This window comes from Vigna umbellata, chromosome 11 (genome assembly GCF_029865625.1).
Source record: "Vigna umbellata cultivar VRB3 chromosome 11, Vumbellata_1.0, whole genome shotgun sequence".
NCBI lineage: Eukaryota > Viridiplantae > Streptophyta > Magnoliopsida > Fabales > Fabaceae > Vigna > Vigna umbellata.
This window is the reverse complement of record NC_142175.1, coordinates 24,778,838-24,837,791: the sequence shown is the minus strand read 5'-3', so window position 1 is coordinate 24,837,791 and position 58,954 is coordinate 24,778,838. Positions and strand designations below refer to the sequence as shown.

Here is a 58,954-nt window from a genome sequence, read left to right as displayed (position 1 = left end):
TTTGCTCTCCTTCCAGTAATAATTGCACTTCCAATAATACAAGAAGTGGGTGACTGCCCTGTCCCCACCACTTAAAATATGCGGTCCTTACATGTGGTAGGGTGGAACCTAATGGCAATGGCTTTGCAAAGCAGTAGAGGCCACCACGAGTGCATAACCCGCCATAGCTCGGTAATCATTCTAGTCCGGACGAGTCGGTCTATAAAGCAACGGGTCGGGGTATAAAGTAACAAGTCTTGTGATGTCAGTTTACCATGATTTGATGACTTTTGCACGTCGTGTGAGATTGTATAACATGCTTTTTATATCTAGCTCACCCTTGCTTGTTTGTATTGCTTGTGTATGTTTCTTTGGTGATGATCATCCACTTGGATGGAGCAGATGGCGAAGAGGATACTTTGGGAGCAGCTCTTGATGGAGATGGCAGTGTTGCAGCTTAGATTTGCTAGTTTTATTCCATGATTTCATGTTATTTGGAAGAACTTTTAAGTATTTAAAGTTTTAAATTTTCCGTATTTTCTAGGGAGAAATTCTAATACTCTAGTTGTCAATTTCGCACTATTCTAAGGATGACTGTAATCCTTAAATACTCTTGACTGTTTTCCTATATTATGCATGATGACGTCTTTATTATATATGCATGACGTATATAATTGGGATGCCACACATCTTACAAAAACAATAATGCACCAAATAAAAATAATAGTTGGATTTTCATTTCATTGGGCACTTACTCAGCATGATGCGATGTGTCTTAATATATTTCTTTTCTTTTTATCCTTATTATATGTTTTATGTTTATGTAAAATCTAAATCCTTTGTTCTGTCAAATAAAAGTAGTTGTGTCAAAACTATTTTTAAGAAAACTTATCAAAACAATTGGTTTGCTAACATACATAAGCTCTCTTTTTTCAGTTAGTTGATATATTTTAGCAGAGTGTACTGAATTTTAGTAGACAATATATTATGGTATCTAAGTTTCAAGGTCAATGATATTTGAATAATTTTCATCAATTATTTTGTTATTAAAGTGGAAAACAGATTAACGAAAAACAAATAGCGGTGTCACGAGTTGTGTGTGGATGTGAGAAATGACGGAGATGAGAAATAAACAAATTGGATTAGTGAGAAATGTGAGTGTTTCTAATTTTTTCGATTGGAACTACTAGAAATGATGGAGAAAATGTTAGAGTGAGAGAGGTGAAAGAGAAAGGGTTGAGAGAAATGAAGATTGAGAAGAATAAGAGATAAAATAAAGGTGAATAAAGGTTTGGAAGTTTCTTGTCTTTTTAGTTTTAAAAATGAAAATTATTCAAATACCCTTAACCTTAAAACTTAAAATCCATAATATATGAGGTTATTTTTGTCTACTAAAATTCCGTACACTCTGCTAAAATGTATCAACTGAAAAAAAAAACTACAACGTTTTATATATATATATATATATATATATATATATATATATATATATATATATATATATATATATATATATATATATATATATATATATATATATATATATATATTTGTTATGACCCGACTATAACAAAAAAAATTATTATTAAAATAAAATTCATTTTTTAACCGCCCTAGATACATCCTCGTTCAATTTACTCTTAATTTATTCGATGTTTGGAATTTGAAAATAAATTCTATAAGTTGTTGGGTTATGCTTTAAATCATTTGGACGGATGTATTTCGTTTTCTTAAATATATTTATTTAATAAGTACAATAGTAATATTTTATCACATAATATACAATGTTAAATATTTTTTTAAGTTAAATTTTATATTTCTTTTATTTTTATAATTTAAAAATAAATAATGTTAATATCTTTTATGTTAAAATTGGAAATGACTTGGTGTTAATCTATATATTTAGAGTTTTTATTATTTTTATTTTATTTAGACAAAAGACTCAACAAAATTTCTAATGTTTCGGTATACATTTTCCTGTGTGTCTCTGTTGCTCCTGGATGTCTGGGATGCTTTCATTTCTTCAACTGTTGTCCTTCGTATTCACCAAAGGAGGGGGAGGTACCTGCAAAGATACTCCGACGCTCAAGTCAGATATGAGTTATGGAGCTGAAGCTCTGAAGAGAATAATTGGATATTGCTCTGAAATATTATTCAGGATCTCTAGAGCATAAAGAGAACGTACCTGGACTTTTGTCCTGTCACTGTATTTATAAGCAAAATAAAAATAACCACCTTACCTAAAAATGTGGTGAGTGGCTTTGATAAATATCTGTCTAAAATATCTAAGATATTTATGTTATTACATAAATATCCTTACTACATAACATGCCCCCCAAGTCCGAGTTAACCGTTCCGTTTTATGAACGTGGTAACTATAGGACTTATGAGTTTGAGGGAGGCTGTCTTCGCTGTAACTAGAGAGCGTGTGCAAGTGAGGAATTTGATGGACCAAAAGGAGGCGAAGATGAACGGCAAAAAGCTGGGGCAAGTGAGGCCGAACGTGAGGATACGTATGACCGAGCGATAGAGGTCGAGTGGTATGCGAGGCCGATCATGAGGACTGTTTGAATGTTCGACACATAGGTCGAGCGGTCGAGTGGCATGCGAGACTGAGTGCTTGAAAGCAAAGGGAAGTCGAACGGCCGACTGTCTTGAACGCTCGTACACATGGGTTGTCGAGCGCTTAAAACCAAAAGGTTGAATAAATTTGGGGCCGAACGGCCAATTTCTTGAGCGCTCGTAAACATGGATTGCCGAGCGGTTGAGCGCGAGGATGGTTTGTGAGCGCTCGTAAACATGGATTTCCGAGCGCTCGTTGATGTAGATTGACTAGAGGCTCTTGAGCGCTCGTTGTAATGGATGGACGAGCGGCTCTTTGACATGGATGGACGACCGGCTGTTGAGTGCTCGTTGTAATGGATTGACGAGCGCTCGTTTGGATGCTCGTTGACATTTGATTGTCGAGCGTTGAGGCCGAACGACGGACTGAGTGGACGCTCGTTGACAATTGAATGTCGAGCTTTGAGACCAAATGACGAACGCTTTCGATGTTGAACGACAGAATCTTTGAAAAGTTGATGTTCTTGGGTGAACATAAGCTAGGCTATGGGGATGGTCCCCTAGGTTTGATGGTCTGGGTGTTCTAGGGCGAACATATACCAGCGGGAGTGTGTCCCTTTGTTCGATGCTCCTGGGTGTTCTAGGGTGAACATCTACCAGCGGGAGTGTGTCCCTTTGTTTGATGCTCCTGGGTGTTCTAGGGCGAACATCTACCAGTGGGAGTGTATCCCGAATGTACTGGGTGTTCTTGGGCGAACAGTTACCCATGAGAGTGTATCTCGAATGTACTGGGTGTTCTTGGGCGAACAGTGACCCATGGGAGTGTATCCCGAATGTACTGGGTGTTCTTGGGCGAACAGTGACCCATGGGAGTGTATCCCGTAGAACGCTCGGTTTTTGGTTGACCGTCTACTGTGACCTGCATGAGAAATATAATATATAAAATACAGATAAGTCCGTTCGGTTGCGATTGAAACCTGGCAGTCGAACGTTAGTTAGGCCGAATGTTGGACGCTTGAGGCCGAGCGTCAAATAGATTGGATGGCTGAGCGACAGTGAGTCCGAATGAGAGTATGGCCGAATGCTGGAGCGCTCGTGTTGAAGTATGGTTGAGCGATAAAGACCGAACGTCCATGAAAAGCGAAATGCCGAACGCCTAGAACAAGAGTATGGCCGAATGGTCGAGCGATTGAGGCTGAAGGGTTGAGACCTAGCTGCCGAACGCTTTAGGCCGAACGTCTATAAAAAGCGAAATGCCGAACGCCTAGAACAAGAGTATGGCCGAATGGTCGAGCGATTGAGGCTGAAGGGTTGAGACCTAGCTGCCGAACGCTTTAGGCCGAACGTCTATAAAAAAGCGAAATGCCGAACGCCTAGAACAAGAGTATGGCCGAATGGTCGAGCGATTGAGGCTGAAGGGTTGAGACCTAGCTGCCGAACGCTTTAGGCCGAACGTCTATAAAAAAGGCCGAACGATCAAGGAAAAGCTGTCGTTTGATGTCACGGGTGGCCGAACGAAATATGCCGAATCGCCGAACGTACATTAGGCTGTGGCCGAAAGCAGGAACGCTTGAGGTCGAAAATTGCCGAACGGCAATCAGACCGAATGGCCGAGCGGTTGAGGTCGAGTGGCTGATCGCATGACCGAACGGTTGATTGTTTAAACACGGGAGACACTGGTCGAACGACTACTGAAGCCAAGAAAACGAATGACATTGAGGCCGGATGGCTTATCATCTATTGGGTCGAACGGCCGTGGCGCTCGAATTCTGGAGCGCTCGCTTCGATGCATGGCCGTGCGCCAGAGACCGACTTGTCGAACGTCGATGAGACGGATGGTCGAACCACGGATGGCCGAACGTTGGAGTATTTGAGGACGACGACCTGACAATATGTGAGGCTGGATGAACGAGTGGTGGAACGCTCATGGCTACTGAATGAACGTGAGGTCTGTTCAGAAGGGTGAGCGATCGAGGATGGCCCAATGCCAAGATGGCGAATGCCAGGACCTATGGGCGGTCATTAGTAAGGACGAACGTCCTCGAACGGTAGAGGTCGAGTGACCGAACGTCAAGGGGGCCGAATTGCTGAACATTTGAACGCTCGTCCATAGGTATTGTCGAGCATTAGAGTGCGGTGGGCGAGGACGAACGGTGATTGCTCGAACGCTCGTCCACAGGCGTTGCCGAGCATTGGAAACCGAAGGTTGAGGACGAACGGTCCGAGGACGAACGGCTGATTGCTTGAACGCTCGTCTACTGGCGCTGTCGAGTGCTCCAGTCTGAAGGGGGAGGACGAACGTCCGGCTTTTTGGACGCTCGTACACACTTATTGTCGAGCGTTCGGTTCCGCAAGTCGAGGTGGAACGTCCGGCTGTTTGGACGCTCGTACACATGAGTCTTCGAGCGGTCGAGTAGCACGTAGTGACCGAATGTCGATGATGAGCGAAGAGACGAACGCTCTAGGCCGAACGTCAATGTCGTACGCGAGGCTGAGCTAGGGACGTTCCAGGACGAACGTTATTGCGTACGCGAGGTTGAGTTGTGGACGTTCCAGGACGAACATCATTGCGTACGCGAGGCTGAGTTAGGGACGATCCAGGACGAACGTCATTGGCGTACGCTAGGCGGGCTTGTGGCGCTTCAGGACGAACGGCTGATTGCTTGAACGCTCGTCCACAGGCATATGCGAGCGTTCGCATCGAAGGTCGACGACGCACGGTCTTTTGTTTGAATGCTCGTCCACGTTCAATGTCGAGCGTTCGAATCCAAAGGCGGGGACGAGCGTTAGAGAGGTCGAGTGACCGAACGCACAGAGGCCGAACAAGAGCATAGCCGAACGCTTGGAACCGAACGTTAATGATGAGCAAAGTTCCGAACGCTCTAGGCCGAACGTCAACGAGAGAGCATTGTTGGCCGAACGCTATTGAAACGAATGGCCGAATGGTTGAGGCCATGGATGGCCAAACGTTGGTGACGGACTGAACGAACGTTGATGACCGAGTGGGGAGGCCATGGATGGCCGAACGTTGGTGACGGAGTGACCGAACGTTGGGGACTGAGTGGACGAACGTCGGGGATTGTTTGAACGTTCGTCCCATTACTTGCCGAGCGGCCTAAACCAAGAGGAGTGTCGAGCAGTGTTTGAACGCTCGTTAAGAAGGATTTGACGAGCGCTCGTTGAAATGGATGGACGAGCGCTCGTTGAAATGGATGGACGAGCGCTCGTTGAAATGGATGGACGAGCGCTCGTCCACATATTGACTGTCGAGCGTTCGTCTACGAAGGCGAGGCCGATTGCTGGACGCTTGAAGCCGCACGTCCGTTATGTGAAATGGTCGATCATGTGGAGGCAGGACCGAACGGTGCGTGGATTGCGCGAGGGTTGCGGAAGACGTGGAGAATGGGTTTGACCAGAAACCCTAGTTTTGCGCACCAGCTGTTGCATATTGGCGGGAATGTGTCTGCATTTTACACGGCAGATTCCGCCTGGGCCCAACTTGGAGATTTAGGGTTTTCGGCGTTCTGCGATTTCCCAGAATGGATAAGATTGTTAAAGTTGTGGGGTTGAGTTGCATCCAATAACCCACAGGAATAGCACCACGAAGCTCCAGCACAGGAAGAGTGGCAAGTGTGAAGATGACAATCCCATCAGGCCAACCCAATTTCCTCAAAGAACTGGCAATTTTCAAGCCAAAGCCAGAGGCTTTGATGGAGTCAACAGCAGCATTTGCATCCCTTGAAACAGCAAACCAAGCCAGGGACAAAGAGGCCTAAAATATGATCCAGAAGGCGAATTTAACTGGCTTTTCCCCAGAAAGCAGCAACCTTTCGGCTTCATCAGCAGGGTCAAAGCATTTATCAGAAGAAGCTCGTATTTGGGTCAGTGGGAAAGGGGTAATTGCAATTGGAGGTCTGAAATGGGGAGAACCTTGAAGGATTGAGAATGAGAAGGTCGATTTAAGAGATTGTCTACCCTTTTGGATGAGAGGATGAAAATTGAAAGATGAAATCCCGCTGTGGGTTTTTCTGATATGGAATGTCAGTGACAAAGATGAGGCAGCCATTATTAACCCAGCAATTTGATAAGAAAAGTGTGGAACTTAGAATTGAGAAAGGTTGGTCAGTATCATCGTCGTCTTGAGGGATCAGCGTAATAGTGTTTGGGAGGTGATTTAGGAATTTAGGGTTTTTTGATTTGCGGATCGTGCAATCATGGAGGCGATGGAGGTGATCTAATGGTGCTTTCGTGACAGCAGCGGTTGGTGGCGCGGCGGAGGCTGATGGGTGGACCCGATTTGGGGGTGTGATTCGTTCTGGTAATGACAGTGGCGTCACAGCTTACGGAGGAGAATCTTGGTGGCGATGCAGCGATTTGATGGAGTAGCTCTATCCGAGGAAGTGATTCATCGAGGCCGAGTGCTCCTCTTGCGGTTTTTGTGAGATGACACTCGGCCCCACGGTGGGCGCCAAAATGTTTCGGTATACATTTTCCTGTGTGTCTCTGTTGCTCCTGGATGTCTGGGATGCTTGCATTTCTTCAACTGTTGTCCTTCGTATTCACCAAAGGAGGGGAGGTACCTGCAAAGATACTCCGACGCTCAAGTCAGATATGAGTTATGGAGCTGAAGCTCTGAAGAGAATAATTGGATATTGCTCTGAAATATTATTCAGGATCTCTAGAGCATAAAGAGAACGTACCTGGACTTTTGTCCTGTCACTGTATTTATAAGCAAAATAAAAATAACCACCTTACCTAAAAATGTGGTGAGTGGCTTTGATAAATATCTGTCTAAAATATCTAAGATATTTATGTTATTACATAAATATCCTTACTACATAACATAATAGAATAAGAGGAGTAGAATAGAAAAAAAAAAGTCTTTGATTTTAAAAAAAAAATACTCCTTATATATCTTTTAAAAAAATAACATTCTTTTTGTGTAATAAGCCAATTGGAAACCTTATTGATCCGTTGTTTACCGGGTAAACGATTAGCCTTTTGACAACGTGTTTTCACATTGACATTTTCTTACTAATCGATAGATGTTGGAAAAACTTTTTTACTCCCGACCAGATCTTCCTCTATTTATATAAAAAAAAGTAGGAGTGTTCACAATTAAACATGTTAAAAAAATATCGGATGATAAACGACTTTTATTTAGTGAATCGATGCAAAACTATACCTTGGGAATCCTATTGTCCCAAGTCACCAAGGTCGGCCACAACTTGGACGAACATGTTTGCAATCGGATAGTATAAGTCCTCAAACAAAACACGAATTTATTCGCTTGGTCCCCAACCAACATGCCAAGCATTGACCTTTCATTTATGTGCCACCACTCGTCCATCCTTTCATAGGCCAAACTTGTGGCCCAAAGGAAGGGAATGTTAATAAAGAACGTTGAACTGCAACCAAGAAGGAGGTAACAACACTCCTCGAAGACAGATTCATTAAAGAGGTTACTTACACCACATGGCTCGCTAATGAAGGTCAACGACAAATGCCGTATGTGTGTCGATTACAATGATCTCAACAAACCATCCTTAATTACACATATTCACTATCCAATATTGACGGCTTTTGCACCAAAGTAGGCAAATATGCCTCTAATATTACCAAAATGGGCAAATTCAAACCATATTACGAAAATGGGGAAGTCGTGGGGGGCCCAAACGACTTCAATTGAAGAAGTCGTGCCCCCCCTGCACGACTTCACACTGTTGATATAAACAGTGTTGAAGTCGTGCACCCCAAAAACGACTTCTGACGATGGTAATCGATTACAACGTAACGGTGATCGATTACAGAGTGTTGAAATCGTGACCACCCTACACGACGCCCGGGCGCGAGCTTCTCGCAAAAACTGGCGCCCGGCGCCCCTCTTTTAGCTGGACGAGCGTCCTCTCTTGCGTCCACAGGGCGAGCGTTCTCTTCTCTCTGGACGAGCGTCCTCTCGTGCGTCTTCGCTGGACGAGCGTCCACTTCTGCTTGCAAGACGAGCGTCCACTGCGCGTCTTTGCTGGACGAGCGTCCTCTTCTGCTCGCTTGACGAGCGTCCACTGCTCGCTCAGAGCGCAGAGTGCTTCTTGCTACACAATCAAGCTGGTAATCGATTACCGTAATCGATTACCAGTACATTTTCTGCCTGGTCACCATTTCAACACTCTGTAATCGATTACCAAATCAATGTAATCGATTACAGGACCCAGAAGTCATTTTTGGGGTGCACGACTTCAACACTGTACCTATGAACAGTGTGAAGTCGTGCAGGGGGGCACGACTTCTTCTTTTGAAGTCGTTTTGGCCCCCACGACTTCACTTTCGGTCAAATTTTGCCTATTTTGGTAATAAAGAAGGCATATTTGCCATCTTTGGTGCAAAAGCCAATATTGACCAAATGGCGTATATTCATTTTCTTTTTATTTAATTCATTTTAGTGTCTGTATTCAGTTGGATTGGTATATGAACATCTCTAACCTTAATCAAAAATAGAGACTATCTAAACCGAAGGAAAAGTTGGCTTTCTTTCTTTTAGTTCCTTTTTTACTGTATGTATTGGATTGGTTTATATGCACACCTCTAACTTCGATAAAAATGAAAAAAAAACAGACAGGGACGATAAAAATGAAAAAAATAAATAAATAAAAACAGACTTTATATCCAATCCAATGGAAAAGTTGGTTTTCTATTTTAGTTCAATTTTTTCTGTCTGAATTCATTTGGATTAGTTTGTGCACATCTCTAATTTTTATCAAAATGGAGATGTGATACTCTGTCAGCTTTCGATACTTGGCATGGCAGTGTGTTTTTCTTCTTCTGAAGTTTTCATAAGCAGCCCTCCTTCATTTTAGGGTGGAAGAGCTAATTTGAAACTTATTTGGGTATAACTTATAATATAAGCATATAGGTGTTTTGGAGAATTTATGAGATGATAGGTTCATAAGCTGTTTTTCAATTTATGACAACAAACTTCTAGAATAGCTCCTGAAAACTGATTATTCCTATTTCTTCTTCAATTGTAAGTACAACTTACACCTAAATGTTTACGTAATAAATACTTATTTATTAGGTCCTTACTTGAGTTGTTTATTGGCAAGGCAATTTTCCTAATGGTTATTGGCGCAAGTTCCAGATAGTCTCTTGTTTATGTTTATTAATTGATTAATTATTGAAAGGTACATTTATGGTTTACGTGATATTTGTTGTAGGCTCTTTTCGTATTTCTGTCTCTGCCTTTACTTTCAAAATTGAAAGGCATACCATTTGCTGAACTTCCTTCATATTTTAAAAGCGGTGCCGGTTGTTTTCTAGGTAAACCAGGTAAGATCTAATAAATTGGTAGCAATGCAATTATACATATATATCCTCACGTGGTTTTCTAGTACTTGTCTGCGTTTCTTATTACACCTTCTGTTGTTAAAACACTATCAAGATTAGTTACTATGTGTATGTATGATTATTTTCCTGGGTTTATGACCTTGAATTTTCAAAATTGCATTAATAAATAAAATAACAAGGGCAAGTTTTAATTAATGGTATGGAATTTGAAGTGGGTCTATATGTCATTGGGTTTTCTTATCTCGATGGGTAGATCTTGTGGCTATCACAAGGTTCATGTCATATTCGATACCTTACCTTTTATGTACTAGGATTATAGATGCTTTTGGTCCTTCAGGTAAAAGGCCGAATAGTATATAAGCAATGATTTAACCCCGTCTATAACTAGATTACTTGGAGTTTAGTTATTTCTAACATTTTTATATAAAACAATTAAAACTCATAATTGTAAGAAATCAATAAATTTATATATAGTTTTTGTCTTGTACCCTTTAGATGATTTTGAACCTTGGTTTAACTTTCTTTTGTGTTTAAGTTTTAATATAATGTGTATTCCTCTTCAATTTCTGGCTTAGGTTGTGATGGCGCTCCCCTACTTCCACTGCTTTACATAATTACCAATTTGGCATTCAACATATCCCTCCTTAATGCAGTAAAAACTTCTTCTGCAGTTGTATCTTCTCTTCTAGTAATGTTGTCAGGTACTCGTTATCATTGCATCTCACTCTTCTTTGTTGCATTCTAAACTATGAATCGTAAGGTCTTTTGTACCTCAGGTTTTCTTAATAGTTTTTTAGCTTACGTTTGCTTATGATTTTTGCAGTGCCCATATCTGTTTATATTCTTTCTCTACCATTACCATATCTTCCCGAGGGAACAAGCTTGAGCCCATTTTTTTTGCTTGGCTGTGGAATTCTTCTGTGTGGTCTCTTACTGTACAACACATCTCGACCTGTGAGGAACAGCTCTGAAGTGGACTGAAACCGTCCCAGTTCTGAGGATGAACTATCGGCTGGGCACCCTGCCCAAAAGAATATCAGCAGCCTCCAGGTACTACTGTTCACGGTGAAATATATTTTCTCCAACGTGCTCGAATTATACATACTCACTATCCTTGCGATTATTCTTTTGAGCCGAAAATTTGTTCGGTTTCCACTTTTGAGTGTCACTTAGTTGCTTTATGATGGCTGACTTCCTCGTTCTTCCACTGGATTATTGTAACTTAAGATTATGCATATATCTCTCATCACTTGTTCTGGTATATTTTCATGTACATTAATACATAACAGAAAATTGCATTTGACAGAAATGCAAGGTGCGAACATTTTTAAGTGATCTTTTTTAAATTCGCTTTTTAACACAATATTTAGAGTTGAGGCATGTTTATATAAATTTCAATACAAGCTCCTTCTTGGAGACTGTCACGTCCCATTAATGTATGTGCTGAGTCACCACTGTGCTGCCATAAATGCACCCACGCCCCACGTGCAGTGCCATTAAAACGCACTCACATTCCCTGACCCCTCTCTGCCATGTGTCAAATTAGAAGGTTCTGAATTTAATTTGGAAGCCAGGTGTCATTGCAGGAGGGATCGTCCGTTTGACTTGGGAAGAAAATTAAGTTTTCTGAAACACTCTTCCCTTTCCCTGCGTGCACCTTCATCTTCCTCAGAAAATCCAAACCTCCATTTTCTCCTTCTTCTCTCTAGAACCCCTCCTCTTCTCTCTTCTGTAACTCACCATTCTCTACTCCGTTCACGTTTCAGCACCGTGAGAACGACCACTGCGACGTGAGCTTCATTTTGGACCGAACCACTTCCAGTTCTGGTAAGTTTCCTTGGGCGATCGTTTCTGGATTTACTACAAACCCTGATCCAGCTGCATGCATGGGTGTAAACTCAGTTCTTTCGTTTTCTTTTTGTTAATTTTTAGTTGAAGAGTTTAAGAGGAACATTGAGAATAGAAAGCCACCTTTGGACGAGTAGAAACAACTCACTTTTAGAACGCACACTGCTAAGTCCGGGTAAGGGAAGCTTATTAGATTTAATTCATGTGATTGTGTGGTACTGCATGTGCGTTTAAGTGTTGCTTGAATGTGTGATTCATGATATTGGACTGTGCGTATATGAAAATGATTCTGAAATGATGTATGAAAATGATGTAATGTTCTAGGGTTTGATTTAATTGGAAAATGAGTTGTATGATGAGATGATGTGCGAAAATGCATGGATTTGTATAATGATTTGAGTAAATTGATGTATGAAAGCTTATACTGGAAAATTTTGTATACTGTAAGATGAGTTTGATTAATTAAGTCTATGAAAATAAACGTTCGTTATCGATACGGTCATTGACCGTTCGGTATTCATAGTGAATTCCTTGAAATAGTCGAACCCTTTCATTTGGAAAGGATTTTCCTTTGAGGACGAACGCCCTCTTATACATAATTTACGTTTGAGCGTTCGGCCAAACGTAGATCTCATGAGTGTTGTGGGAGGAATTGAGAAGCTTGAAAATCTACCATTTTACACTTAGTCAAATTGTTAAAGCATGAACTTTAAGTATTCCATATTATGAAAATTCCAAATTTCTATGATTTTGAATCAGCAAATAAGTTTAGACTCAAAAGCGTACGTCCTAAGGAGCGCTCGGTCTTATACCGAACGCTTGTCCAAATGTGTATGTAGAAAAAGGACGCTCGGTTATATACCGAACGTTCGTTCCTTCTTTAATTATCAACGAACGGTAATAGCGTTTGTCCTGAATTGAAATAGCGTTCGTCCATAAATCTAAACAGCATTCGTCCAATAGATCTAGTAACGTTCGTCCAATACCTCAGTGACGTTCGTTCAAGAATTTCATTAAACGTCTATTTTCGCCCTTGGTCATTTACTGGAGAGTTGTCTCCTGAATTAAATCTTGTCCAGTTTATTTATCCAAACAACTTGTGATTTTACCTATTCATTGGATTCGCTCAAGTGTTACTGAACTTAGATTTTTCTAAGTATTATTTGGATCTTACTAGAATTAGTTCATTTAACTGATTCAAAGGAGTCTTTCTTGATCTCACTCTTGACGTTCGTCCTCGTTATAAAGAGGATTGAACGTTCGTCTTTTTATGCAAGTGGAACAAAGAATGAAAGTGTTAATAAGAGGTTGAATTAAGATGTGTGAACACTATGAAAACTGGAATTGTGATTGTGGAATTTGAACGAGCGTTCCAGGGAGGAACGACTCTTGGTTGGAAATTGAGATTTGTAAGTATGAACGTGGTAAGCTTAGATGGTGGTTCATCCTGATATTCCGTGAGTGCTCGTTCTCAAGTAGAGAGGAGTATGTCATGTGTGGGAATGGCAGGAGGTCTAGTCCATAATTGTAACTTGGACAAAACAGACTAACCTCAGGTGGCTACTGATGAGCATTCCAGTTACCCCACCTGAGTGCACGGACGCCTTAGCTACACAGGATTCATACAGTCCGGACGGTCGGTCTAGTATCAGGATTTTTGGATGGAATTGATGTATGAATTGAATGTATATGTTGTGAATTTACTTGCTGAATTTGATAAGTATGGAATATCTGTTTGACTTGAATTAAATTCAATAAGCTTACCCTTGCATTTCCATTGTGTTGTTCGTATATGTATATCCGTCTTGTCCTTGCAATGATCATCCGTGTGGATGTGAGCAGAAGGTGATACTTCCCTGGAGCAAACACTTGAAGAGGAAATCCTGGTTGAAGAAAATCTGGTAGACGTGGAAGTGAAGGCCGAACAGTAAAGGCGTTCGGTTTTAGTTAGCTTTGTTAGGAGAGCGAGTGGCTGTGAGCGAGCGCTCTTTTACTGATTGTAAATAGTAGGACGTTCGGTCATTGTTTTGTAAACCGTTCGTCCTCACTCTTTTATGAACGCTCGTTATTTTGTGTGTATATGTAAGGCCGTTCGGCCATTTTTGCACACTGCTCTATTTAATTGTAAAACTGTTTTATCATATTAATATATGTTAATATTCTATTATATAGTTGCTGACTGTATAATTTTGGGATGTTACAGAGACAAATATAAAAAGGAAAATTGGAATTAGATTTTTTTACAAATTAAATTAGCTTATGTGGTAAGCTAAGTTATAAATTTTATAACTTTTTCCATATATTGTATCTAATTCTTTTACTTGTAACTTGTGTATAAGTTAATCTTAGTTGAAGAGAAATTAAATTTATTTATTTATTTCCTATTTTTCCATTAAGAAATGTGTAGAAAAACTTGTCCGAACAGGTATTTCAATGAAAAGCCACCCGGTTAATAATTATATATGACTTCCAAGCTAAAGTTTTGTTAGCTGCCATGTTATACAATGCAATACTTTAGGTCCAGATAGAATATGATAGGATAATAATCACCTTATCCAATTTATTGTCTTGTTATTTATCTTGCATGGTAGGTTGTCATTTCATGTATAATCTTAACTATCAGTATTACCATGATTCCTCTGTCACTATATCATGACCACAAGCAATAACCATCAAATCTAACATTACTACACTCACTCTCACCCTTTTTTTCTCATTGTCACCATAATTATTCTTATCCTCATCATTATCCTTAGGATTATCATCACTATTCTCATTATTATTAGTATTATCTCATTATTATATTAGTTTCTGTAACATCCCAAAATTATACAGTCATCAACTATATACTTAGAATAATTACACGTATTAATAATCCAAAACAGTTTTAAACGTAAAGGAACAGATTAAACAAATGGCCGAACGGCCTGTTATATAAAAATTAACGAGCGTTTACAAAAATAAGGACGAACGGTTTACAAAATAAATACCGAACGTCAAACTACAACAAACGATAAAAGAGCGCTCGCTCACAGCCGCTCGACATCCTATTTACACTAACTAAAACCGAACGCTTTTACTGTTCGGCCTTCACCTCGACGTCCACTAAGTTTTCTTCAGCAATGAGTTCTCCTTCAAGTGTTTGCTCCAAAGACATATCTCCCTCTGCTCACATCCACACGGATGATCATTGCATTTGACAAGACGGATATACATAGACAAGACAACACAAAGGAATTGCAAGGGTAAGCTTATTGAATTTAATTCAAGTCAAACATACAGTTCATACATATCAAACATATCAATTTATTCATAACACATACATTCAAATCATACATTAATTCAACCAAATCCCTGATACTAGACCGACTGTCCGGACTGTATGAAACCTGTGTAGCTAAGGCGTCCATGCACTCAGGTGGGGTAACTGGAATGCTCATCAGTATCCACCTGAGGTTAGTCTTTTTGCCAAGTTACAGTTATGGTCTAGACCTCCTGCCATTCCCACGCATGACCTACTCCTCTCTACTTGAGAACGAGCACTCACGGAATATCAGGATGGATCACCATCTAAGCTTACCACGTTCATACTACAAATATCAATATCCAGTCAAGAGTCGTTCCACCCTGGAACGCTCGTTCAAATTCCAAAATCATAATATCATATCATATATGGTTCGCACAATTTATACTTCCCTCAACATCACATTTTCATTCTTAATTACACTTCCATAAAAAGACGAACGTTATTTCACTGTTTGGACGAACGCTATTTAAGATCAGAACGAACGCTATTTAAAGACCAACGCTCGACAGAAGACGAACGCTATTAAGGATGTACGCTCGACAAGGGTCGAACACTATCAAATACAAACGCTCGACAAAAGAACGAGCGCTATCACGAACGGACGCTCGACATAAGGTCGAACGCTACCACAGGCGAACGCTCGACATAAGAACGAACGCTATCAAGAACGGACGTTCGACATAAGGTCGAACGCCACCAAAGACGAACGCTCGACAAAAGAAAGAGCGCTACTAATCGTTTGCCTTTTTGAACGAACGTTCGGTCTAAGACCGAACGCCACTTAGGACGTACGTTTTTAGATCGAGACTCTTGGCTGAATTCAAAATCATAGAAATTGGGATTTATATAAGATGAGATATTTAAAGTTTATGTTTCAATAATTTGACTAAAAGTTCACGGGGATATTATCAAAATTCTCAATTCTCACACAACACTCGTGATGTTTACGTCTGGCCGAAAGCACAACGTAAAAATATATTAGAGGGCGTTCGTTCTCAAAGGGAGTCCTTTCCAAATGAAAGGGTCCGACTAATACAAGAATTTACTGATAATACCGAACTGGTCAATGACCGTATCAATACGAACGTTCAAATTCATGCACTTTTCATATAATTCTTCTTTTACAGTAACTCATTTTCCAGTATAAACTTTCATGCATTAAATCAATCTTAACATAGTATTTTTCCATACTTCTCATGCTTTTAATCAACATCATATACTAACATTCAAATATCAAAATCATCCACGTACAACGTCACAGACCATTCATACACTCAGCATATAATTCCCAGTACATACATGCAACATTTTCATATATCATCTCAGAATCATAATCCTAAACTCCAAAGTCAAATATCATAAATCATACTTTCAAACATTACGTAACGCGCATGCAGTACAGAGATCATGTGAATTAAATTCTAACAAGCTTCCCTTACCCGGATTAAGCAGCGTGCTTTCGTTCTTCAAAAAGAACACAAGATTCCAATATACTCTTCTACCCTTAACGTTCAAAACCCCAAAACTCTTCCAACTAAAATTACAGGAAACAAATATTGGTTCAAAGACGGTGCATGCAGATTCAAAATGAAGCTTGCATGTGGAAAGTCAAGAGTAGTTGAGGACGTGAAACTTACCCGTTTCCGAATCCAAAACCGATCGGTTTGATGGGAAGCTCACGGTACAGGGATGCTTCTCACGGTGCTGAAACGTGAACGGAGCAAGGGATGGTGAGTTACCAAAGAGAGAAGAAAGAAAGGTTTTAGAGAGAGAATGGAGAATTTAGGAGATCAGAAATTTGAGGAAGAAGATGAAATGCACAGAGAAAGGAAAGAGTTTTCCAGAAAATCATTTCTTTCCCCACGCAGGACGATCGTCCAATCGTCTGCTGCCACTTGGATTCCATTAACGTTTTTAGAACGTTCCAAAATGACACTTGTCAGCATGCATGCATCGTGAACGTGAGTGCGTTTTAAATGAAGGGTGGGCGTGTCAATGGAGGTGTAAGCGTGGCAAGGTGCATTTATGAAAGTAGAGAGGTGAGTCAGCAGAAAGATTAATGGGGCGTGACAATCCCCCTAACTACAAAAATTTTCGTCCTCGAAAATTGAAGACTTACCAGGAAATAAATGAGGGTATAAGTCCTTCATGGCATCTTCAACTTCCCACGTAGAATCGCCAGTCTTGTCGTCCCACAACACTTTCACCAGTCGAACGTCCTTCCCTTTATATAATTTAGAGCGTTCGTCTTCAATGCGTATCGGCTTCATTTCTATCGCTCGGTCTTGTCGAAGACGAACGTTCTCCAGCTCCAATATGTGCGAGGGATCAGATACGTACTTCCGGAGTTGAGACACGTGAAATACCGGATGAAGGTTGGACAATTGTGGAGGTAGGGCTAGCTCGTATGCAACCGGTCCAATCCTTTTCAAAATCTGATAAGGTCCCACGAATTTAGGAGATAATTTCTTTGAACGCAACGCTCTGCCCACTCCAGTAGTTGGATTCATCCTGAGAAAAACATGATCGCCAGCTTTGAACTCCAGTGGTCGTCTTCTCCTATCGGCGTATGACTTCTGCCTGCTTCTGGACGTTCTCAATCTTTCTTGTATCAATTTCACCTTATCCGTTGTCTGTTGAACGAGCTCTGGTCCAGTCAATATGTGTTCTCCTTCTTGAAACCAACAAAGTGGCGTGCGACACTTGCGTCCGTATAGGGCTTCAAAAGGAGCCATTCCAATGCTCGACTGGAAGCTGTTGTTGTAGGTGAACTCTATTAACGGTAGTACCTCATCCCAAACGCCCATGTGATCGAGTACGCACGTCCTTAATAAATCCTCGAGCGTCTGGATTGTCCTCTCGGATTGACCGTCCGTCTGAGGATGATAAGCAGAACTCATTTGGAGTTTGCTGCCCAGCTCGCTTTGCAACGACTGCCAAAACCGAGAGGTGAACCTTGTGTCTCGGTCAGAGATGATGCTGGACGGCACTCCATGCAGACGAACGATCTCTTTGATGTAGAGCTTGGCCAAGTTGGTCATGGACATCTTCAAGTTGACCGCTAGGAAGTGAGCACTTTTGGTTAGACGATCCACTACTACCCAAATGGAATCGTGATTCTTGACCGTGCGAGGCAAGTGAGTCACGAAGTCCATTGAAATGCTGTCCCACTTCCATTCGGGAATCTCCAAAGGTTGTAGTAAACCACCCGTCTTTGATATTCAGCTTTAGCACGTTGACATGTTAGGCATGATGCCACAAAACGTGCAACGTCATTCTTCATCCCTGGCCACCAGAACGACTTCCTGAGATCTTGATACATCTTAGTCATGCCTGGATGCATGCTAAGACGGCTGTGATGACCTTCTTCTAAAATAATTCTCTTCAGCTCGCCATCATTGGGAATGCACGTACGTCCCCTGTAACGTAACATGCCGTCCGTTCCAGCGTTAAAATGCTTGGTTTGATCCGTACCGAGCGCACTAAAAATTTTCACCAATTCCTCGTCCTCTCGCTGTTTCCTCCAGATTCGGTCGAACACATCACTTGATATCCTTAAGGTGCAGCATTTAATACTGTTCGGCTCCAAATCGAACTGCAACCTCAGGTCTCGGAAACTCTCCACCAAACTTAGCTCTTTAACCATCATTACCGAGACATGAACCGCCTTTCTACTTAGAGCATCCGCCACAACGTTCGCTTTACCAGGATGATAAAGCAACTCGAACTCATAATCCTTTAGGAACTCAAGCCACCTCCGCTGTCTCATATTCAATTCTTTTTGATCAAAGAGGTACTTGAGGCTCTTATGATCACTAAAGACTTGGAAGACGGATCCATACAAGTAGTGTCTCCAAATCTTTAGAGCAAAAACGACCGCTGCTAGCTCTAGGTCGTGCGTTGGGTAATTCTTCTCATGTATCTTCAACTGCCGTGATGCATACGCCACTGCTCGTTTCTCTTGCATAAGAACGCACCCCAAACCTTGGTGAGATGCGTCACAGTAAACTTCGAAAGGTTTGGCGGTGTCCGGAATTACCAATACTGGAGCGCTCGTCAGCTTCTGCTTCAACTCTTGAAAGCTGGATTCACACCTATCGGTCCAAGCGAATGGGTGATCCTTCCTTGTCAGCTGGGTTAACGGTGCTACTATCTTAGAAAATCCTTCTATAAAACGCCTATAGTAGCCCGCGAGCCCTACAAAACTTCTAACTTCTGTAACCGAGCGTGGACTCTCCCATTCCAAGACCGCTCGTACCTTGGCCGGATCAACTGAAATTCCACCTGCAGACACAACATGACCCAAGAACTGTACTTCCTTCATCCAAAATTCACATTTAGATAATTTGGCGTACAGCTCCTTTTCTCTCAACACTCCAAGTACCACCCTTAAGTGTTCCTCATGCTCTTCACAACTCTTGGAGTAGATGAGAATATCATCAATAAACACCACCACGAACTTGTCCAAATACGGCCTGAAGATGCGGTTCATATAGTCCATGAAGACTGCTGGAGCGTTCGTCACACCGAACGGCATGACCACGTACTCATAATGTCCATAACGCGAACGGAAGGCTGTCTTCTGGATGTCTCCTTCCTTGACCCGAATCTGGTGATAGCCTGACCTCAAGTCTATCTTAGAGAAAACGCTCGCTCCATGCAACTGGTCCAGTAGATCGTCAATGCGAGGCAGTGGGTATTTATTCTTGATGGTCAGCTTATTCAACTGACGGTAATCAATACAAAGCCGAGAGCTGCCATCCTTCTTCTTCACCAATAACACGGGCGCTCCCCAAGGTGACACGCTTGGACGGATGAACCTCTTGTCCATCAACTCTTCTATTTGCTTTTTAAGCTCCACCAATTCAGCGGGTGCCATTCTATACGGTTGAACTGATATAGGGGCCGCAGTAGTTACCAAATCTATGGTAAATTCAACTTCACGAACGGGAGGCAAACCAGGCACTTCATCCGGGAAAACATCCGAGAATTCGTCCACAACCGTTCGTCCTTCAGCGTACTTATTGAACGAACGTTCACAACTCTTATCCGCCAACTCTCGGTCTTCATGCGTCATGATCAAGAAGCAACTGGCGCCCTCCATGATATCTTCTTTAACTTGACTGAGCGTCACTCCTAACTCTTCTTCACATTCCTCAGGAAAAATCAACTCCTTAGCCCCACAATCTATGAGGATGCGATTGGTATTCAGCCAATCCATTCCCAGAATCACTTCTAAGTCCTTGAGAGGCAAACATATCAAGTTTACCTTGTATCTACGCCCCTCTACTTCAACAGAACATCTGACGCACATGGTAGACGTCCTAACCTCTCCAGCAGCTGGGGTTGACACCACTAAGTCGAACTGCATCTCACTCTCGGTTAACCCCAACTTATCAACGCACGCCTTCGAGATGAAGGAGTGTGTTGCCCCAGAATCATACAACACACAGCAAGGAATTCCATGAACTAAGCAGGTACCAGTAACGAGCGTACCTGAGCTCGCTGCTTCTGCACCAGTGATCGCATATACTCGCCCTACAGCTTGGGCTCGTCCACCTCTTCCTTGCTGAGTCCTTCCAGCGTTCGGCGGCCTCATCACTGCACGTCCGCCCATATTACACTCGTTCTCCAGGTGACCGTTTCTTCTACAACGAGTGCAATATTTCCCTCCAACCAATTGAGGGCATGATGATCTAAAGTGAGGTCCTCCGCACTGAAAACATCTGATCGGCCCTTGTTGATTTGCTTGTCCAGCAACTACCATAGTTTGTGAACCACTCGACTGGGCTGGACGAGCGTATGGGGTCCGGTTCCGATTCACATTAGGTCTTGACATAACTGGTCCTCTCGACGCCTGTTGTTTCTTATGTTGTTCCACCTCAGCCATATTTTTCTCAAGTACTTTAGCCCTTTCAACCATGGCTGGGAACGTCCGGATACATAGACTGGAAATCAACACCTTGAGATCACTTCTTAATCCATTCTCGAATTTTCTACACTGCCACACTTCACTTGTGGCCATAGTATTGAATCTGACGAGATGTTTGAATTTGTTGGTGTACTCCGAGACGGACATATTTCCTTGAACCAATTGTAAGAATTCCACCTCCTTTGCAAACCGCACGCTGTCAGGGAAGTATTCCTCATAAAATTTGTTTCTAAATACTTCCCAGGTGATCGGTTGCTGCGCGTCCGTAAGAATAGCCCTAGCGCTCGACCACCAATGGCTCGCTTCTCCAGTCAGTAAATACTCAGCGTACGCCAACCTGTTCTCATCAGGGCATCGTTTAGCATTAAAGATCTTCTCTATATCCCTCAACCACTGATCCGCTTCGTCTGGGAGACCTTTCCCATTGAATTTAGCAGGATGGTGTTGGAGAAAACTCTCCAAGCTCCATTCGGCAGTAGGCGGGGCAGCGTTGGAAGAAGATGCTCCAGGCGCACCTCTAGTTGCAGCCAAGATCTCCATCAACTGCCTCTGCGTGTTTTCAGAGTTGACACGCGAGGCCTCCAAACCTTGCATAGCAGCTTGGTTTTGCTGCATCAAGGTGGCGTTTTGCTCCAGCAATGTGGTGTTCTGTTGATGCAATCTTTCCACCACGGTTTCCAACAATCTAGCATTGCTGGACGTCTCGGACTCATTCGGTTGAGGAGGAGGAGGCAATCTAGGTGCCATTTGTTCTCTGGATACAGAGAAAACAAACGAACGTTAGTAATGTCTAAGAGTTAAAATAGTGATAACTCATTAAACATGCAATAAGCACACAGCAAAACACAGTGCACTCATAACCCTACAGTGTCCTTTATTAGAACAAAACTGCTCTGATACCAATAATGTAACATCCCAAAATTATACAGTCATCAACTATATACTTAGAATAATTACACGTATTAATAATCCAAAACAGTTTTAAACGTAAAGGAACAGATTAAACAAATGGCCGAACGGCCTGTTATATAAAAATTAACGAGCGTTTACAAAAATAAGGACGAACGGTTTACAAAATAAATACCGAACGTCAAACTACAACAAACGATAAAAGAGCGCTCGCTCACAGCCGCTCGACATCCTATTTACACTAACTAAAACCGAACGCTTTTACTGTTCGGCCTTCACCTCGACGTCCACTAAGTTTTCTTCAGCAATGAGTTCTCCTTCAAGTGTTTGCTCCAAAGACATATCTCCCTCTGCTCACATCCACACGGATGATCATTGCATTTGACAAGACGGATATACATAAACAAGACAACACAAAGGAATTGCAAGGGTAAGCTTATTGAATTTAATTCAAGTCAAACATACAGTTCATACATATCAAACATATCAATTTATTCATAACACATACATTCAAATCATACATTAATTCAACCAAATCCCTGATACTAGACCGACTGTCCGGACTGTATGAAACCTGTGTAGCTAAGGCGTCCATGCACTCAGGTGGGGTAACTGGAATGCTCATCAGTATCCACCTGAGGTTAGTCTTTTTGCCAAGTTACAGTTATGGTCTAGACCTCCTGCCATTCCCACGCATGACCTACTCCTCTCTACTTGAGAACGAGCACTCACGGAATATCAGGATGGATCACCATCTAAGCTTACCACGTTCATACTACAAATATCAATATCCAGTCAAGAGTCGTTCCACCCTGGAACGCTCGTTCAAATTCCAAAATCATAATATCATATCATATATGGTTCGCACAATTTATACTTCCCTCAACATCACATTTTCATTCTTAATTACACTTCCATAAAAAGACGAACGTTATTTCACTGTTTGGACGAACGCTATTTAAGATCAGAACGAACGCTATTTAAAGACCAACGCTCGACAGAAGACGAACGCTATTAAGGATGTACGCTCGACAAGGGTCGAACACTATCAAATACAAACGCTCGACAAAAGAACGAGCGCTATCACGAACGGACGCTCGACATAAGGTCGAACGCTACCACAGGCGAACGCTCGACATAAGAACGAACGCTATCAAGAACGGACGTTCGACATAAGGTCGAACGCCACCAAAGACGAACGCTCGACAAAAGAAAGAGCGCTACTAATCGTTTGCCTTTTTGAACGAACGTTCGGTCTAAGACCGAACGCCACTTAGGACGTACGTTTTTAGATCGAGACTCTTGGCTGAATTCAAAATCATAGAAATTGGGATTTATATAAGATGAGATATTTAAAGTTTATGTTTCAATAATTTGACTAAAAGTTCACGGGGATATTATCAAAATTCTCAATTCTCACACAACACTCGTGATGTTTACGTCTGGCCGAAAGCACAACGTAAAAATATATTAGAGGGCGTTCGTTCTCAAAGGGAGTCCTTTCCAAATGAAAGGGTCCGACTAATACAAGAATTTACTGATAATACCGAACGGTCAATGACCGTATCAATACGAACGTTCAAATTCATGCACTTTTCATATAATTCTTCTTTTACAGTAACTCATTTTCCAGTATAAACTTTCATGCATTAAATCAATCTTAACATAGTATTTTTCCATACTTCTCATGCTTTTAATCAACATCATATACTAACATTCAAATATCAAAATCATCCACGTACAACGTCACAGACCATTCATACACTCAGCATATAATTCCCAGTACATACATGCAACATTTTCATATATCATCTCAGAATCATAATCCTAAACTCCAAAGTCAAATATCATAAATCATACTTTCAAACATTACGTAACGCGCATGCAGTACAGAGATCATGTGAATTAAATTCTAACAAGCTTCCCTTACCCGGATTAAGCAGCGTGCTTTCGTTCTTCAAAAAGAACACAAGATTCCAATATACTCTTCTACCCTTAACGTTCAAAACCCCAAAACTCTTCCAACTAAAATTACAGGAAACAAATATTGGTTCAAAGACGGTGCATGCAGATTCAAAATGAAGCTTGCATGTGGAAAGTCAAGAGTAGTTGAGGACGTGAAACTTACCCGTTTCCGAATCCAAAACCGATCGGTTTGATGGGAAGCTCACGGTACAGGGATGCTTCTCACGGTGCTGAAACGTGAACGGAGCAAGGGATGGTGAGTTACCAAAGAGAGAAGAAAGAAAGGTTTTAGAGAGAGAATGGAGAATTTAGGAGATCAGAAATTTGAGGAAGAAGATGAAATGCACAGAGAAAGGAAAGAGTTTTCCAGAAAATCATTTCTTTCCCCACGCAGGACGATCGTCCAATCGTCTGCTGCCACTTGGATTCCATTAACGTTTTTAGAACGTTCCAAAATGACACTTGTCAGCATGCATGCATCGTGAACGTGAGTGCGTTTTAAATGAAGGGTGGGCGTGTCAATGGAGGTGTAAGCGTGGCAAGGTGCATTTATGAAAGTAGAGAGGTGAGTCAGCAGAAAGATTAATGGGGCGTGACAGTTTCTCACGAGGAGAATTTTCAATTGAGTCCGATTTATTATGTGATCAAATTTTCTATATATTTTTAAATTGAATGTTATTTAAGTTTTGGTTAATTAGATAATGTAGTTGTTATATTGTTTCACTATTTTGGTTCTTTATGTCTACCTGTTAAGAAATGTTAGTTATTATAATTAATTAAAAATAATATTAGTTACTTTTATATTTTCATTAAAACATGTTAAATAATGAAGTTGTAATTTTCTCTAATGATTTTCATAACCTACAAAAATCATCGTTACTATGTGTTTCTACTGAACGGGACCGGGGAACACTCCTACTACCTCCGTCCGGAAACACTCCTCCTCCGATCGGTCTTCCTCTTCTTGCCTCCTCTGCGCTCGGTATCGGTATAAATGGGTTGACCTGCAGCAAACACTCCGACGCTCAAGTCAGAATGGGCTCTCGCAAGTCTATAATTATCGAAATGAACAGAAGATTTACCTTCCCCTTTGACTTCTATTTATACAATTACAGGGAATATTATTCATTAATTTACCTTTTAATGGCTTTCAATGCTCACTTTAAATACTCGACAAGGACCGTTACCTCATTAACCACGCATTCATGAACATTTAACGGTTGTCTGCAATCTCCTTTCCTCGTGCTTACCCGATCGGTTATGTCATCAACCACCTGATCGGTGGCCTATCCTCGGTAGCCACACAAGCTGCGGTCGGCTGCTTACCCTCAGTAATAACCCACTCCACGATCGGTTGCCTACCCTTGGTAGTAACACTATGATTATTGATGTAAGTAATAACAACGGGTTTTCATCATCCAGTATGTTCTAAATTAGAGTTTTAATAAAAATCATTTATAATTTTACCTTAATCATAATATCATATTATATTAACTTCAAAATTTCACATTTATTAATACATTAACACAAATAACCAAACAAATGACAATACTAAATAACAATCAAGTCACCTAATTCAAAAATATAAAATTTTAAATATTTAACAATTTTATTTATGAAAACAATTAAAAAAAACTTTTAACTTAATTAAACTTTATATTTATCATTATAACCACCATTATTATTGCCTCCAATCTTGCAACATATTTGTGTTTTAATTATGATATACATCAAATATTAAATGTTTATCAAAATCTTATTATATGGTGTTATCTTCTCATGACTATCAAACTAACTCTTATATTTGATTATCATCTAGCACAATACGAGAAACTATTGGGTCATGTACAAAAGAACCAACCAATGGCCTAGACCCGTGAAATAACAAATTAAAAAATATATTCAGTTTAATATCTATGCATTTTTCCACTCGGACATAAAGGTAAAACCAAAAAAGACGTGCATCACATAATTGGATGTGCAATGGTAATAATAAACCAAAAAACACTATTTCATCGCTTCCAAAATCTCCAATCCACGTTCCCCATTGGGCACCAGCTAATTAGGATGGCAATAAAGTACAAAAATAAACCTACAAACATAAATCTACAAACATGAAGGAATTCCCCAATACCCAACACTAGCTTTTACATTTCCTTTGCATTCAACCTAATATTACTTCCTCCAACAGCATGCGGTGGTCAGTCTCCCATAACCCTTTAGGTCAAAATCCTAAATCTCCTCCTTCAGTGTTTCCTCTGCAAAGAAGCCAAAATTGTTAGTTCTCTGTAACAGTACAATGCAATCACGTCGGTTGATAATGCATACACTAAAAAGTCCTTTTTCAAATTAAAAGCTGTCAGACCCTGGAAAATAGCATACATTCGCTGGAGTCCGCGTGGCAGTTGGAGAGCGAGACACCTCAGCATCGCACGTGGCGACCGCAGGAAGAGACACCTCATTAACGGACGTCAGGTGTCATGCCGAGGGGAGTCGGGAATTGGTAGTGGGAAGTAGGTGTCGACTGCAGAGTGGACGTGCGTTCGGCGGGGGAAGCAAAACTGAAGTTTTCAGAAAACGCTCCACTCTCTGCATGCACCTTCCTTTTCTCGTTTCTGAAGAACCCTGTCAGACCTCGTAAATATGCACCCAGAACCCACCTGTCTAATCTCATTAAAACGCACTCAAAACCCCTCTGCGCTGAAGCCAAGTGTCAAGAAACGAGAATCTGAAATCAGATAGTGGAATGCAGGTGTCAGTAGGAGAGTGGACATTAGTGTTACGTGGGGAGAAAAATGATCTTCTGAAACCTTCTTCTCACACTCTCTGCATGCACTCATCTTCTCCAAAAATCCTGATCTTTCGAATTCTCCTTCTTCTCTCTAAGAGTTCTATCTTCTCTCTAAAGAAACTCACCCTTTCACTTATTCGATCCTCATTCAGAGACCGTAGGAGCACTCCCGGCGTCTCAAGCTTCACTTTGAACCGAACACATTTGAGTTCTGAAACTGGTAAGTTTCTTTATTCCTAGTAGTCCATTTTCTGATACATGCAAACCCAGCTCCGGTTGCATGTTGTTATCCTGTTTAAGTCTCTGTTGGTTTATTGGATGTTTGAAGTTAGTTTAAAGAAGAGTGGAACGTAAGGGTAGAAGGGAACTCAGTTAGACGAAGAGTGTTTTAGTACGTTCGTTCACTGATCCAGGTAAGGGAAGCTCATTCAATTTAATTCGTATGTTTGTATTGTACTGTATGAACGTGCTATGTGTTGCATGAAGTATGATCTGTATTACTTGATTTTTTGTATATGATTATGATTATGAGTTGATGTATGAGAAGTATGAAATGTACTATAATATGAGTATTTGAAAGTATGAAAGTTTATGCTGCGAAATGAGTTTAATGTAAATGAATCTTTAAATATGAATTTCCTATGATATTGAACGTTCATCATTGAACGGTCCCTAACCGTTCGTTGTTGTTACCAAACTTCTTTGAAGTTGAATTCTTTCATTTGGAAAGAATTCTAGTTGAGGACGAACGCCCTCTTGTATTAGTACTACGTTTGAGCGTTCGGCCAAACGTAGATATCCTGAGTGCTGTGTGAGGAATTGAGAAGCTTGAAAATATACATTCAGACACTTAGTCATTTTGTTAAAATGTAACTTTACCATCTCGTCCTATATAAATTTCTATTTCTATTATTTCAAATTAGCGATGGGTCTCGACCCAAGCGTACGTTATGAGTGGCGCTCGGTCTTATACCGAACGCTCGTTCTTATCTTTAATTACCAAACGAGTGTAAATAGCGTTCGTCCAAATTTCAGTAAATCCGCGTACCACTTTCGGTCATTGACTGACATTCGGATTTCTTGAGGTGAATTCAAATAAACTAAACATTCATAAACGTTCGGTTTCTTCATATGAATGCTTCTAAGTATTATTATTGGAACGTTCAGTCATAGAGTCGCAGCCTTTGGTGAGGACTTTTCAGCGTTCGGTTAGAGTCAGTTCACAAATGAATTCTCATTGCAATGAACGTTCGGTTCATGCACTCCCTACTATATCTATTACGTTCGGTTTTCTCTCAAAAACGGCAGTAAACCTCTCGGTCCCATTTTATTCTGGAATTGGAGATCTTTATGTCTCTTTCCTTGCGTTCGTCCTCGTTCTGAGTGAGGATAGAACGTTCGACATTTGGTGTCTTTAAAAACCTTTGAACAGAGATGATATTTATCTTATTGATAATAAAGATGAATCTGAGAAAAGTGATAATGAAAGATGGAATTGAGAATGATTAGGAATGAAATAAAAAGAGAATGTGATATGAATGATGATTGTGGAATTTGAACGAGCGTTCCAGGGAGGAACGACTCTTGGATGAAAGTTGGAATTGTAAAGTATGAATGTGGACAAAGCTTAGCTGGCGATTCATCCTGATGTTCCGTGAGTGCTCGTCCTCATGTAGAGGAGAGTATGTCATGTGTGGGAACGGCAGGAGGTCCTAGTCCTAAACTGTACTTAGGACGGAACGGACTAACCTCGGGTGGCAGCTGATGAGAGCAGTTACTACACCACCTGGGTGCACGAACGTCGTAGCTACACAGAATTCATACAGTCCGGACAGTCTGTCTAATATCAGGATTTGATTGATTTAAAGAGTTGTTGAATTGTACGTTTGAATGTATTAGAATGTATTTGATGTGTTATGAAATGAATATGTTTTACTTGAATTAAATTCAATAAGCTTACACTGCATGTTTCCTTGTGTTGTCTTGTTTTGTACGTCCGTCCTTGTCCTTGCAATGATCATCCGTGTGGATGTGAGCAGGTGGAGAGGCGTTGCTTGAGGAAGCTTTGGAAGAAGGAATTTTGGAGGAAGCAAACCTCGTGGATGTGGAAGTGAAGGCCGAACAGTAGTGCGTTCGGTTGGCTGATTAGTTTAGTTAGTTTAGAGCACTGTATTATAACGAACCCTCTCTTTTTGCTTATGTTTGATCGTTCGGTATTTTTTTTTTGTGTAAACCGTTCGGTCAGGTTTTATTTTACGCTCGGACTAAATTTTTATAACTCTTCTACAAGGACGTTCGTCCTTGCGCATTCGTTTTTTTCAGTTTGAAAAACTGTACTGGATTATTATTAATGAGATTATTCTAATATATAGTTTATGGCTGTATTTTTGGGATGTCACAAAAGCCAAGCATAAGGGAAGGGAAAGTGTGTATCTGTTGATGGATAAAACTCAAATTTTCAAATACATACAAAATTTGTGTTGGTGGTGAGCAAATTCCCTCAAGGGGCATTTTTAACTTTATTTCGTATTGTGCGGGTATCATAGTATCACTTTTATTACTGTGTTCAGCACACAGCTCAGAACTATCAGTAAACAACTGTACATATAGTATAACTCTCCATGACCAAAAATTGGTTCGAAAATTACAAAACTAGTCGACAAATAACCAACTCTACACGCTTACTCGAGAGGAATAAGACATTAGTTTATTTAAATAATTTTTTATTACACACAGTGGATATTAGAGCAATCATCAAATAATTTGGTTGGTCATATGCAATGCAGATGCAACAATACATAAACCACATCCACATAATTCGACTTAAACAAAATTTCGTATATGAAGTTCAAAAAAGTAGTCTACAATTTTCACATAATAATTTCAAAGAATAAAATGTCATACCTTTCGCTTGTGTACTCGGCTCTTTCTGCTGCTACCTTTACCAGATCCCATTACTTGCTCTTCAGTTCTATCTTAAAGGGTAATGTTTTGATTTCATCATAGAAACTTTCTGTTAGACCTTGCAACCTGAAATAGAAAAAGCACAAAAGCTAAGAGAGAAAAAAATGTATTTAAACAAAAATACTACATTTAATTCTTTTTACTTGTTAGGAATGGAGAAACAAAAGGAAAACATTCCAAACACTTCCCATACCCATTTCTTGATTTCTTCAAGTATTTTTCTCGCTTCCTCTCCTGTTTCCTAAGAGGAACACGAGTGAACATCTCCTCCTCTTGCTGAGTGCGTTTCTCCATCTTGGAGACAAATCTATCAACTTCTTTGCTAGCTCCCTCAAAATCCCTCACCTGAGTAGAGTAGTGAGCAGCCAAAACAAACCATTACGTAAACTCATTAAATGCAAGTTCGGATAATAGTTCAAAAAATATTCTTAGGAGTTAAAAGTATTTTCGAGAAGGATGCGCTCTTTGTACATTTGAGTCTGAAAATACTTTTGAAAGGAGTTTAACTGAAACCCAAGCATACTATAAGTCATAATCATTCAGCACTAAAAATAACTTTACCTCTTCAGGTCTTTCCTCCATATCATTCATCAATGTCCTGATATAATCACTCTGCTTAGCTTGTTTCAGAATTTCTTTTTCTCTTCGCAAGGCATTTCTTTCATCTGCTGTAGGGTACTGACCTTCTTTCACCTGGTATAAGAAACATCGAGAGACACAATAATAATAATAATCATATCATTCATTGATATCAGGGTATATTTAGCTATAACAGAAAACTTATAGAATCCCCAAAAAGGCCCAAATTGCGAAACTTCATGTCCCAACAACAGAAAAACTTCTTTTAAATCTTAATATTATATGAATTTGAAATGACGTTAATGGAGTCCTTAAAAAAATTACTTGGGCCAACTCATGTATTGGAGGAAGACAACATTCAAGTTCGCGAAGACCTTACTTTTGAAGTTGGGCCAGTAAGAGTGTTAGAAGTACAAACGAAGGAGTTGCAGGGAAAAGAGATTCGCACGGTGAAGGTGCTCTAGAATGAGAAAACTCAAGAGATAACTTGGGAGCTAGAAGATTTTATGAGAAAAGAGTACCTACACTTATTTGAGTAATACCTTAATTTTTGAGGACGAAAATTTTAAAAGTTGGGGAGAATGTAAGACCTGTGTAAAATAAAAATATACTTTTATTTTACTATATTTTGTGTTACTAAATAATTAATTATGATATGTGTAACATCCCAAAAATACAGTAATAAACTATATATTAGAATAATCACATTAATAACAATCCAGATTAGTCTTACACTAGAGACGAACGTACGCTCATGGCCGAACGGCCTTACAAAAGTGAGTTACAAAATAAAGCCGTACCTCACTACCCAAACTATGCGACCGGTTTAGAAAATAACAATATCGATCGTTCATACTTAAACAAAAGGAAAGGTGAGCAAACGTCCACCTTACTATAACTAGACTATTGCCCGAACGTCCTACTCTCAGGTCTTAACTTCGATTTCTTCCAAATTTTCTTCTTCCAGCGCCTCTTCCAGTAGCGCATCTCCATCTGCTCACATCCACACGGATGATCATTGCAAAGACAAGACGGACGTACAGAGACAGGACAACACAATGAAAACATAGGGTAAGCTTATGTAATTTAATTCAAGTAATAACATACATTTTCATATGCCAGCACATTCAAATACATTTCAATAAACAATTCAATCAAATCCTGATACTAGACCGACTGTCCGGACTGTATGAATTCTGTGTAGCTACGACGATTCGTGCACCCGGGTGATGTAGTAACTGGAATATCCTCATCAGCTGCCACCCGAGGTTAGTCTGTTCCGTCCAAAGTACCCCTAAGGACTAGGACCTCCTGCCGTTCCCACACATGAACTACCCTCCTCTACGTGAGGACAAGTACTCACGGAACATCAGGATGAACCGCCAGCCAAGCTTTGTCCACATTCATACTTTACAAATTCAATATTCATCCATGAGTCGTTCCTCCCCGGAACGCTCGTTCAACTTCACATCATTTCATTCATATCACATTCTCTTCTTATTTCATTCATAATCATTCTCAATTCCATCTTTCATTATCACTTTTCTCAAATTCATCTTTATTGTTAATAAGTTAAATATCATCTCTGTTCAAAGGTTTATAAAGACACCAAATACCGAACGTTCTATCCTCACTCAGAACGAGGACGAACGCATGGAACGAGACATAGAGATCTCCAGTTCCATAATAGAATGAGACCGAGAGGTTTACTGTCATTTTTGAGAGAAAAACCGAACGTAATAGATATAGCAGGGAACGAATGAACCGAATGTTCATTGCAATGGGAATTCAATTATATGAACTGACTCTGACCGAACGCTGAAAAGACCCCACCAAAGGCTACGACTCTATGCTGGAACCAATCGATACACACACTTTATGACATTCTAATGATAATACTTAGAAGCATTTACATGAAGAAACCGAACGTTTATGAATATTTAGCTTATTTGAATTTACATCAAGAAATCCAAATGCCAGTCAATGACCGAGCACGGTCGATAAGAAAATTCCATTAAGTTAGGCGAACACTATTTCTTTCATCAAAAGAGATTATACAAGAAATGAGTACGAGCGCTTGGTGTAAGACCGAGCACTACTCAGTACGAGCGCTAGGTGTAAGACCGAGCACTACTAATCTTAAAGTACAAGGTTTGATATATTACTTTATCAAGGGATATCCAGATACAACTATGCTTGGCCGAACGCTCAAACATAGTATTACCACATGAGGACGCTCGTTCTCAACTAGGGTTCTCTCCAAATGAAAGAATCCCATTTTTACTATGTTTACCAAGAAAGCCGAACGGTCAATGACCGTTCAGTAACGAACGTACTTTTTCATATGAGACTTTCATATCAGAATTATTTCTTTCCAACAATCATTTCTTAATATATATATATATATATATATATATATATATATATATATATATATATATATACTTTCATAACTTTATACATTCCTATCAGATTCAACTTGCATACTTCATACAATTCATATCACATAAATCTCATATAACTCATACATCATACATGACTCAACCATATTTCATTTCCACTCATTAAATAAATGAACGTTCATGAAATCCATTCATATCAACCATCATGCCAGTATTCATACTTGATACATACATTCACCCATTCAGTAACATGCATTCATTTTCAACAAGCGTACAACAACATACAATTAAATTAGATAAGCTTCCCTTACCTGGATCTGTGAGTGAACGTCCAAAACGTAGGATTTTGGTTCGTCCGACTACAATCTTTCTACCCTCAATGATCACTTAACTCTTCCAACTAAACCGAACAACATCAAAATCAAAAATAACTTAGACTACACCCCTGCATGTAACCAGAACTTGGTTTGCATGTAACAAAAGAACGAACGGCTAAGGGAAAGGAACTTACCAGCTCAAACTTCAAACTTGTTTGGTTTAAGAGGAAGCTTGGGACACCGGGAATGCTCCTACGGTGCCTGAACGGTGATCGGAGCAGAGAAAAGGTGAGTTACAGTAGAGAGAAGGGGAAGTTTCTAGAGAGAAGAATGAGGAAAATGAAAGATCAGATTTTTGGAAAGAGGGTGCATGCAGAGGAGAGTGGGAATTTAGTATGGTGAGCGTTCGGTTGAATTTAGTATTATCAGGCTTGAATCCTGAGCGTTCGGTTTTGATGTTTTAGTAATTTAAGCGTTCGATCTAAATTTGATATTCTTAGGTTTGAATCTGGAACGTTCGGTTTTGGGTGTATTAGTAAGCGTTCAATCTGTAATTTGATATTCTTAGGTTTAAGATCTTGAACGTTCATTTTGGGGAATTAGTTATTGTAGCGTTCGGTCTTAAATCTGATGTTCTAGTGTTTAAATCATGAACGTTCGATTTTGGTGAATTGTGGATTTTAGCGTTCGGTCTTAATTGAAATTCTTAGGTTTAAATATTGAATTCGATTTTGTGAATTGTTGATTTTGAGCGTTCGGTCTTAAATTGGATTCTGAGGTGTGAATCTCGAGCGTTCGGTTTGATGTATTAGTGATTGTAGTCGTTCGTCCTTAAATTGGATTCTTAGGTGTGAATCTCGAGCGTTCGGTTTGATGTATTAGTGATTGTGAGCGTTCGACCTTAACTTGATATTCTAAGTTTAAATCTTAAACGTTCGGCCAAATAGTGCTCAATCTATTATGGTGCTCGGTGTGTAGCGTTCGGCCTGATTATGCTTGATCTTATAGCGTCCGTCCTAGTGGCATTCGGTGAATAGTGTTCGACCAAATAGTGTTCGTCCAAATAGCGTTTGGTGAATAGTGCCCGTCCAAATAGCGTTCGGCGAATATGTATGAATCTGTAATTTCTTTGGTAGTATTTTAAAACAATTATTGAGAATTGTTGGTTATTTTCTTGATCTTATATTGGTTTATTTATACATGTTGTTGAGAATATGTATGAATCCGTGATTGAGCACGTTTATTTTTGTTTAATGTTGGTATATACACTATGTTATTTACTTGTAACTTGTCTGTCTTATGAGCATTTTAATACTAAAATAAATGCGATTCTCGTGAGAGACTGAGATTCGAGTGTCACCTCCTTCTGCGCAAGGAGGTGAATGTCTCGCCCAATGACTTCGGCTCGTGTTGAGTATAGTGCATCGTTACGCGTAGTATCGATGTTTTTACTCGTTAGTCCTTAAGGAGTCGGGGAGATAGGTCTGAAGTCGCGACGGAAGACGACTCGAGTCGCCTGTTATTGAGAACAGGTTATGACAACGAATTACAAGGAAACAACATTAGTTTATGAAAGACTAGTCTGCAATGTCATGTGTGTCGATTTATATTAAGTCATGGAAATTGTTATAGTTTATATGTAATGGGTTTATGATGTGTTTTTTTTATATGATACTTCTGGTTACTCACCCTTGCATGTTGTGGTTGTGGTTTCCACCTGCGATGATCGTACTTGTACGGGAGTAGATGGTAATGCAGATAAAGCTGGACTGGAATAACTATTCGAGAGACACGGGAAATAAAACTTGTTGGAGGTTTTATAATATTTTCTTATTTATGTATGTTTGAATTCGTTGTTTTAACGAACAAGTAAGATTTGTTTTGTTGTAATGTATGAACTTATGATGTGTGTATGGTTTGTTTATGTAATGGGTTGTAAATAAAGTAAAAAAAAAATTGTCTCATAGAATTTATGACATCCCAAATATACAGTCATCAACTATATAATAGAATAATCACATTTAATAATAATTCAGTACAGTCTTTCACACTTAAAAAAAACGAACGCGCAAGGCCGAACGTCCTTACAAAAGAGTTACAAAATTAAGGCCGAACATAAATAGTACCTGACCGAACGGTTTACAGGAGAAAATACCGAACGGTTTACAGGAGAAAATACCGAACGGTCGAACATAACAAAAGAAACGGATAAGGTGGTCAAACGACCACTCTATCAAATACCCACACAACTAGCCGAACGTTTCATTGTTCGGTCTTCACCTCAACTTCTACCAAATTCTCTTCTTCCAGCGCTTCTTCCAGCCGCTCGTCTCCCTCTGCTCACATCCACACGGATTATCATTGCAACGACAGGACGAACGTACAAAACGAGACAACACAAGGAAAAACGCAGGGTAAGCTTATGTAATTTAATTGATGCATCAACATATCAGATAAACAATTCAACACACAAAAACATTCAACGTACGTATCATACCAAGCCTATCATTAGATTGACCGTCCGGACTATATGAATTCCGTGTAGCTACGACGTTCGCGCACCCGGGTGATGTAGTAACTGGCATGTTCTCATCAGCTGCCACCCAAGGTTAGTCCGTTCCGTCCAAAGTACCCCTAAGGACGAGGACCTCCTGTCGTTCCCACGCATGACGTGCCCCCTCTACGTGAGGACGAGTACTCACGGAACATCAGGATCGAACCGCCAGCTAAGCATGAGCACGTTCATACTTTACAATTTCAATAGTCATCCAAGAGTCGTTCCTCCCCGGAACGCTCGTTCAAAAGTCACCACGTTTCTTTCATCTCATATACTCTTCATCATTTATTATTCACTATTCCACATTCATTTTTATCATCAATAGGAAGACCATCAAATACCGAACGTGTTGTCCCCACTAAGAACGAGGACGAACGCTGTGGACGGGACCAAGAAGACGCCCGTTCAGATCAGAATACGACCGATAGAGTTACGATTACGTTTGGGAATAACCGAGTAATGTCCTGTTTCATTGGACGAACGTTATTTACCATGTGAATCAGTTGAATGAACTGACTCTCGTGAATTCAATCCAATACTCCAAGAATAATTTAAGTGTGGAGGCCCTAGGCCGAATACATCGAATGTAGACATCTCAAGACGTTAACGAAGCATATTTAGAATAGTTCTCATACTGAAATCCACTGCCAGTTAATGACCGAACGTGGTAAAGGAAATTTCTTCTGAAGTTGGACGTACGCTATTTCATTAAGACTAATTTTACAAGGAATGAGTACGAGCGCTTGGTATAAGACTGAGCACCACTTAGTGCGAGCGCTAGGTGTAAGACCGAGCACTCATCCGTACGAGCGCTAGGTGTAAGACCGAGCACTATTTAACTTATAACAGTAGACTTGATAAATATACTAAGAGACTGTCGAAGTAGTGTTTACGAACGGCGAAAGTATACTATTACATATATATATAAAAGAATGGAGTTTATCAAAGGATACCAGATACAACTATGCTTGGCCGAACGCTCAAGCATAGTATTATAACCCGAGGATGCTCGTCCTCAACTAGGGTTCTATCCAAATGAAAGAATCCCATTTTAACTATGTTCATCGGGAAAACCGAACGGTCAAGGACCGTTCAGCAACGAACGTACATTATCATTGGGAAGGTTCATATTCAAATCCATTTACATTCTAATTCATTTCTCATCATACAGTTTCATAATTTCATCCGTTTATATCAACTTTCACATTTCGTACAACCCATATCATGTAAGTTCATCTATTACATTTCATCAAATCAACGAACGTTCATGCAATTCAATCACATCAACCATCACGCATCAAAATCATGCAGGCAAGTAAGGAACGTTCATAGCATACAACAACATACAAATTAAATTAGATAAGCTTCCCTTACCTCTCAAAATGACCGAACGTTCCCAGACGCAGAAATACACTTCTCCACTACAGGTCCTCCTACCGTCAACGCTCGTTAATCCAGACTACAACAAGTGACACCCGACACTATCAGATCCCCTCATTTTAAGAATGGTGATCAACGTACGAACTCAGAACTGAGTTTGCATATTTGGAAAACGATCGACAGCATGGAGGAAAGGACTTACCAGCCCAGCTTCACAAACCGAACGGTTTATCTGGAAGCTCTTGTCACCGTGAGTCCTTATATGGTACCAGAATAGTGATCGGAGGAGAGGAAACAGGTGTTTTCTTAGAAAGAAGGTGACGAGAATGTAGAGAGAAGGAGGAGAGAAAGGATTTCTCAGAAACGTGAAAGCAGGTGTGCGCAGAGAGAGTGGGGCGTTTTTCTAGGAATTTCAGTTTTGCTTCCAGCGCCGAACGAACGTCCTCTCTTCGGCAGACACGTGCTTTCCACTACCGATTCCCGAATCCCCTCGACAGGACACCTGGCGTTCGTTAATGAAGTGTCACGCTTTCCGATTGACACGCGGACTCCACTGCGTTCGTCACCTCCGAGGCCTGACAGCGTGACACCTGGCGTCCGTTGCTGAAGTGTCTCGCTCTGCGATCGCCACGTGCGTTGCTGAAGTGTCTCGCTCTGCGATCGCCACGTGGACTCCGCCGAACGCACGTCATTTCCGAGGTCTGACAGAATCCGAGGTCTGACGAACCGTCCGGACTGTATGAATCTGTGTAGCTACAGGCGTTCTTGCACCCGGGTGATGTAGTAACTGGGATACACTCAACATCTGCCACCCGAGGTTAGCCCTATCCAAAGTACCCCTAAGGACTAGGACCTCCTGCCGTCCCACACATGACCTACCCCCTCTACGTGAGGACGAGTACTCACGGAACATCAGAATGAACTGCCAGCATTAGCATAACCACAGTCATACTTTACCAATCCCAATATTCAATACATGAGTCGTTCTGCCCTGGAACGCTCGTTCAAAAACCACAACCGTTTATTCATCTCATATATTGTTCATCCTTTATAATCTTCCACTTTATTATCAATTTCATCATCAGTTACAAGGACATAAAATAACGAACGTTCAGCCCTCTTCAGAACGAGGACGAACGATAAGAAAGAGATCGATGATTCTCCCGTTCAGAACAGAATAAGTTTTTGGGTTCGCCCGTCTACAGCTTTCTACCCTCAAAGCTCACTTAATTCTTCCAACTAAATCTAACCATATAAAAATCAAGAATAACTTAGACTATACCCCTTCATGCAACCAGAATTTGGCTTTGCATGTAACAAAAGAACGCTCGACGAAGAAGAGAAACTTACCAGTTTCAGAATCTGGAACTGTTCAGTCCAGAATGAAGCTCACGACGCCAGAAATCCTTCTACGGTGCCTGAACGGTGATCGGAGCAGAGAAGAGTGAGCTACGGTAGAGAGAGAAAGGGAATTTCTAGAGAGAAGGAGGAGGAAATGGAAAGTCAGAGTTGGGAAGGAGAAGTGCATGCAGAGGAGAGTGAACAGGGTTGTTCAGAAAATCATTTTTGTCTACCCCACGTCCAACGGACGTGCACTCTCCTATGGACACCTGTCCTCCACTTACTGATTTTTCGAATCTTCCATTCTTGACACCTGGTGTCAGTGTGCAGAGTTTTGGGTGTCTTTTAAATGAATCTGAACAGGGTTTTGGGCGCATTAAATGAGATTAAACAGGTGGGGTTTGGGTTAAATTTCCAAGGTCTGACATTCACCCTAACTACAAAAATTTTCGTCCTCGAAAATTAAAACTTACCCGGAAATAAGTGAGGGTACAAATCTTTCATGGCATTCTCCACTTCCCAAGTAGCGTCGCCAGTCTTTTCGTTCCACACCATTTTAACTAAATGAACGCCCTTTCCCTTGTAGTACTTGGTGCGGCTATCTTCCACACGGACTGGTTGCATCTCCAGCGTCCGGTCTTGACTAAGACGAACGTCTTCCAACTCCAGTATGTGAGATGGGTCGGCTATGTACTTCGGGAGTTGAGAAACGTGGAAGACTGGATGAAGGTTGGACAATTGAGGAGGTAAGGACAACTCGTATGCTACTGGTCCGATCTTCTTCAAAATTTGATAAGGTCCGACGAACTTGGGGGATAGCTTCTTTGGTCGAACGGCTCTACCTACTCCAGTGATCGGATTCAGTCTAAGGAAAACATGATCTCCTGCAGCGAACACCAAAGGTCTTCTTCTCTTATCCGCGTAGGACTTCTGTCTGCTTCGTGACGTCTTCAACCTTTCTTGGATTAGCTTCACCTTCTCGGTCGTTTGCTGGATAAGCTCGGGTCCAGTCAACACCTTCTCTCCTTCTTGGAACCAACAAAGTGGCGTTCTGCACTTTCTCCCGTAGAGAGCTTCAAACGGCGCCATTCTGATGCTAGACTGAAAGCTGTTGTTGTAGGTGAATTCCACTAGCGATAAGACTTCATCCCAAGCGCCTAAGTGATCTAGGACGCACGTCCTCAATAAGTCTTCAAGCGTCTGGATGGTCCTCTCAGATTGGCCGTCCGTTTGAGGGTGATAGCCGAACTTATCTGCAGTTTTCTACCGAGCTCGCTTTGCAGAGATTGCCAAAACCGAGAAGTGAACCTTGTGTCTCGGTCAGAGATGATGCTTGAAGGTACTCCATGCAACCGAACGATCTCCTTAATGTAGAGCTTTGCCAGATTGGTCATAGACATTTTTAAGTTGACCGCTGGGAAATGGGCGCTCTTAGTCAATCGATCTACTACAACTCAGATGGAGTCGTGATTCTTGACCGTGCGGGGTAGGTAGGTCACGAAGTCCATAGAGATGCTATCCCACTTCCATTCAGGAATCTCCAACTGCTGCAGTAAACCGCCCGGCCTCTGATGCTCAGCCTTTGCACGTTGACAAGTTAGGCATGATGCCATAAAACATGCGACATCATTCTTCATTCCCGGCCACTAGAAGGATTTCCTGAGATCTTGATACATCTTAGTCACACCAGGATGTATGCAAAGACGGTTGTGATGCCCTTCCTCCATGATAATCCTCTTCAGATCTCCATCGTTTGGAACGCACGTCCTACCCATATAGCGTAAGAGGTCGTCCGTTCCAGTATTGAAGTCCTTAGCTTGATCTGTACCGAGCGCGCCCCTTATCTTTACCAATTCTTCATCTGTTAGCTGCTTCTCTCTGATCCGATCAAAGACGTCACTAGATATTCTAAGGTTACAGCATCTAATATTGTTCGGTTCCAAATCGAACTGTAACCTTAGATCTCTAAAACTCTCGACCAGACTGAGTTCTCTTACCATCATAACTGAAACGTGAACTGCTTTCTTGCTTAAGGCGTCTGCCACCACATTAGCCTTCCCCGGATGATACAGCAGTTCAAACTCATAGTCCTTCAAGAACTCAAGCCACCTCCTTTGCCTCATGTTCAACTCCTTCTGATCAAAGAGGTACTTGAGGCTCTTGTGATCACTAAAGACTTGGAACGTAGATCCATACAGGTAATGCCTCCAAATCTTCAGTGCGAAGGCGACCGCTGCCAACTCCAGGTCGTGCGTCGGATAGTTTCTCTCGTGAATCTTCAGCTGACGAGAAGCGTACGCGACCGCTCTCTTCTCTTGCATTAGCACACAACCCAAACCTTGATGAGAAGCATCACAGTATACCTCGAACGGTTTGGCTGTGTCTGGAATAATCAGAACTGGAGCGCTCGTCAATTTCCTCTTCAATTCCTGAAAGCTCGCTTCACACCGATCGGTCCATGCGAACGGTTGATCTTTCCTGGTCAGCTGAGTTAGCGGGGCTACTATCTTAAAAAATCCTTCAATAAAACGCCTATAGTAGCCCGCAAGTCCCACGAAGCTGCGAACCTCAGTGACCGAACAGGGACTTTCCCATTCCAATACCGCTCGTACCTTGGCCGGATCCACTGAGATACCTCCAGCCGACACCACGTGCCCCAAGAATTGAACTTCTTTCATCCAGAACTCACATTTGGATAACTTGGCGTACAACTCCTTCTCCCTCAATACGCCAAGTACAATTCTCAAGTGCTCATCATGTTCGTCCTGGGTCTTGGAGTAGATGAGTATATCGTCGATGAAGACGACCACAAATTTGTCCAGGTACGGTCTGAAGATGCGATTCATGTAATCCATGAAGATTGCTGGTGCGTTCGTCACACCGAACGGCATCACTACATACTCGTAGTGTCCATAACGAGATCTGAAAGCAGTCTTCTGGATGTCTTCCTCCTTAACTCTGATTTGATGATATCCAGATCGCAAGTCAATCTTCGAGAATACTGTGGCCCCATGCAGTTGATCCAACAAGTCATCTATCCTTGGCAGTGGGTACTTATTCTTGATGGTCAGCTTGTTTAATTGTCTGTAATCAATGCAAAGCCGAGAGCTGCCATCTTTCTTCTTCACCAAGAGAACAGGTGCTCCCCAGGGTGATACGCTTGGCCTGATAAATTGCTTGTCCATCAAATCTTCAATCTGCTTCTTGAGTTCAGTCAACTCCGCTGGTGACATTCGATATGGTTGAACAGAGATGGGTGCTGCCGTTGACACTAAGTCGATCGTGAACTCAACCTCGCGAGTAGGAGGTAGTCCAGGTATTTCTTCCGGAAAAACGTCCGGGAACTCATCCACAACCGGTCGTCCGTTACTGTTACTACTAGACGATCGTTCTTGCCTTAAACTTCCGAACTCCTGATCTTTGTGCGTCATAATCAGGAAACAGTTGGCACCTTCCATGATGTCTTCCTTCAATTGACCGAACGTCACTGATAACTCTTCTTCTTCTTCATCAGGAAATACGAACTCCTTCTTACCACAATCTATGAGAATGCGATTGGTAGCCAACCAATCCATTCCTAAAATCACCTCTAACTCTTTTAGAGGTAAACAGATCAAATTGACCTTATATCTACGCCCCTCAACCTCAATAGGACATCTGACGCAGACCGTAGACGTCCTAACCTCTCCAGCCGCTGGGGTTGACACCACCAAGTCGAACTGCATCTCCCTCTCAGTTATTCCCAATTTTTCAACACACGCCTTCGAGATGAAGGAGTGGGTCACCCCCGAATCATACAGTACACAACAAGATATTCCATATACTAAGCAGGTGCTGGTGATGAGTGTACCTGAGCTTGCTGCCTCCGCGCCCGTTATAGCATATACACGCCCAACCGCTTGGGCTCGACCACCTCTTGGTTGATTCCTTCCCACGTTCGGTGGTCTCATCACCGCTCGTCCTCCCATGTTGCACTCATTCTCCAAGTGCCCATTCCTTCTACAACGAGTGCAGTGTTTTCCTCCCACCAGCTGAGGACATGACGAACGGTAATGTGGTCCTCCACACTGGAAATAAGTAACGTTTCCTTGTTGCCCAGATTGTCCGATAGTGACCACCGCTTGAGACCCACTTGTATTTGATGGTTGTGTTGGACGAACGTAATGTGTCCTTCTCAGATTAGCATTGGTTCTGGACACGATCGGTCCCCTAACCACCTGTTGTTACTTCTTCTGTCGTTCTACTTCTGCCACATTCTTCTCCAGTACTTTGGCTCTCTCAACCATGGCAGGAAAGGACTTGATGCACAAGCTGGAAATTAATAACTTCAACTCGCTTCTCAATCCGTTTTCAAACTTTCTACACTGCCACTCCTCGCTGGTAGCCATGGTATTGAAACGAACCAGGTGCTTGAACTTGCTGGTGTACTCCGAGACGGACATCCCACCTTGTACCAACGGTAAAAACTCCACTTCCTTGGCGAAACGAACGCTGTCAGGAAAATATTCTTCATAAAACTTAGTCCTGAATACTTCCCAGGAAATGGGACTTTGAGCGTCCGCCAAGATAGCCTTTATGCTCGTCCACCAGTGGCTTGCTTCCCCGGTTAGCAGATACTCCGTGAATGCCAAGCGATTTTCGTCCGGGCACCTCTTGGCATTATAAATTCTCTCCATATCACGCAGCCACTGATCTGCCTCATCAGGGAGGCACTTCCCACTGAATTTGGCTGGGTGGTGTTGAAGGAAGCTTTCCAAGCTCCACTCAGCCTGATGGGTAACGTTGGAAGAGGACGCTCCCGATGTATTCCTAGTAGCAGCAATAATCTCCATCAACTGCCTCTGTGTAGCTTCAGAGTTGGCGCGAGCGGCCTCCAAACTCTGCAAGGCAGCCGCGTTCTGTTCCATCAATGTAGTGTTCTGCTGTTGTAACCTATCTATCACCGATTTCAACAACCTTGTGTTGTCGGACGCATCGCGCTCGGTGGGTTGAGGTGAAGGAGGGGGTCTAGGTGCCATTTGTTCTCTGAGAAACAGAGAAAAATGATCGTTAGTAAAGTCTAAAGAGTTCAAGAGTTACTCATTAAATGAACGTTGAGCACACAGCAAAAACACAGTGCACTCAAAACCTACAGTGTCCTTAAAAGAACAAAACTGCTCTGATACCACTAATGTAACATCCCAAAAATACAGTAATCACCATATAATAGAATTAATTACATTTCATAATCAAACAGTGCAGTCTTACACTAATATTAACGTTCAAAAGCCGAACGGCGTTAAGTACAGAGTTAAATACAATTTAACAGCATAAGAAAGGAAGACAGGATCGAATGGTTTACAAAAAAGACAGCTATCGAACGATCTAAAAAAAACAACTAACATCCAAAATCAACCGAACGATCTAAGGCTCGGCCTTAACTTCAACGTCCACCAGGTTCTCCTCTTCAATCACTTCTTCCAACAAGGCGTCTCCTTCTGCTCACATCCACACGGATGATCATTGCAATTGACAAGACGAACGTACCAGAAACAGGACAACACAATGAAAAACACAGGGTAAGCTTATGTAATTTAATTCACACATCAACATATAAATTAAACATTCCAACAACACAAGTATAGTTCAAAATATATATAACGATACGAAAACTATCACTAGATGAACCGTCCGGACTGTATGAATCTGTGTAGCTACAGGCGTTCTTGCACCCGGGTGATGTAGTAACTGGGATACACTCAACAGTTGCCACCCGAGGTTAGTCCTATCCAAAGTACCCATAAGGACTAGGACCTCCTGCCGTTCCAACACATGACCTACCCCCTCTACGTGAGGACGAGTACTCACGGAACATCAGGATGAACTGCCAGCATTAGCATAACCACAGTCATACTTTACCAATCCCAATATTCAATACACGAGTCGTTCCTCCCTGGAACGCTCGTTCAAAAACCACAACCGTTTATTCATCTCATATACTGTTCATCCTTTATAATCTTCCACTTTATTATCAATTTCATCATCAGTTACAAGGACATAAATTAACGAACGTTCAGCCCTCTTCAGAACGAGGACGAACGATAAGAAAGAGATCGATGATTCTCCCGTTCAGAACAGAATAAGACGAAGAGAGTTACTTTTGGATTTACGAAATGAACCGAGTAAAATAGTGCAATATGTGATGAACGGTATTTACCACGTGAGTCAGTTGAATGAACTGACTCTCTTGAGTTCAAACCAATACTTAAGAAATAAATCAAGTATGGAGGCCTTAGGCCTGATCCAATGCAAGAAGAATATTCAAGATGTTAAGGACCATATTTAGAATAGTTCACATACAGAAATCCAATGCCAGTAAATGACCGAACATGGTAAAAGAAAGTATTACTACAGTTGGACGAACGCTATTTTATCAAGATTGATTATACAATAGTACGAGCGCTTGGTATAAGACCGAGCACTACTCAATACGAGCGCTAGGTATAAGACCGAGCACTACTTAGTACGGACGCTAGGTGTAAGACCGAGCGCTACTAATCTTAAAGTAAGAGGGTATATATATGTATTACTTTATTTCAGATATCAGGGTACAACTATACTGAGCCGAACGCTCAAACATAGTATTTTCACATGAGGACGCTCGTTCTCGACTAGAATTCTCTCCAAATGAAAGAGTTCCATTTTAAAACAGTTTACTAGAACAAACCGAACGGTAGAGGACCGTTCGATAACGAACGTACATTATCATAATGAGAATTTCATATTCATAATTTCATCTATTTTCAACTCAAGTTTTCAACATATCAGTTCATACCTTATAAATTCATATCAAATATCAATTTACATACTTTATAGAATTCCATATTAATAATTCATACTCCAAAATGATTACTCATATTCATATTTCTACATATCAACCATCATCATACATATCAAGCAGCATGCATCATATTCATTCCTTCAAACAACGGACGTTCATACAGTAAGACAACATACAAATGTCAATTAAATTAAATAAGCTTCCCTTACCTGGATCAGTGAGTGAAACGTTCTAAACGTAAGATTTTGGGTTCGCCCGTCTACAGCTTTCTACCCTCAAAGATCACTTAATTCTTCCAACTAAATTTACTAACCATATAAAAATCAAGAATAACTTAGACTATACCCCTTCATGCAACCAGAATTTGGCTTTGCATGTAACAAAAGAATGCTCGACGAAGAAGAGAAACTTACCAGTTTCAGAATCTAGAACTGTTCGATCCAGAATGAAGCTCACGATGCCGGAAATCCTTCTACGGTGCCTGAACGGTGATCGGAGCAGAGAAGAGTGAGCTACAGTAGAGAGAGAAAGGGAATTTCTAGAGAGAAGGAGGAGGAAATGGAAAGTCAGAGTTGGGAAGGAGAAGTGCATGCAGAGGAGAGTGAATAGGGTTGTTCAGAAAATCATTTTTATCTACCCCACGTCCAACGGACGTGCACTCTCCTATGGACACCTGTCCTCCACTTACTGATTTTTCGAATCTTCCATTCTTGACACTTGGCGTCAGTGTGCAGAGTTTTGGGTGTGTTTTAAATGAATCTGAACAAGGTTTTGGGCACATTAAATGAGATTAAACAGGTGGGGTTTGGGTTAAATTTCCGAGGTCTGACAACTTTCATTTGATGTTCATCGGAAATTTATTTAAAAATATTTATGAGTTTTAAAACTCACGTGTGTGTATATATATATATATATATATATATATATATATATATATATATATATATATATATATATGTATATGTATATATATATATATATATATATATAGCGTAGTATTCTGTTTCGTAGTATTTGATCTCTAGCGTTCGTTCAAACAGTGTTTGAGCTCATAATATTCGGTCTCGTAGTATTGATTCATCGCGTTCGTCCAAACAGTTTTTGAATTCATAGTATCCTATCTAATAACGTTCGGTCTTTAGTGTTCGTCCAAATAGCGTTCGGGAAATAGTATTCGGACAAATAGTGGTCAACCAAATAGTGTTCGTCCAAACAGTATTCCGTCTGATAGCGTTCGTCCAAATAGTATTTGATCTATCGCGTTCGTGCAAACAGTGTTCCATCTTATAGTATTCGGTTTCATAGTATTTGATCTGTAAGCGTTCGTCCAAACAATATTCTTCGTCCAAACAGCATTCGCCCTGATAGTGTTCAGTCTCTTAGCTTTCGTCATTACAGTGCTCGACCAAATAAAGCTCGGCCAAAATAAAGGTGCTGTAGAAGGAGCGTTCGTCCAAATAGTGCTCGAGTAGGCCAAAATAGAGTTCGGTCGTGTATTCTTAGGTAGCGAACGTTCACGTTCGTTGTCAGGTTATCAATCTTCGTTCGACGTTAAATTTGATATTCTTAAGTTTGAATCTTGAACGTTCGTTTTGGTGTATTAGTGATTGTGAGCGTTCGACCTTAAGTTGGTAATCTTAGGTTTCAATCTTAAGCGTTTAGTCTTGGTACATTAATGATGGTTAGCGTTCGGTCTTCGTGATGTTTATTCTCAGTTAGTGATTGTTCATAGGGAACGTTCGTCAAAGGTAGTGTTCGAACTTCATGAGGCTTGATCTATGAGCGTTCGGTTTTAACGTTCGGTCTAATAGTGTTTAATCAAAGGGTGTGTTCGGCCTAATAGTGTTGAAGTCAATATGGTGCTCGATTTTAGCGTCCGGCCTAATAGTGTTGAATCCGATACAGTGCTCGGTTTTAGTGTTCGGCAAAATAGTGTTCGGCGGTTTTAGTGCTCGTTCAAATAGGGTTCGGCCAAATAGTGCTTTATAAATAGTGTTCGGCCAAATAGCGTTCGTCCAAATAGCGTTCGGTGAATAGTGTGTGGTGAATAGTGTTCGGCCAAATAGTGTTCGTCCAAATAGCGTTCGGCCAAATAGTGGTCGACCAATAGTGTTCGGTTCTAAGTGCACTTTGCTGTTGTTCTGGGTTGAATTGATTGTGCATAATGTTTGGAATATATATACTGTGATGTGTATGTGAATGTATGAGGTATGTTTGATTTACTGTGATAATATGGTGGTATCTGGTTATTCATGACTTGGGTTAAGTTTCAAAGTAACAATATGATTCATGGACGTAATTTCATGATCCTCAAGGAGAGGATACATGATGGTGGACGTAATTCCATGATCCTCAAGGAGAGGATACATGGTGGTGATTTGGGGGTGTATAGAATGATTGCATGGTAGCTCAGTCTTGGGGGTTTTCCTGACTCTCCAATGGTCTTTCATTCTCAAGTAGAGAGGATTGATCCATGTGGTGAGGAGTAGCAGGAGGTCCTAGTCTTGGAGGCTTCCAGGATGCTCCAAGGCGCGGAACGGACTAACCTTGTGAGGGTGGTAGGGTGGAACCCATTAGCAATGGCTTTGCAAAGCAGTAGAGGCCACCACGAGTGCATAACCCGCCATAGCTCGGTAATCATTCTAGTCCGGGTGAGTCGGTCTATAAAGCAACGGGTCGGGGTATAAAGTAACAAGTCTTGTGATGTCAGTTTACCATGTTTTGATGACTTTTTCACGTCGTGTGAGATTGTATAACATGCTTTTTATATCTAGCTCACCCTTGCTTGTTTGTATTGCCTGTGTATGTTTCTTTGGCGATGATCATCCACTTGGATGGAAGCAGATGGCGAAGAGGATACTTTGGGAGCAGCTCTTGATGGAGACGACAGTGTTGCAGCTTAGATTTGCTAGTTTTATTCCATGATTTCATGTTATTTGGAAGAACTTTTGAGTATTTAAAGTTTTAAATTTTCCGTATTTTCTAGGGAGAAATTCTAATACTCTAGTTGTCAATTTCGCACTATTCGTTTCGGTAGATATTTTTGGGACCGAGAGACTAACCTGCTGATGTGTCTGAACCGCTCGCTCGCTTCCAAACTCCTGCTATTGGTCGATCAGTGTTGGCACAAACCGATCGGTCTCCTTCTTCACGAGGGAGGATGTACCTGCAAAAGATACTCCAACGCTCAAGTTAGGCGTGTGATTTGAAGAGCCTCGGCTCTTGGTTGAATATTTAGTGAATGATTATCACTATTGAGTATTTGAGAGTAGCGTGGAGTGAATAATGCCTAAGTGGAACGTACCTGGCTTTCAGCCCTGACTTTGTATTTATAATTTACCTCATGGATCCCGAGCTGATATAAGCCCAATAAAATATAAACAAAATAAGATATAAACAGATTACCTGAAAATCCGGTTGGTTGTTTATAACCTGCTTTATCAATATCTTTAATTAGATATTAGTCACCAACCGCTCGGTTAATATTTTATACTATACATTATGCCCCCGAAGTCCGCGTTAAGCGTTCGGCTTTAGCCGTGGTTAACTATAGGACTTATGAGTTTGAGGGAGGTTGTGTTTGTTGTATTCGAAAGCTTCTGCCGCTCTTGTCGGTGGTTGAGGAGAGCTCTTTTTAAAACTTTTTCCATGTAAACACGAACCGAGGGCGTTTTACCGCTCGTCCTTCAACATGAACCGAGAGGGATTTACCTCTCGGTCTTCCACATTAACTGAGAGGGATTTACCACTCATCCTGCAACATTAACCGAGCGGGATTTACCGCTCGCCCTTAAACAGGAACCGAGAGGAATTTACCTCTCACTCTTCAACATTAACCGAGAGGGTTTTACCTCCCGACCTTCGACATTAACTGAGCGGGATTTACCGCTCGTCCTTCAACATGAACCGAGAGGAATTTACCTCTCGCTCTTCCACATTAACCGAGAGGGTTTTACCTCTCGACCTTCGACATTAACCGAGCGGGATTTACCGCTCGCCCTTCAACAGGAACCGAGAGGAATTCACCTCTCGCTCTTCAACATTAACCGAGAGGGTTTTACCTCCCGACCTTCGACATTAACCGAGCGGGATTTACCGCTCGTCCTTCAACTGGAACCGAGAGGAATTTACCTCTCGCTCCTCAACATTAACCGAGAGGGTTTTACCTCTCGACCTTCGACATTAACCGAGCGGGATTTACCGCTCGTCCTTCAACAGGAACTGAGAGGAATTTACCTCTCGCTCTTCAACATTAACCGAGAGGGTTTTACCTCCCAACCTTCGACATTAACCGAGCGGGATTTACCGCTCGTCCTTTAACAGGAACTGAGAGGAATTTACCTCTCGCTCTTCAACATTAACCGAGAGGGTTTTACCTCTCGACCTTCGACATTAACCGAGCGGGATTTACCACTCATCCTTCAACAGGAACCGAGAGGAATTTACCTCTCGCTCTTCAACATTACCCGAGAGGGTTTTACCTCTCGACCTTCGACATTAACCGAGCGGGATTTACCGCTCGTCCTTCAACAGGAACCGAGAAGAATTTACCTCTCGCTCTTCAACATTAACCGAGAGGGTTTTACCTCTCGACCTTCGACATTAACCGAGCGGGATTTACCGCTTGTCCTTCAACAGGAACTGAGAGGAATTTACCTCTCGCTCTTCAACATTAACCGAGAGGGTTTTACCTCCCCACCTTCGACATTAACCGAGCGGAATTTACCGCTCGTCCTTCAACAGGAACCGAGAGGAATTTACCTCTCGCTCTTCAACTTTAACCGAGAGGGTTTTACCTCCCGACCTTCGACATTAACCGAGCGGGATTTACCGCTCGTCCTTCAACAGGAACCGAGAGGAATTTACCTCTCGCTCTTCCACATTAACCGAGAGGGTTTTATCTCTCGACCTTCGACATTAACCGAGCGGGATTTACCGCTCGTCCTTCAACAGGAACCGAGAGGAATTTACCTCTCGCTCTTCAACTTTGACCTAGGACTTCTTCCTAGTAAACGGACTTTACCGTTTGGTCTTTGAGAGGGGTTTACCTCTCTGCTTTGATCTAGGAGTGCTTCCTAGTGAACGGGCTTTACCGTTCGGCTTTGAGAGGGCTTTACCTCTCTGCTTTGAGCTAGGAGTGCTTCCTAGTGAACGGGCTTTATCGTTCGGCATTGAGAGGGCTTTTCCTCTCTCCCGAGAGGAATTTACCGCTCGGTGTTTGACCTAGGAGTTCTTCCTAGGGAACGGGCTTTACCGTTCAGCTTTGAGAGGGTTTTACCTCTCTTCCGAGAAGGATTTACCGCTCGGTCTTGGACTTGATCGTTAATTATGAACTTTGCTGACGAAATTGGCAATTAGTGTTTGCAATAGGAGACTTCCCCTTCGTTAATTGAATTCCGTGATACTTTAAGCATGAAGTCCGTTTATGACTAGATCTTAGTCTGCACTTGCATAGTTGATGGCGTGGATTTTGATATATATTTCTTCAAGATGTTGTATTGCTAAAATTCTCATGATGATATATATTATGGTATATAACCGTATAATAAGTGATTCGGTTACCAGATATTATGAATTGCACCGAATAAATAACATATATAATAAACAAGGTATCAAAACCGTCTTGAGATTTTATAAGATTGCTATTGATAGTTATCTCTAACACAACAATTTCTTTGACTATTTTAATCATGCCAAAAAATGTTTCGGTTATAATAATTAGATAACTATATTTATAGTTATATACTATAATATATATAATATATTATGGATTATACTATATATATTTAAAATATCTATATAAAATAGTTGTTATAATATCTATTATCAATTAGATATTTTATTAAATATTCATATTTCAAAAAATACTTATCTTGCTGATGATGTCTCACGTAGAGATGATGATTCATGTAGTGTAGTTTTCACTTTGTCGAAAGTTTCTGGTGTTGATCTGAAATAGTGATGTCGAGACCGAACACTCGTCTTGGTTTCTTGTGGTTTCTAATCATCTTTCTGGTGCTTTGTTGTTCCTCCATGCTCCTCGTGGTCACCATTTGGGTTTGTCGCTCGGCCCCACGGTGCGCGCCAAAATGTTTCGGTAGATATTTTTGGGACCGAGAGACTAACCTGCTGATGTGTCTGAACTGCTCGCTCGCTTCCAAACTTCTGCTATTGGCCGATCGGTGTTGGCACAAACCGATTGGTCTCCTTCTTCACGAGGGAGGATGTACCTGCAAAAGATACTCCAACACTCAAGTTAGGCGTGTGATTTGAAGAGCCTCGGCTCTTGGTTGAATATTTAGTGAATGATTATCACTATTGAGTATTTGAGAGTAGCGTAGAGTGAATAATGCCTAAGGGAACGTACCTGGCTTTCAGCCCTGACTTTGTATTTATAATTTACCTCATGGATCCCGAGCTGATATAAGCCCAATAAAATATAAACAGAATAAGATATAAACAGATTACCTGAAAATCCGGTTGGTTGTTTATAACCAGCTTTATCAATATCTTTAATTAGATATTAGTCACCAACCGCTCGGTTAATATTTTATACTATACACTTAGGATGACTGTAATCCTTAATTACTCTTGACTGCTTTCCTATATTATGCATGATGACGTCTGTTTCAGTATGGATGTGGAAACGAGATACGAACCTAAAAAAACTCAACTGCTTCTTCCCGTGATGTTGTTACCGTGATATCTTTCTTCCTATGTTATGCTTTCTGATGGGAAAATGGGTTGGGTACCTGCAAAGGCACTCTGACGCTCAAGTCAGAAAAGGGATGTACTGAACCCTTTCAGTTCAAAGTAACCTCAGAAGAAGAAGAATAATTTCTCTCTCTTAATTTCTCTTAAGGAAAAAACGTACCTTTTTTCTGGTCTGATCTTCATATTTAACATAGTAAAATAAACCGTTTACCTGAAAATCCGGTCAGTTACCGAAGTTGACTACCTGGAAATTGTAACTGTTAGATCGTGTTCGATACTGGGTCGGTTATTCCCATGATTCGCGTCGTTGACTAATATTCGTAACTGTTTACCCTTAACCGCTAAATCGTTTACTATGACACCATAGACATCGCTCAATATATGTCGATCGTCTTGTGTATCGACACAAACATGCGAGTTGTCGTGTGAGCACTATATGTCGCGACATCACTGGTTGTCGATTGCCAAGTGGTCGACATCAGTATGTAAATGTTATGATGTTAAGAAGCGTTCGACACACCTACGATCGTGACATTACGATCGTGAGAAGACTCGGCAAACGGTCGCCTGGGTTACTTGTCGACTGTTGGTAGCATCAGGTATACTACGGTACATGCCCCCCGAGTCCGAGTAGATGAGCGCAATGTTGGCTTGCGAGTTTACTAAAGGACGTTGAGTGGTGATTTAATGGGGAAATGATACGCACCGTTTTGACGTTAGACTTGTTTAGGGTTTTCCCGCTTTTTGTTGGGGCAGTGAAAAGACATGAAAAGGCAGCCGTTGGATTATAACTGATCCTACGGCGCATGACGGTTAATCTTCCTTCCTTCTTCAACACGAATTAGAAAGAGGCTTTTCACTTTCGCGGAAGAATAGAAGTTAGGCTGTGAGTGAAATCCTCTCTGCAACGCCATCAAGTACACGGTCACAAGAATCTGCCAGGTAACCCTTAAACCTTCCTTCGTCTTAGTGCTTTTACTGCTGATAATGGAAGAAAAGGGGCGTAATGCCGGTAACGATATACCGGGGCCGCCGTCAACGGCGGAACGCCCTCATATCACCACTGTACCTTGTGGTGAGGATGCTTTTGTGTATGGGAACGTGGACAGTGAAGGTCCAGAGGAGCGCATAGCGGCGCTAGCGGGTGGTGATGATTACGCTTGGGCGGCGCAGGAAGTTAGGGAGTTGAACAGTCTGTTTAGGAGTAGGGCAATATTAGCAAATTGGATGGAAAATAGTTGTATATTGAGAACCCTAGGGTATAACACGTGCGTGAAATTGGTAGCGTGCCGGGAAGATGAGAGGGTGTGCCATGGAAGGGAGGGGGCTTCCAGAGATTTCTTTTATTGTTATGCTTCCCCGTTTTATGACTTGTACCTGAGATTACCCTTCACAACCTTCCAAATGGATGTGTTCCGGATCCTAAATGTCGCGCCCAGTCAACTACATCCCAACAGTTGGGGGTATGTGCAGGCGTTTGCCGTGGTATGTCGGGCGTTAGGAATTAAGTCGACGGTAGGATTGTTTTTGTACTTTTTTAGATGTCGACCGGTCGCGAAGAAGGGGTTGGTATCGTTAATTTCTGAGCTGGGTAATGCGCTGCTGGAGCTTTACCTGCAGTCGTATAGGGGCTTCAAAGAAAAATTCTTTAAAGTGTCGATCCTGATGTTGGGCGGAGGTACTTTTTTGATGGTGAGGGGAGCCCCAAATTTCCATTGTACTGGACGCAGGATCCGCTGAGATTCACCTCTTGGCCCGAAGATAAGATGACGATTGAAGAGTTAGAGGCGCTGAATGTGTTGACATCGTTGCCACGCCCCTTTTCTTCCCGTCAGCTTATAAACTGCCTTGAGTTCGATGATGCTGATTCGAGGGTGTTTGGTATGTGTCTTTGCTTGTGATTTTTATCTGTTGCTTTGTTGTTGTTGACTGTTCTTGGTTGACCTTTGTTGCACAGAGATAATGGGGAGAAAGGGAAGTGTCCGAAATTGGTTCCAATCCATCGACAACGAGAAGGCTGAAGGTAACCTTCCAGGGTCGTCCTCCAAACGTACGCAGGTGCAACCAACCGATCCAGGTTTGCTGTCGGTCTCGACTGATGAGACGGTGGTCGCCGAAGAGCATCCCCTGGTGCGAAAAAGGAGAGGGAAAGCGGTCGACACTAGCGGTGCTGTGTCAAAGAAAAGGAAAGAGACCGCAGATGAGACAGCGCGTCCCCTCCCCCATGGTGTATGGGACCCTTCCTTCACGTTGAGCCATAAGGTCGAGCTCAATTTGGATGACTCGGAGAAGAAGGTTGTAGAGAATATGACCGAGCAACAAATGGCCGACGCCCTGTTGGAAATGACGAGTCGGTCACAAATGTTAGCCTGGCATATGGCTTATGCCTCTGATAGAGGTATACTCCAGGTTGAACTGGACAAGGCGCGGACTCAGCTGAAGGAACTTACTTAGGCTCATGCCGTCTGCGATTCAAAGCAAAAACGGTCAGAGCAACTCTTGAGAGAGGCTGAAGTACTGCTGAACGACGCCCGGGATGCCGGCCTGACTTTGAGAAAGGAGCGCGATCAAGTGTCGTGCGAGCTGGAACAGGCCAAGAAGGCAATGGCGACAATGACCAAGGAACGGAACGACTTACGGGCGGAAACCGTGGAAAGCAAAGAGCTAATAGAAGAGCTGAAGGAGGCGGTAATGGTTGAACATACCAGGGGGTTCCGGAAGGCTCTGAGGTAAGTCGGACACCTGCTCGAGGTGTCGACCGAGGGAGTGGAGTTTGACGTTCGGAAGGACGTGTATGAGGGTCAGTTGAAACCTCTTAACGAAATTCCTGAAGATGCCTTCATGGATGTGGAAGAGGATGAAGAGGCGGTTGCCAACGATGAGCATGAGGAAGTTGCCGTCGTGGATGAACCGGCTGTGGAGACTGTCGGAGATGCTGCTGGCGACATGCCTAATATTGTAATAGACTAGGATTTTGTTTTCCTTTTTAATGTTGAATTTGGATTTGTTGAACTTTTGATGACTGTGAATGTGTTCTTGGATGTGATGAACTTTTCCTGTAACGACTTACGTGTTGAATATTCGTCTGAAATATACTTACGTGATCGACAATGACCTTGGGACTCGACATGCGAGAAATTATAAATGAAATGAAATAGTAATAACAATGAAATATACTTTTTATTTGAAACTGAAATGAATAATGTGTCAGCCAAAAGAGGAATGCTAACTAAAATAATATTTAAGATGAGTAGCATTCCACGTGTTGGGAACGGGCTGTCCGTCGAGGAGTTGGAGGCGGTATGCACCATTCGCCATGTCCTTGACGATGCGGAATGGGCCCTCCCAATTGGCAGCTAGTTTGTCGTGCGCTCGATTCTTCCTAGCCTCTCCCCGTTTTCGCCACACCAGATCGCCGCTTTTGAAGGCTCTGGGTTTGACCTTGGTGTTGTAACGGCGAGATAGCATTCGCTTTTGTGCCTCTGCACGGACGGTAGCGACCTCTCGACGCTCAGGAAGGATGTCGAGATTCACCCGTAACTGTTCTTCATTAAGCGTCATATCAGTGATATTCCGTCTTAACGAGGGTTCGCCGACCTCGACTGGGAGCATGGCATCAGTGCCATAAGTCAGGTTGAATGGTGTGTCCCCTGTGGATCCGTGTGGAGTGCACCTGTATGCCCACAAGACCTTTGGTAGCTCTTCTACCCACAAACCTTTGGCTTCGCCGAGTCGCTTCTTTAACTCAGTAAGTATGGCTTTGTTTGCGGCCTCGGCTTGGCCGTTCGTTTGAGGATGCTCGACCGAGGAGGTGACATGTTTGATGCCCAAACTGCTGAGGAATTCCTCCAGTTTGGGCTCGACAAACTGGCGACCGTTGTCAGTAATGATCTTCTGCGGTAGACCGAATCGACAAATCAGGCGCCAGATGAACTTCTGCACTCGCTGAGCACTGATGACGGACAACGGTTCGGCTTCTATCCATTTTGTGAAATAGTCGACCGCCACGAGAAGGAACTTGTTCTGTGCTTTGGCAAGGGGTAAAGGTCCAACTATGTTGAGGCCCCATTGGGCGAACGACCAGGGAGAAATGATACCATGCAAGTCTTCGGGAGGGGCGTGGATGTCGTGACCGTGGGCTTGACAGGAGATACACTTCTTGACGAACGTCTCACAATCTTGGTCGAGCGTAGGCCAGTAATATCCTGCGCGGAGTATGTGTGCTCTGAGCGTCCACTTACCCGAATGAAATCCGCTTATCCTGGTGTGCAGCTCGCGCAAGACGTAGTCGGCTTCATCCTTTGATATGCATTTCAATAGAGGAGTACTGTGGCCGCGGCGGTATAGGTCGTCGCCTATGCATAAGAAACGTGCCATGCGTTTTGAATCAGTAAGAGTAATGCTCTCTCCTTGTTCCTGTTTCACCATGAGATCCTTGATCTTCTGTCGCCAGTCTGTTGCCGGTGTTGACACATCGGTGACGAAAGCTTCCACGATTGGATGGTCGAGCGTCATCTTGATGATTGAGGATAACTGTGCTCTCTCCTTAGAGTGAGTTAACTTAGACAAGAGATCTGCTCTTGCGTTTTGCTCCCTGGGTACATGGATGACGCTAACCTCGGCGAAGTTTTGAAGTAGGGTTTGAGCTTTGTGAAAATAGCGCAGTAACTGATTATCCTTAACCTGATAAGTTCCGGTCACGTGGCCGACCACCAACTTTGAATCCATCCGACACTCTAGACGAGCGACCGTGAACTCTTTGGCCAAGGATAGACCAGCAATCAAGGCTTCGTACTCGACCTGGTTGTTGCTAGCAAGAAACTTGAATGTGATGGCTTGCTCTATGACTAAACCATCTGGTCCTTCTAGGACAACCCCGGCTCCTCCCCTCTTTTTGTCTGAGGATCCATCCACGTTGAGGAGCCACTTTGGTGTCGAGTTATCAGGTGCGGGTATTAATTCAGCTGCAAAATCTGCCAAATGTTGACCCTTAACGGACCCCCGCGGTTCATAACGTAATCCAAACTCGGAGAGCTCCACTGACCAAGAAACCATCCGTCCTGCTAAGTCGGGCTTGCGGAGGATCTTGGCGATCGGGTGATCGGTACGGACTACTACTTGGTGGCTTTGGAAATAAGGTCGGAGTCGACGCGAAGCTGTGAGTAGGGCCAGCGCGATTTTCTCAATTCGAGAATATCTTTCTTCCGCCCCCTGCAGCGTACGGCTAATGAAGTATATTAACTTGAGGGAGGGTGCTTCTTGTATTAAGGCAGCACTGACGGCTTGGTGGGATGCTGCGATATATAGCTGTAAGTCGGACCCAGCGTCCGGTCTAGCCATAATTGGAGGGCTAGTGAGAATGTGTTTGACAGTGCTGAATGCTGTTTCACAATCATCATCCCAGTGTCGTGTGGTGCCCTTCTTCATGTTCTTCAGGATGGGTTTGATGTGTTCGGCTAGCTTTGGAATGAAGCGAGAGAGGGCTGTGAGCCTACCAACTAGACGTTGTACCTCCCTGAGGGTTGTTGGGGCTGCCATGTCGAGTACGACTTTGCACTTATCTGGGTTGGCTTCGATGCCTCGACGAGTAAGCATGAAACCCAAAAACTTACCCGCAGGGACTCCGAAGGTACACTTGGAAGGGTTAAGGCGCATGCTATACCTTCTGATTTTGCCAAACACCTCCTTTAAATCTTGTAAATGTTGCTCCATAGAATGGCTCCGAATGACCATGTCGTCGACGTAAACATCCATGCATCGGCCTATCTGACGATGGAAAACTTTATCCATGAGGCGTTGGTATGTAGCCCCGGCATTCTTCAAGCCGAACAGCATTACTTCATAACAATAATTGGCGCACTCGATAATGAAAGTTGTCTTGCTCTGATTAGGTGCGTACATGGGGATTTGGTTGTATCCCGAGTATGCGTCGAGGAAGCTAAGTACAACATGGCAGGAAGCCCCATCTACCAACCGATCGATGTTAGGCAAGTGATATGAATCTTTAGGGCACGCTTTGTTGAGGTCGGTGAAGTCGACACACATTCTCCACTGGCCGTTCGACTTCTTGACCATGACCACGTTCGACAACCACGTAGTGTAATTTAACTCCCTGATGAACTGGGCGTTCATCAATGGGGCCTCCAGTTTGGGCTCGACAAACTGGCGACCGTTGTCAGTAATGATCTTCTGCGGTAGACCGAATCGACAAATCAGGCGCCAGATGAACTTCTGCACTCGCTGAGCACTGATGACGGACAACGGTTCGGCTTCTATCCATTTTGTGAAATAGTCGACCGCCACGAGAAGGAACTTGTTCTGTGCTTTGGCAAGGGGTAAAGGTCCAACTATGTTGAGGCCCCATTGGGCGAACGACCAGGGAGAAATGATACCATGCAAGTCTTCGGGAGGGGCGTGGATGTCGTGACCGTGGGCTTGACAGGAGATACACTTCTTGACGAACGTCTCACAATCTTGGTCGAGCGTAGGCCAGTAATATCCTGCGCGGAGTATGTGTGCTCTGAGCGTCCACTTACCCGAATGAAATCCGCTTATCCTGGTGTGCAGCTCGCGCAAGACGTAGTCGGCTTCATCCTTTGATATGCATTTCAATAGAGGAGTACTGTGGCCGCGGCGGTATAGGTCGTCGCCTATGCATAAGAAACGTGCCATGCGTTTTGAATCAGTAAGAGTAATGCTCTCTCCTTGTTCCTGTTTCACCATGAGATCCTTGATCTTCTGTCGCCAGTCTGTTGCCGGTGTTGACACATCGGTGACGAAAGCTTCCACGATTGGATGGTCGAGCGTCATCTTGATGATTGAGGATAACTGTGCTCTCTCCTTAGAGTGAGTTAACTTAGACAAGAGATCTGCTCTTGCGTTTTGCTCCCTGGGTACATGGATGACGCTAACCTCGGCGAAGTTTTGAAGTAGGGTTTGAGCTTTGTGAAAATAGCGCAGTAACTGATTATCCTTAACCTGATAAGTTCCGGTCACGTGGCCGACCACCAACTTTGAATCCATCCGACACTCTAGACGAGCGACCGTGAACTCTTTGGCCAAGGATAGACCAGCAATCAAGGCTTCGTACTCGACCTGGTTGTTGCTAGCAAGAAACTTGAATGTGATGGCTTGCTCTATGACTAAACCATCTGGTCCTTCTAGGACAACCCCGGCTCCTCCCCTCTTTTTGTCTGAGGATCCATCCACGTTGAGGAGCCACTTTGGTGTCGAGTTATCAGGTGCG

The 58,954-nt window shown here is 42.1% G+C and overlaps 2 protein-coding genes, 1 long non-coding RNA gene and 1 pseudogene across 3 annotated transcripts; 2 read left to right on the top strand and 2 right to left on the bottom strand.

Moving 5' to 3' along the window:
* Positions 1 to 5,962: 5,962 nt before the first annotated feature.
* LOC124830865 (uncharacterized) lies at positions 5,963 to 6,609 on the bottom strand (annotated as a pseudogene).
* A 146-nt stretch (positions 6,610 to 6,755) lies between these two features.
* On the top strand, positions 6,756 to 11,131 carry LOC148191284 (protein CLT2, chloroplastic-like). The gene is made up of 5 exons (XM_088101356.1): positions 6,756 to 6,770; positions 6,870 to 6,959; positions 9,753 to 9,864; positions 10,458 to 10,583; positions 10,706 to 11,131. The coding sequence occupies exons 1-5, from the start codon at positions 6,756 to 6,758 to the stop codon at positions 10,861 to 10,863; spliced, it is 501 nt and encodes a 166-aa protein (XP_087957482.1). The 3' UTR covers positions 10,864 to 11,131.
* Positions 11,132 to 21,969: 10,838 nt separating this feature from the next.
* Positions 21,970 to 24,432, bottom strand: LOC148191283 (uncharacterized). The gene is made up of 3 exons (XR_015783090.1): positions 24,007 to 24,432; positions 23,809 to 23,903; positions 21,970 to 22,228 (listed from the first exon to the last, which is right to left on the bottom strand). It is a non-coding gene; the product is annotated as an uncharacterized LOC148191283 (long non-coding RNA).
* A 29,042-nt stretch (positions 24,433 to 53,474) lies between these two features.
* Positions 53,475 to 54,162, top strand: LOC148191282 (uncharacterized). The gene is made up of 2 exons (XM_088101355.1): positions 53,475 to 53,589; positions 53,666 to 54,162. The coding sequence occupies exons 1-2, from the start codon at positions 53,475 to 53,477 to the stop codon at positions 54,160 to 54,162; spliced, it is 612 nt and encodes a 203-aa protein (XP_087957481.1).
* Positions 54,163 to 58,954: the final 4,792 nt, after the last annotated feature.

Bases quoted from the DNA above. Each gene is read 5' to 3' on its own strand.
- LOC148191282 (XM_088101355.1), top strand. From the start codon at position 53,475: ATGACGATTGAAGAGTTAGAGGCGCTGAATGTGTTGACATCGTTGCCA. The intron at 53,590-53,665 runs GTATGTGTCTTT...TTTGTTGCACAG, and splicing joins TGCTGATTCGAGGGTGTTTG to AGATAATGGGGAGAAAGGGA.
- LOC148191284 (XM_088101356.1), top strand. The intron at 6,960-9,752 runs GTGCTCCTCTTG...TATTTGTTGTAG, and splicing joins AAGTGATTCATCGAGGCCGA to GCTCTTTTCGTATTTCTGTC. The intron at 9,865-10,457 runs GTAAGATCTAAT...TTTCTGGCTTAG, and splicing joins TTGTTTTCTAGGTAAACCAG to GTTGTGATGGCGCTCCCCTA.